Source organism: Malus sylvestris, chromosome 10, assembly GCF_916048215.2.
Source record: "Malus sylvestris chromosome 10, drMalSylv7.2, whole genome shotgun sequence".
NCBI classification, from domain to species: domain Eukaryota; kingdom Viridiplantae; phylum Streptophyta; class Magnoliopsida; order Rosales; family Rosaceae; genus Malus; species Malus sylvestris.
Genome location: NC_062269.1, coordinates 36428451 through 36492344, shown reverse-complemented (window position 1 = coordinate 36492344; position 63894 = coordinate 36428451). Strand labels below are relative to the sequence as shown.

General features: G+C 36.6%; 6 protein-coding genes, 1 long non-coding RNA gene and 1 pseudogene across 10 annotated transcripts in view; 5 read left to right on the top strand and 3 right to left on the bottom strand.

Moving 5' to 3' along the window:
• Nucleotides 1-3408: 3408 nt before the first annotated feature.
• Nucleotides 3409-5961, bottom strand: LOC126585624 (tyrosine decarboxylase-like; annotated as a pseudogene).
• A 2566-nt stretch (nucleotides 5962-8527) lies between these two features.
• Nucleotides 8528-11863, bottom strand: LOC126585620 (probable mediator of RNA polymerase II transcription subunit 19b). Of its 4 annotated transcripts, none has more exons than XM_050250088.1 (6): nucleotides 11736-11863; nucleotides 11235-11375; nucleotides 9442-9731; nucleotides 9116-9316; nucleotides 8815-8879; nucleotides 8528-8697 (listed from the first exon to the last, which is right to left on the bottom strand). In XM_050250088.1, the coding sequence occupies exons 2-6, from the start codon at nucleotides 11263-11265 to the stop codon at nucleotides 8685-8687; spliced, it is 600 nt and encodes a 199-aa protein (XP_050106045.1). In that variant the 5' UTR covers nucleotides 11266-11375; nucleotides 11736-11863; the 3' UTR covers nucleotides 8528-8684. The 4 variants fall into 4 exon arrangements, with proteins under 4 accessions (XP_050106045.1, XP_050106043.1, XP_050106046.1 ...); XM_050250086.1 differs by having other exon boundaries at nucleotides 11235-11443; nucleotides 11736-11857; XM_050250089.1 differs by having other exon boundaries at nucleotides 11235-11265; nucleotides 11736-11857.
• A 2402-nt stretch (nucleotides 11864-14265) lies between these two features.
• Nucleotides 14266-17134, top strand: LOC126585616 (BAG family molecular chaperone regulator 3-like). Its single transcript, XM_050250081.1, has 4 exons — nucleotides 14266-14620; nucleotides 15098-15354; nucleotides 16498-16644; nucleotides 16795-17134. The coding sequence occupies exons 1-4, from the start codon at nucleotides 14392-14394 to the stop codon at nucleotides 16933-16935; spliced, it is 774 nt and encodes a 257-aa protein (XP_050106038.1). The 5' UTR covers nucleotides 14266-14391; the 3' UTR covers nucleotides 16936-17134.
• A 2550-nt stretch (nucleotides 17135-19684) lies between these two features.
• LOC126584524 (pentatricopeptide repeat-containing protein At4g21065-like) lies at nucleotides 19685-20272 on the top strand. The gene has a single exon (XM_050248880.1). The coding sequence runs from the start codon at nucleotides 19685-19687 to the stop codon at nucleotides 20270-20272; it is 588 nt and encodes a 195-aa protein (XP_050104837.1).
• Nucleotides 20273-22729: 2457 nt separating this feature from the next.
• On the top strand, nucleotides 22730-28436 carry LOC126585601 (protein BREAST CANCER SUSCEPTIBILITY 1 homolog). The gene is given in 15 exon segments (XM_050250057.1): nucleotides 22730-23087; nucleotides 23398-23451; nucleotides 23562-23632; nucleotides 23730-23843; nucleotides 24347-24798; nucleotides 24937-25047; nucleotides 25152-25474; nucleotides 25476-26193; nucleotides 26320-26420; nucleotides 26585-26771; nucleotides 26856-26950; nucleotides 27078-27204; nucleotides 27320-27485; nucleotides 27627-27790; nucleotides 27925-28436. Coding segments are annotated over 15 exon segments (3099 nt in total). The 5' UTR covers nucleotides 22730-23028; the 3' UTR covers nucleotides 28282-28436.
• A 118-nt stretch (nucleotides 28437-28554) lies between these two features.
• On the bottom strand, nucleotides 28555-30452 carry LOC126585614 (uncharacterized). The gene is made up of 2 exons (XM_050250080.1): nucleotides 30014-30452; nucleotides 28555-29734 (listed from the first exon to the last, which is right to left on the bottom strand). The coding sequence occupies exons 1-2, from the start codon at nucleotides 30102-30104 to the stop codon at nucleotides 28896-28898; spliced, it is 930 nt and encodes a 309-aa protein (XP_050106037.1). The 5' UTR covers nucleotides 30105-30452; the 3' UTR covers nucleotides 28555-28895.
• Nucleotides 30453-41335: 10883 nt separating this feature from the next.
• On the top strand, nucleotides 41336-42267 carry LOC126585627 (uncharacterized). The gene is made up of 2 exons (XR_007610600.1): nucleotides 41336-42075; nucleotides 42119-42267. It is a non-coding gene; the product is annotated as an uncharacterized LOC126585627 (long non-coding RNA).
• Nucleotides 42268-62914: 20647 nt separating this feature from the next.
• Nucleotides 62915-63894, top strand: part of LOC126585015 (VAN3-binding protein-like) — a 2176-nt gene continuing 1196 nt past the window's right edge. Inside the window, exons 1-3 of the mRNA XM_050249404.1 lie at nucleotides 62915-63041; nucleotides 63150-63239; nucleotides 63410-63894. The exon at nucleotides 63410-63894 is cut by the window's right edge and continues 29 nt beyond it. Coding sequence (XP_050105361.1) covers nucleotides 62964-63041; nucleotides 63150-63239; nucleotides 63410-63894 — 653 coding nt within the window. The 5' untranslated portion in view covers nucleotides 62915-62963. The remainder of the gene's footprint in view (nucleotides 63042-63149; nucleotides 63240-63409) is intronic.

The following is a 63894-nucleotide window of genomic DNA, read 5'->3' as shown; positions in this document are numbered from 1 at the left end:
CGTGATTTAACCGTGACCGTTCAAATATGAAAAGAAATGAGAGAGACTAAAAATGAAGAAAATCCTACTCCCTAATGGAAAGGATAGATATATGATTTCCAAGATCTTCTTTTCCTAGAATATTTTGTCAATTTCTCCAGGATTTGCAAATATCGGAAGCTGCTGCGATTCAAAATTGGGTCCCCGAAAGGTTGAAGTTGCCATTTTACGAAAACTGCGGCTTTTATTAGGTAGTTGGAACCTTCTCACATGCAAGTCACTGTTATCAAATGAAAACGTCAATTTATTATAAATCGACCTAACAACGACATGTTGCCTCTATATACTCATTCAACGATGTCTGATCAAGAAAAGAAAATACTTTCATGAAACGAATTTATTGTTCTTGTTGGTTCTCACTTCACTAATTTGAAGTTATGCACAATACTATCTTTAAAATTGAATAGAAACACGATTGCCAACGAATACGTGTTAAACGATTGTTGTGCCTATAGACAGTGTGTGTGATTTTTAATAACCGTTGAGCATTTGTATTGCACAATATTTTATAATATTAACATAGAAATTTACATTGAAGGTGTGTTCATAGAAAGCTTCATTTTAAGAGAGTCTAATTACTATTTCTCAATTTGATTTATTGCTGTTCTTCTCTGATTTTGAAGGGCTTAGAGTTGTGATTGGATGCAACGCGGTGTACAGAGACTGATGGGGCCGTTACACGTGGGAACAGGCTGGAGGTTTGGAGGGCTGTTGCGTGAGGAGGACTGGACTGGAGGAGTTCCACCCACGGATCGATGTGGCCAGGTCTAAATATGAACAGGCTGGATATTTGTGCTTATAATATTGAGTTCCACCTACGGCACACACAAAAAACCCTTTCAGGCCGACTACGACCCAGCCTTTGGAGAAATTTTTTAATGTGATCGGAATATAGGGTGGTACACTACGTGTTACTATACAAATGATGAGATATGATTGTTTAAAAGTTAATAACTTAAAAAATAAAATTTGTCACCAATTATAATACGTGGTGTACCATCCGGGTTATGGTCATAATGAAAAAATTCTCTAGCCTTTGGTCCCACACTCCCTCACTTTCCTCCTATTATGGGTTCGAATCGAACTACAGAAGAATCTCTCCCGCAATTGATGAATGTAGCTGTATTGCTTTCATGTAGTTTGGAGTTGCATTATTGTACTTATTTCTTGGTAGTTATTTACTTAATTTAATGACCGGTTAATAACACAAATGCTTTTTAAGATTTTTTGTGTTTTTACAAAAACTTCTCAGATTTAAAACATTACACTCAGAGTTGGCCTTGGAAGAGTGAAAGTGGTGACACCCGATCGAACAACTCCCGCTTTTGTTTTTCTTCCTGCTCGTAAAAATAATACATAAATATTTGTTATATACAATTCATTATATTCCCTTTGCAGTTTGATGGCTTCCACGCTTTTTACAATGCATTTACAGTTTTGAGGCTTACGTTTAACTTTTGTATAGGCCTCCAAAATTTCAGAACCAACCTTACACTAACACTCCCTAGAGTTTTAATTCACTTCCACATATCCCTTCAAGAACAAATTAACCCTTTTAATTAATTATCTAAAAAAAATCTTTTATAATAGAAATTTTTTAATATTACATTAAACATTTAAAGAAACAAATAAACCCTAGTCATGCATCTTCTTCTTCCCCTCCTATATTTGTTTTCCAACAACCATATCTCTCTCAAGTTCTTTTTTGGTTTCGACCATTGCTCATGTACCATCTACTGTTGAGCCAAATGCATAAAAATAACTGAGAACACTGAAACTAAAATAATTTGGATCATCAGGGCTTGCATAGAAGAATTGTAGCCTCCTTTTTTTTGTTTGAATTAAAATACTAATTTGATTTTTTTCTGTTTATTTATAAAAGTTATTTTTTTATTTTTAAATAATTACCTACAAGGGTAAACTTGTCCTTGAAGTATTATGTGAAACTGAATTAAAACCTCAGGAGACGTTAGTATAATTTTTTAAATCTGAGGAATTTTCGTAAAAACACAAAAAAAACCTCAAAGGATGTTTATGTAATTAACCCATGACTCACTTTCGGTTTGTCTACTATCAGAGTTTTGATTCGTGTAACTTTTGGAGCTGGTTTTGAGTTTGAAATAGACTACATATATATACCTACTGTTGTGTCATGTCATGCATAATTTGTTGGAATGTTGAGTTGAATCGGCCAATAGCCAAATGTAGCAAAGATTTCTTCCTCCAAAAGCTTTGATTTCCTAATATTAACAAGTAGAGGAGCAATGGTTGAAATGGTCGCCCCAATTAACTAGTAGTGACAGCAGCTGGCCTTGCACATAATGTTTCTGCAGGGAAAGACATATTCTCTGTAGTTACAAGTCTCATATATTGGAGAATGAAATATAGACAAGTTCCAACCCATTCAACTGATCACAATTCTCGCATATTACACCTTCCAAGCCAAATGTATTAATATATATATATATATATATATATATATATATATATATATATATTATTGAATATAATATTTATACCAAATTGTTGTAACATTTTATGTGACAAATGATGAATACAACTATTATATACTGAATAAATTCATAAGGGGTTTTTGAACTTTAATCCTTCAAAAAGATTAAAATTTAATAAAAATCTGGTGTGAGATTGGATATTGATTTTAGTCCCTTAATGTGTACTTAATTCAAATTTATATTATATTTTTGTTTTAATATTTAAAAGATATCTTATTTAATGTCATTACATTAAATTTTAAATTTATTATTATACACATTTTAATTCATTAATTTTATGTAACTTCCTCTAATTAGTATACATAAACGTCCGTATCATAATATATTTTACTAATTTAGTGTACCGAAATATCCGTACCTAAATATATTGTAGTAAATTAGTGGCACATAAGAAAATATGCAAAAATATAAGTGTACCGAAAATTCCATACCTAATTATATGATACTAAACTAGTGTACTAAAATGTCGATACCAAAATATATTATACTAAACTGTTGTACCTAAATGTTTGTACCTAAACATATTATACTAACCCAGTGTACCGAAATGTTCGTACCTAAATATATTGTAATGAATTAGTGGCATATAAGAAAATATGTAAAAACATAAGTGTACCAAAAAATCTCTACGAAAATATTTTCTTATATAAGATACTCACAATAATGGGAATTGAAATTTATAATATCTTCATAAAATTTAATTTATAAACACCATAAAATTATAAATAAAAAAGAGAAACATTGAATACATATGTTGACATTTAATAGAGTCTAGGGACTAAAATCTAGTTTTCTAAATTCATTAATTGACGACATGATATTTTATACATCCCTTGTCACATGATATGGTAAAAATGTGGTCTCCCTTATTAGTTTTCATCAATGGACTCAATACATGATAAGGATTTGATCTGCATGCTCTTGCACCACCTTCCAAGCCAAGGCAATGTGGTGTTCCTCAGTCAAAGTTGCACCAACTGCAAAACGTAACATGTACAAACCTCCAACCACACCATGAGTCATGTACACATGACCTGACCCATTGATGGACTCCAGCAACTTGCGATTCACCTCGTTGATAATTACACTATATTCATCACCATTAGCATCACAGCAATAATCTCTCTTATCATTCTGATCACTTGAAGCCTTGTCGTTAATCGCAGCCGGCGAAACCCTAAAACAGACCAAGGAGAAATTCCTAGGAGCCACAATCTCAACCCTTTTATCCATCCCCACAAGCCCTTCAAAAATCTTGGCCATTTCTACGTGACTTCTAAGAAAGTTTCTAAGGTTAGCCACCCCATAGCTTCTAAGCACAAGCCACAGCTTCATGGACCGAAACCTTCGGCTCAAGGCTAGTTGCCAGTCTTTGTAGTCCACCACCTGCTTCGATTCCGTGGCCTTGTTCCTTAAAAACTCAGGATACGTTGAGAGTGAACTTACCAACGCGTTGGGATTCTTAACCCAAAGGCAGCAACAGTCGAGAGTGGTGAAGAACCATTTGTGCGCGTTCAGACTAAATGAATCTGCACCCTCGACGCCATCAAGGAAATGTCGAAACTCAGGACAAATGCAAGCACTCCCGGCATATGCCGCGTCCACATGAACCCATATGCCATAATCTCCTGCTACGCTGCAGAGTGGCCCCAATCAGGGCCGGCCCAGGCCCAGTGCAGGAGGGGCGACCGTCCAGGGCCCAAAAAAATTAGGGGCACCAAAATTATTAGGACGGTATATTTATATATGTTTTTATAAGAGTATAAATTTATAAAATTTGATTCAAAGACACAGAAATTTAACTAGAAGTGGTGGTTTGTCATTTGAAAGTAATAAGGAGGTCTTGGGTTCAAAACACCATGTGTGCTTATTTACTTTCCTTTTTTTTACAAATTTCTTTTTATAAGAGTATAAATTTAGAAAATTTGGTTAAAGGATCAAGAAGTTTAATTAGAAACAATGATTTTTGTTGTTTAAAATTAACAAGAGGTCCTAAGTTCGAAATGCTATGTGCATGTTTATTCTTTTCAATTTTTACAAATTTTTGTTTGGTTGGTAATTTATTTTTAGTTACTATCTAGTAGCTATGTGGGTTGTTATTTTTAAATATTCGTTTTAATTCAAGTCTAATCTTCAACAAAGAATAATACGTAGACCAAATTTGCAAATTATATGACGTGTCATCAAAATGTTTAATTTAGTGCCCATTCATTAATAATACATATCAATTAAAGACTCGAAAACATCATTATTTTTAAGTCCCATATTGACAAGGTTAGTAAATAAGAAAAAAACACCTCACGATTTATTCAAAAACACATTCAAAGTTCAAATGGAAAACAAAACTCATCATCTATCTACTTGTAAGCCCGAAGTTTTTTTGTTTCCCTCTCTCAATACAAAATAAATTAGTCTTTCTGTGTTTCTAAATTATTGAGTTTGAAGTGTTTTTCTAAGTATAATTTTTTCGATATCTTAAGTGTGAAAATAAATAATTTTTTTACATAAAGTTAGGGCACTTTTTTTTACGTCGCCCCGGGCCTCAAAAACCTTTAGACCGGCCCTAGCCCCAATGGATCAACAGTAGCAGTCGCGGTTGTTCCCATTGTGGCACATAGAAACAATGGGACAAGCCCAGCTTCTATGTCTGAATGCATGGTCACTTTTAGAGACTCGGGTGAGAGCGCAAATGATGTAGATCTCGTTGTCTCTATGGTACGAAAATTCGCAGGGTGAATTCCAACAATTTGGGAAGCTTTTTGAAGTGCGCTATGTGTTTGATCGGATCCATACACAACTAGCTTCCCAATGTTTTCTCTACCAAGTTTGCGTAGCTTTTGATCCCTGGCAGCTACCATTGCACAAACAAGGGCCTCACAAGTAGTCCCTTGTATCACACCACCACCATTGCCGGAAAAAAGGAAAGACTTGGGAAGTTCGAGCATATTTCCAAACCAATCCATGACTATGCTTTCAAGCTCAGTTGCAGCTGGCGACGACATCCAGTTGAATCCCACAATATTGAATCCGGAGCTAAGCATTTCTCCAAGGAACCCCGCGATGCTACCACTGGAAGGGAAGTAGGCAAAGTAGTTAGGGCTTTGCCAATGTGTTATGCCAGGGACAATATGGTCATGAACATCTTGGAGGATGGTTTCAAGGGGTTCAGGGTTGTATGGGGCGGAATCCGGCATGCGTTTTTTGAGGTAGCCTGGTTGGACTTGGCTTAGAACTGGGTATTTCTCTATGGATTTGTAATAATCTGCAATGAAGTCTATGACCAAGTGGCCTTCTCTCCTGAACTCCTCATGATCTAGAGGGTTTGTGGATACGTTGGGAGAATTGTTTTCTTGTGAATTGAGGATACCCATTTGGAAATTGGAAGAAGGGTTGGAGTGGATGTTGATGAGTTGAGTTGCACTTGAGAAGAGTGCGTAAGGCAAGCTTATATAGGAGTTTGGTGTGGAATTCCCATACGTGCTTGCGCTCAAATGCACACGTTTGGATCTCTCTCCACTATTCGAATAGAATCCAAGTAATGACATATCACCTCTTGCAAGGTTAGAGCTCAATATGTTGATTTACAATTGATTCATTTATTTAGTAGCGCTACATACATCAAATTTGAACAATAAATATTATTTGGTTACTTGTTTGTTTATAAAATTTAGGCCAAATAACACAAATAGTCCTTGTAGCGTACTAGCCATTGTAGTTTCATTCGGCTTTTTATGTCTAACCCCCTACTAATCCTCTTAAAATAATGAAGGCTTCTTCAATATTTTTCTTAATTATAAATCACCTAAGAACTTTATTTAATTAAAAAAAACTTGAATTTTAATTAAAACGACAAAAGTACACAAATAAACCTAAATCTTAAAACACGCGTCATTTCCTCTTCTCTCTTTCCTGCTTCCCCCCCCCCCCTTTTTTTTATATCTTTCCTCTTGCAAAAGGATCCTCTTTGTGAGGATATAAAGGATCAATCAATTGTGTCTATTTATTATACATCGTACGGTTAGAAATTATTTAAAATTTTTAATTTAAAATTGAATATAAATAATATCTAACGAAAACTAATTACACGATATACGATAAATGGACACGATAAATTGATCATCAGATCCCCACAAAGAAAATTGATTGATTGATTGATTCTCCTTTCCTCTCCTCACTCTCCCCTGTCCACAACGTCATTTCCACTTGACAAGTAATTTTGTTCCCAGGCACAAATTCTCATAGGGCCATAGTATAATTAAATAAGAAAAAAGCAAAAACTGAACCTTACCATTTTCGTTACTCAGTATTACAGTTAGGTAATATTCAACTTCATTTGAAAATGAGAGGTTTTAGGTTTGAATATCGTGGATGATGAATTCGATACCAAATTAAGTTGCCCATTGTATAACTTAGTCAAATTCCCCATTCTCTTAGTGTAAAAATATCAATGTATTAAAAAAAAAAAAACTGTACCATTTCCACTCACCTTTTTATTATCAGTTTTTTATTCTACGTAGTATTTAATTTGGTGTGTTATCACATTTTTGCCACGACATAATAACATGATTTATTAATCACATACTAAAAAATAACAAAATTGTTATCAACAGACATTTAAAAAATAATAATTAAATAATGCAATTATTCATCATTTAGAACAAACCTTAATTTGAAAACAGTAATTTTATAAACAGAGCTCACTTTAATTTGGAAACAACACTTTAGTTTGGGCAATTTTTTTTGTGTTTATGTCTGTCATCTGAGTTATAATACAACCTTGCATCATTTAGGACAAGCTAAGTAATAATATTACAATAAAAAAATGAAGATATACTATTTGAAAAAAGTTGAGACTCCACCATAATATCAATTGGCAATATGGAGAGTAACTTAACTACTTATAAGCACATGCACGGTCCCTCCTTTCGTCAATGCGTGATTCATTCTCAACACTCTTCTCACGTGTGGCGAATTTTCAAGCGTAACACGTAGACAACACAACTCGGGTGACGTGAAGCATATATGCCCGTTGGGCTTCACATGTGGGATGACAACATGCTCTAATACCATAAAGAAGTTGGGTTCCACCATAAAACCAAATTACAATATAAGGAGTAGTCCAATTATTTATAAGTACATGCAATGTCTCTCCTCTCATCAACGTGGAATTCATTCTCAAAATTACTTCTAGAAACGGTATCACTATTTCTAGAAAATAGTGGTTACTGTTACTGTTACAATTTCTAGACAATGACATTATTTCTAGCAACAATGGTCATCATTTTTAGACAGCGTCACTCAATGGTCTCTATTTCTAAAAACGGTGGTCAACATTTCTTGAAACCATATTACTATTTTATGAAAGTGTTCTCCATTTCTAAATAGTGCCAGTATTGTTTGAAACTTAAGTTTAATTAATTTGTTTACATTTTGAGAGGAAATGCACCACCCTTGACATATAACACGTGACGTGAACTGTGATGGCAACTATGTATATGAACAAAAAGTTGATATAGTTGACAGAAAGTACACCCAGAGATTGGGACCCGGGGTGGGGGAGGGAGAGAGTCACGGGTAATGGCAGGGGGGCAGAGTGAAGGGCGCGTGTTATTATTATTTTGTTTTTTTAACAAATGATATTATCTAAACTAAAAGGGAATTGGTGAACTTAGTCTTAATAACAATAATTTGATTCAAATTCGTCTTTGACAAGAATGAGTATTTAACCTCTCATTTACTAATAAACAAGAATATTACTAAACCGTAATCCTAAGTGACGGATTTACATGCTATTAGAGACTTTTGATTCAAATTGAACGTTTTGAGGTCTTTTTAATTAGTTTTCCTAACAAAAAACTATTCTCCTTGACCTTCAACATGCTTTGAATTTAGAGCGCTATTCATTCCAATCCAATCTTCTATACCGAACGAGGACTAACAAGATTGCTACCACAAGAAAAATTACGAACTTGAAATTAAACAAAGCAAGATAGGAAAAAATAAATTAAACAATAATGTTTTGGGTGTTGCATTTTCTGTCATTTTGTCAATTGACAATGTGAGTCTGTAACATGCGATTCATGATGAACACGGTCCAGAATACTTTTGCTAGTTTAAAATCCGCAACGTGTTTCAGCGTTTGATTCTGAGGATGACAAAGTTGAAAGAGAAGCCAGTCAGAATTAAGTAAATGGAAAGGGGAAAAAAAAAAGTATGCCGAAAACACGACTCGCGAAAGGAAGGGTACAGAAGCAACTGTTACCTGGCTTTTTTATGTCCGGAGACGGGAGGATCTTCAAAACCAGCAAGCCTCCTCTTCTGGATGGACTGTCCAGAGATAAAAAAAATAGGGATCAGAAATGTAGATCCAAAGGAGATGTGGAATTCAATAGACTTCCTTTTCTTTACTTTTCATGTTAAAAAATGAATCGGGTATATCCATCAAATTCGAAATGCCAAATTAACACAGCTCGTACAAGGTTAGATGACCAACTATCTCCGGTGCTGTCATATTAGCGAAGGGTAAAAAATCGGACCATGGAATCCGGCTGTCAAGTTCTTACCCTATCTTTTTGTTCCTTCAACTGCTCAGTTGTCAAGCCATGAGCGGTATTCTTGTTCAGACCAGCATCGCCATTGTTGTCCTTTTGACGGTTTCTGTGTTTCTTGTGATCTGTATCCTTGTCTCTGTGCTTTTTATGCTTCCTCTCCTTTTTATCAACCTCACTTTTTGACTTCCCCGAGGTACGGATCCCCTTCTCTGCCTGTTAAAACCATTCAAAAATGGCTTTATATATCAGAATTTACACGACCAAACAAACCCTCTACCCCCCTTGAAAAAGAAAATGACTGACCAACTAAGCAAACACGTATGTAGGAAATGACTTACAGAAGGCAATTTAACACGAGTTGTTTCCCTTAATGGAAAAGCTTCATGAAGTATACCCAAATCAAAAGGATGTATATGTCCACTTTTTTCTCTCGTACAAAGGTTGTTCTGAACAAGCTGATCTAATTCCATCCCTTCCCCCTTCCTGATTGATGTGTCTCCCACCACATTATGTAGATAATGAGTCTCTGATATTGACAAGGGCAGTGATCTCTTGCAAAAGAATTCATGATGACGACAAAGCTTATAATGATTTATGAGATCAGCAGCACCGCCAAGTTCCCGAGGCCCTGATAATCATTTAACATTTAAGAAAGCACCTAGATTGCTATGATAATTTACTTTGCAAATCGAAATCATATAATTCAGAGAACAAGAACACACTAAATACCATATCATTCAGAGAAAGCATATTATTTGCAGAACAAGAAAACACTAAAACCCAAAGGTTGCTAGATTTAAAAGTTGCCAAGAAGCACACCAATCAAACTCTAGAACTGCACAGAGCTTAAACTACTACATATCAAAACATAGATGAAGAAACTAATTGCGGATGAAGCATTTGCACTTCTTTACAAAGTACCCGAAAATCATTCATAATGGTAAGAAAGAGAAATTCTAATGCCAGCTATTTACCAGTGATATCTGTATAAACGAGAAGGGATTTGTTATTGGCACTCCAAAATTCTCATTTTGCACTACAAACTTTCTATATTTAGAAAGAAAAATACACTTGCGAGGAGTGCAAAATGAAATTTGTGGAGTGCAAATAACAATTCCCAAACGAGAATTCACAAATACAAAAAATTCCATCACAAAAAGATTAGTCTATGACACAGAGTCAAGTACCATGAATCTGCACAGAGATGGTTTCTCGCACAACAATTAGAAAAAAAAAAAATATCTAGAAAAAAAGAAAGAAAACAAGCGAAATCTTAGTGGGTATGTGTGTGCATGTTTTACACTGAAATATTAATTGTGCATGCGCGTGCGTGTGGGTGCGCGCGCGCGTGTGCAAAGGAACTAGGAAACACGAAAATTGTTCAATGCAAATGAACAGCATTCTAAATCTCGAATATCTTTTATAAGAGAATTATTTCTCAAATTGGGAGTCAAAATCAGAGAGACACCTATTTTATATTTGTGTCTACAAATGTATGAATCATTATATACAAATTATTGAACAGAAATTGCTGTAAGAGAATTAGCACGTAGTTTTTATATGTTTGAGTGGTGACCATCTCAGGACTCTCCCTAGTGACCATTTCAGGATCAAATGGGTTGAAGAAAGCTCTGATTGCTATATCACTGCGTTTAAACTTCACGTTCTACTCTTCAGACGTGAAGCTCTGAATAGTGAATACATATACACTAAGTGCAAACAAGTCCTCCACATGAATAACAAAAAAAATACATATAATAGACAGTCTAAAGACTCTAAACCCTTCAGCATGCAGAAAATGCACCGCATACGGAGACCAATACAGGCTCTACCACAATGTGAAGTGAGAAATTATTATCCAAGACATCATGTTGAGAAAACATGGTTTAAAATATATCTGCGCCAATGGGTATGCCAAAGATATAACGTTTGTGCATCCAAAAGACAACATAAACACCACACGAACACAAACATGGTTTAAAAGTTAAAACTTGGAACAAAACTTATCATCTCTGTGTGAAAAATCAGATATCATGCCTCAATAATATAACCTCTTCAAAGCAATCAAACACATAAGTAGCGGAAACAATCGATAAACTTAAAACCTCTCATTGTCTAAGCTTCTTCTTACCACTTCCAAACCTCTTGGCTTCAAGATCCATCTGTTTAGTGACACAGACACATCAAAGTTCCAGTCAACTTCCTCTACCAAGTCCCAAAATTTAACCAAAAAGAAGGTGAATTCAGCAGCTATCAAGCTTTTATCCGAGGCCTGTCGATCGAATACACCGAACGAAACACGAAACCAATGCGTAAAACGCAAAACCCAAAAATCAAATTCTTCAAAAATCAAGCAAAACAAGGTCAATGTTTCATCCTGAAGCTAATGAATTATATCTGAAGAAATCGAGCAAAACCCAATACATACGTTACCAAGAAAAAAATAAATTAAAAAAAAAAACTAATAAATCTAAAGGAACCAAAACTTCAAAACAAAAAAAACCACGTCGCATGCTTCTTGTGAAACAAAAAATAAATTAACAAACACAAATTACTGCTGGATTGGAGTTCAATATGTTCTTGTGCAACATTATGGCAGTCGTAAATCGAAGTTTCCAGCAGAGAGAGAGACCTGAAAACGACGTGTCGTGGAGAAACAGCAAACGGTGGAGAAATGACCGTTGGAGATCGGCGGTGCGGGGGCGCTGATCGCCGGCAATCGTTGATTAGGGACAGAGAGGGAAAGTTATATTAGGTTTGATGTTTTGACCTACGAAAACCTGTTGAGATATTGGGCCGCTGCTGTACATGGGCTTATTATTTACTTCTTGGGCTAAAAGCCCATAAGATTATATTCTTTTTGGACACAAACTTCAAATCCGATAAATTTCAATATCCAAAAGGATTAGTTTTTGCATACAAACTAAGGGATGTATTCAATTGATAATTTGAGAGACTTTAATGAATTTATAAATTCATGGATTTTTATAGAGTTTAATTGATTTATAGAGATTCTATATAAAATAACAGTCATGACTTAAATAAGTCATTTACATCAGCTTGGTACAACTCAAAAGCTTTGGTAATTAAAACGACTTTAATCGGAATAAAATTTAAAGGTTTATTTCAGAAATTAAAACTGCATTTTTGAAGGCTAAACTATCTTTTTCGTCCTTGAACACGAAGGGCTTATGGTACCATTAGCCTTGCGATTCTCTTTAAAATTGACATATTATACGCTCAATTGTAACACCAGAATATTTTTTGTTGGCTTTTCTATTGTCATATCAATTGAATCTGATATTTTCCAACTTTAATTTTTCTTTGTAAGAATTTGAAACGTTTTATTTTATTTTTCTTTATTTGTCGAAATTGACCCATATCTTGTCTTACATCACTTACTCATTCTCCAAAACAAAAATTAGATCAAATATTACAAATAATAAGTTACTCCACATAATCTACCACCATTTAATTTAAAGGAAAACTAATGAAAATGACTTGAAAACTTTGAGTTTTAACGATAAGAACAAAATAAAGGGTAAAGTGAATAGTACCATAATTGACTTTTTAGTGTAAAAATATGATTTTTCGTTAAAGTGAACAGTGAAAAGCTCCCTTAATTTAATGGTTTTCAGCTACACGATCAACGGACCACCCTCCCAAGAGTCACGAAGAAAGATGAGGGTTGGTCAAAGGCCTACTCATTTTTGTATTTATCTCACTAATATGTTTTTTTTTTTTAGTATATCCATATTTTTACGTTAGGGGAAATGAGAAGTTAGGTTAAACTACACAATGGACAGCCTAATTTGGTATCGAATTCACCATTCACGGGATTCGAACCTAAGACCTCTCACTTCTAAACGAAGAGAAATATCACTAGACTGTAGTACTGAATAGCCACTAATGTTGCTAACCCTTAATTATCCCTTCATAATACAAATCTCTAAGCAACAATCTGTGGCATATTTGAAACTAAACACTCATTCGCTACTCTTTGATCAAACGACTTAAACTCCATCCTACAGCTCTAATCTTCCCTCATACACAAGTTTTTTTTTTAAGAAACAATATTATATACGCTAAAGAGAGGTGGAACTAGCTGAACATCACAATGGGCTACTAGCAATAATGTGGTTCTTTAACGAAAATCAAATTTAAAAAATCTCACTTATAAACAAAAATAAAGGGAATTGTTATTGGCACTCCAAAAATCTCATTCTACACTCCAAACTTTCTATATTTGAAAAGAAAAATACACTTGTGAGGAATGTAGAATAAGATTTTTGGAGTGCCAACAACACTTCCCAAAATAAATACTACTAAACCATAGTACTAAGTGGCAACCCTCTTACACAATTTCTTCTCGGATGAGGATTCTCTCCCTTTCTAATCTCTCTCCCCTTCCCTCCCCTCCTATTTGAACAGTTACGGTTTAGCCATGTTAACATCTTATATTGATTTTTTTTTATAAAGACAATAAGATAAAAAATAATATGTGAGAGGAGAGTAGGGAAAGAGATGAGAATAGAAGGGGAGATAATCCTACTCTTTTCTTCTCCATCCTTAAGCTACCGTTTGGTACGTGGGACGAGACGGAACAGAGTGAGACAAGTCGTTCCGTCCCATGTTTGGTGCCCCTAAAACGGGTGGAACGCGATGTTCCATGGGACAAATTTTGGATGAATTTTCGTTCTACCTCACCCACTGGAATGACTCGTTCCATATCTGTGAAACACAAAATTATAACCTCTTCATCTCCTTCTTCTTCCTCCTTGTTTCCATCCGATGGCATCTTTACTCCCTCTCCATTTCGTCTCATCATATCATGTCCCGTCTGCATACCAAATGATACCTAAAATCACATGCATCAATTTGTTGGTCCGACTTAACTTCACGTGTAAACCTTTCCCTCCAATGAAAAACGAAACCGTAGGCCCCACATATTAAGAAAACCAATTACCATTGCCCACGTGTCAACGGTAAACGAGAAAAGTGGACCTTGTTTTCGCTTCTCTTCCTTCGACTGTCGGCAAGTTCTCTCTCTGCTCAGCGATATCAAGACACGTGTCACGTTCCCATTCGTAAAAAATCTCCCATGTATTTTCCCCGCATGGGTTCGAACGAAAAACCACACTAATATAAAACCCCACACGACACCCTCTAAGTGTCGGCAGAAAACAGCGCATATTATTCATGCCTTCGAAAGATATTTTCCAGAGAAAATCCCGCGCCGGCTGAGACATTTTCCCCGAAAATTTCAGCCGAATTTCCCAAACGGAAAAATGATGAAGCGGAGGTCCAATGCGAAAGGCAGAGCGGGGGATAGCAGTGATAATATGGCGCAGTCCTCGACGTCGAGGGACGAGGAAGTTGCGTGGGAAATGAGGCCCGGAGGAATGCTGGTCCAGAAAAGAGGAGAGAAATCCGACGCTCCGGCTCCGAATTTGTGTCTCCGGATTTCATTCGGCGCTCTCCGTTACGAGATGTCGGCCAGCGCTCAGTCCACATTCGGTAAAAATGACCTTGATCTAACGTTTCGTATTCTGTGTTTTGTTTTTTGCTTTCTGTCTGCCTCCCAAGAAAATGGAGGAAAATTATGAATTATTGTCTCATTCTCTCGCAACAAAACACATTACATAACGTTATTGTCGTCGAATTCCAAGTCAATCACTCAGTGTTATGCTTTGAATTTGTCAACATAGTTGTGAGTGATTGACATGTAATAACGACACCATGACACCACATTACGTATAATATGGAAGGAAAGTTGATTAGATGCAATGTCCGTGGTGGAGCATTACTGTGATGGTACTTTGACCTAATTGTTATGCTTAATTGACTTTAGAATACCGGCACAATAGCATCCCGCTTCATAGATTATTATGATTAGAATACTCTACTTGCAATGTTGGTGGTGGAGGGTAGTGGCGAACCGTGAGGGTATAATGGTAAATTGACGAGGGAGTTGACTGAAACCAAACTCTACAGGGGAGTTGAAGAAGGCTCTTACGGCGAAGGCAGGGCTACAGCATGGCGAGCAGAGGCTGCTGTTCAGAGGAAAAGAGCGAGAAAACGGCGAGTACTTGGACATGTGCGGAGTCAAAGACCGTTCAAAAGTCGTACTGATGGAGGACCCAACGAGCATCGAGAGGAGGGCCGTTGAGATGCGTAGGAATGCCAAGATCCAGACTGCACATCGCGCCATACTGGACGTGTCCATGGAGGTTGACAAGCTCGCGGAGCAGGTGAGCAAAACGCAAACTTCCACTTTGTCACTTGATCCCTGTTCACTTTTGTTGTTTTTGTAATGCGTGTGTTTTATGTTGGATTGTTTTTTGTTGGGACAAAAATCGTATGGAGTAAGGTCAGCCGTTGGAGTGGAGTGTGATGATTCGGTCAAAAGTGGGTGAGACAGCTGGGTTTGGAGTGTAGAATCTTGACCATCAAGTTTGGGTTTAATGGGGTCCTTAGGCTTGATGACTCACCGACTTGTGTTTTGGGCTAATTGAAAAATATCTTCATCTAAACATAATTGCTTTGTAAGGGTCTCAGAGTAGAAAACTTACATGCAACTAATGCGTTAATGTAGTAGTAGTTTAACCTATTGACAGAATGACATGAGAAAATTAAAGCCTAGAAATATTCACGATAAACTTGAAATACCATCTTATTAGCGTGTTGGTCTCACAATTTCATATAAGTTTCTCTCCGTTAAGTGGTGATTTGAAAACACGATAGTCATTAAGTGGTGATTTGGTGAATGCCCAGTTGAAACTGTGAGTGAACCCCTGGTTGGTGCGGTTGTTGAATCATGTAATTGATTTGGTAAATATGGTTTGGAAGTTTGGATCACATTACAAGCTTTAGATCATAATTAGGGATTGTAAGCCAATTGTTTTGGTGTTTAAGCTTCTTACAAGTATAAGGTTTTGATTTTGATGTGCATTTCCTAGTGATATATAATTATAAATCAGTTGAACTACTGTCCATTGTATTGGGGTATGTTTGCTTGAACCTTATAAGTTACTCATTTACCAGAAATACCAAGGTTTACATTCATTAGATTCCGTTCGTGGGATGTGAGAAAACTAATCGATTGGTTTCTTACGTCCCTTAACTTGGAATCTAGAAGTTTTTCTTATATTGCATATCTCTAAGGATTCATATATTGGATTGTCTATAGTGTTCTGGAGTATTGGATACTCTGAACTTTTTAACAGTTAGATCTTTGATGAAACCATAAAAATTAAGATCTAACGACTGAAAATTTCAAATATATTCTAGAGCACCATAGATGTTTTTTTCCCATGCATGCATACGTTTAACCATGAAAAATTGTTAGATAATCAACCATATGAATATTAATTAATTAATTATCGCTTTCACAGGTCTCGGCAATTGAAAATTCCATATCAAATGGTGTCAAAGTACCAGAACTTCAGATAACCACACCAATTGAGATGCTAATGAGACAAGCAATCAAGCTGGACAAAATTTCTGCAGAAGGAGATGCTTCTGCTCAAAAGAATTTGCAGGTAATAATATATCTTCAGCGATCATATATTCAAGGTTTTAACTGCAGACGTTGGTTAGGTCAGTTGGTCAGTCAGTGTGTCGACTCATTGTAGTAGTTTATAAAGGCTTTAATCCAAAACGGAACTCTAATTCGAAGTTGCTTTTTCCAGGGCAAGAGGGTGCAGAAATGTGTTGAAAGTCTGGATGTGCTGAAGATATCAAATGCAAAGGTAAAGCCTGTTGTTGTGACAACCAAGTGGGAGACTTTCGACACTCCTCCAACCACAGCTAAATGGGAGTTTTTCGATTAAACTTTCACGATCACCGTCACTCTTTTCTTCATCTTCTTCGCTCATTCGTTTTATGTAATTAGCTCGGGATCGGAGCGCAGTCACGAGTGAGCTGTCTGTACTTATAGCTTCTTCTTCCATATGAACATCGCCAATAAGCGTTGGTAATGATCAGTCACATATATATATGGTTTAGATAAATGCAGTTTTGTTGCAGCTAGAGGCGGGTTCAGTTCAGTTTTTTGTCAAAACCGAAACCGAACTAAAACTTCTGTTCAATTAGGTTCGGTTCAATTTTTTTTTCGTTTTTTCGGTTTGATTTTGTTCGGTTCAGTTTCGGTACGGTTTCAGTTTTTATTTTATTTTATTTTATAAAACTTGATCTATTTTAATATGGAATTTAGAAAATAGGCTTTGCATTAGTAGACTAATATTAAGAAAATGGGGAAAGTGGAAAGCTCTTCCAAAAAGTAAACAAATAAAGAAGCTCTTCCAATGAAATATCCTCCATAATTGAATCAAGTATGCTTCTTGAAAAAGCCCTAGGTTTAGTTCAAACTTGGCAACAAAGTTTCACAAAAGAAACATTATGGGCATACATTCATAAAGTGTAAAATAATTTGGGTTGATTTGGTTTCCGAACCTCCAAAATCGAAACGAACCAATAAGGTTCGGTTTGATTTTTCTTTTTCGGTTCAAATTTTTTTTTAGTTTTTTATTTTCGGTTTTGGTTCAGTGTTAGATCTGATTTTTTTTTTTCGATTTTTTGAACACACCCCTAGTCGCAGCACTTTGATATTCTACTTTGCCTCAGTATTGTGGACATGCAGTTATATCTCCATGAAGCCATGGTTTTAACCCAAAGCAATTTTTTTATGAGTGTGACCGAGAGAATATAATGTTTCACTTATATGACTTGTGATTACAAGTATAGTAATGATCCCTTTGGACGTGAGGTTTATTTCAAGTGACATAAATAATGCATCGGGTGAGGGTACCTATTGTGAGAATGTGAAGAAACGTCTTACATAAATTTTTCTGAAAATATGATTTTAGCCCATGAAACTCAAGTTTATTTACATAAAACTCGACATAGTCTTTTTATCTGAATAAAACCCAATGACTAGGTTCCACATAAGCAAATTCATTAATTTTGTTTGCCTTTACACATTTTACATTTTACAGATGCCTAAAATACCCCTAAAAACAGTTTTAATGTAAACATTTAATTCTATGCAGATTTGAAAGGAGAGATTAATGGAAAAAATGCATTAATATTTAAAATAATAATATGTCATAACAAATTGTATGTTAAAGCAAAAAAGAACTAATAATGTTATACTTTCCTTAAGATTTCGTAATTGTTTTTCAAATTTGCATAAAATTAGACAATTTTAATTTAATCTTGTCATTTTCTTACCAAATGAAAATATGAAGGAGCACTATAAAATAATTTAGCTATATTTAAAAAATATACGTAAATTATTTGGACATGTGTATTAGTAATAAATTTGCCCTATATATGTAATGATACATGCAAAATAATTTACTTATAAAACAAAAAATGTTATTTGATTTCAAAATAAATTTATCTATATTTTGTATAATAATATAGGTAAATTATTGCACACATATATATTAGTAGTAAAATGTACCCAATATATATAATAATGCATGAAAATAATTCACCTACAAATAAAGGAAATTTGATTAAAAAATAATATATATACTACTTTTTGTTTATAAATTTCAATTTCTTTTTTTTTATATTACAAACATAATGTACCTACAATATAATTTACCTATTGTTTAATCTTATAAGAAAATAATGTAGCTACTGTTTTATTTTTATTTTTTTTATTCGAATATCTACTGTTTTATTTTAATAGAGATAATTTGTCTTGGTTTAATTTTTACGAAATAATTTAGGTACTGTTTAACTTTACCAAAATAATGGAACTACTATTTTAATTTACCTACAAAATAAATGCTATTTGATTCAAAATTAATTTACTTATATTTTACATATAAATATAGATAAATTATTTTTAACAAGCATACATGATAACAAAAAAAAAAATGCCTAATGTATGTAATAATCTAGGTAAAATAATTTACCTACAACATAAAAGAATATTAATTGGTTCTTTGTTGTTTTTATCAAACAATATTATTATTTGATGCAAAATAACTGATTGTAGAAAGGATTTTTTTTTTCCATATGAAAAATGTGCCCATAATTGTTTATGAACATGGCTAAAGTAAAATATATATATATATATATATATATATATATATATATATTCCTAATATTTACCATACAAGAAAGGTGAAATTTTCCATATGGGTTAATTACTAATCATAATTAGGGTGAGTAATAATATTTATTGACATAATTAGGTTTTTGTGGCATAAGTTGTAAATATGTGATAATAATTGGTTACATATTTGTCTACATGGTACTCTATTTGAAATTTGGGTTTTATTTAGATATTTAATATTAGGTGGGTTTTTGTTTGGAAAATAAGAGTTTTAAGGATCTTTTTCTAAAAAACCCTAAATTTTTTTTAGTGAAGTATATAAGTATGGTACTTCCTGTATTTTAGTACCAAACTACTCTCATCCAGTACGAGAACTGTCATAATCAGGCATTTCACCGAAAGCTCTCCCACAAATCTCTCCACATACTAAATAGAATTATTAGGAGTTGGGTTCTACTTATTATTTGAAGCCATAGGAATCCCTTTTTTTCTCACACAAACATGATCCGATGCTCCCAAAAGAAGCAGGCTCAGTAAAAGAAGCATACGAATACATTATGAATATGCCTGTGCAGCCAAATGCTGTTATTTGGAGGACCTTATTAGGAGCGTGCACGATACACGGGCAGCTCGCCCTTGGAGAGACTGCAAGAGCGCACATTCGAGAGTTAGAGCCCGGACATAGTGGGGATTATGTGCTCCTATCCAATCTCTACGCATCTGAACGCCGTTGGTTAGATGTTCAAAAGGTGAGGAGGACAATGTTTAGTGAAGGGGTGAGGAAAACTCCCGGATACAGTATTGTTGAGCTGAGGAATTGTTTTTGTGAGTTCACTATGGGTGACAGATCTCATCCACAAAGTGAAGAGATATACGCACTGCTAGCAGATATCACACGATTGTTGAAACTGGAAGGGTATGTGCCTAATACAACAAATGTTCTTGCAGACATAGAGGAGGAGGAAAAGGAAAATGCTTTGTCCTATCATAGTGAAAAGATCGCAATTGCATTTATGCTCCTTAATACTGCACCAGGGATGCCGATTAGGATTTGGAAGAATTTGAGAGTTTTGCGCAGATTGTCATCTTGCAATTAAACTCGTATCGAAGGTTTATGACCGGGAGATTGTTGTGAGGGATCGTAGTCGGTTTCACCATTTTAGAGATGGTTCTAGTTCTTGTAGAGATTACTGGTAACATCTGCAGCAAGTTGTTTCATATTTGTCAACCTCGAACGATAAAGAGGTGTGGCACGAGCCGCACGGCAAGGGATGAAGCTGCCATTGAAGATTTGCATTTGACATGCAAAGTTTGGCCGCTTTTTGCCCGGACTTTGTCAGACATTTGCTGCCAATCTGTGGTGCATAGGAAAACGATCAGTCCTGGAAAACAATGGATGCTTTCTAGTGACATTATTTTTGCACGTGGTCTAATATCTTAGTAGATAGGGTATTATGTTTTTGTTCTACATCGCGAGTTCGAAACTCCCCCTCTTTTTGATTAATAATAATAATAATCTTTTTTGAAAGAAAAATTGTCATAAACATATTTCATTTATCAAAAGCTCTGAAGTGTATGAAATGGCCTTTGGTGATGAAGTTTATGCTAAATTGTTAATATTCTTCCTATATGGTTTTTCTTTTGCATATATAGCCTATTTATATCTGATGAAATTTGTTTTGGCAATGCCTATAAAAAGAAAAGTTTATGCAAGTGGTGCTTGGAGTCTTCATCTTCAACACACTACGTTTTAAGTTTAAACTCTACCCTCTCTTTTTAGTTTAGATCAGTGTAAATTTCGTTTGTAATAAAAAAAAATATATTAAATAATGATACAACAATTTGTATAAGAAAATGGTATAGGCTTTATGAGTAGTGCTTTTCGCACACATTTCCCATCTCAAACACACGTTTCTAGTTTCATGACCATTAGATTGAACAATAAAAGTAAAATTGACAGTCAAGAATAACGGGGAGTCCACATGATAAAAAAGGTGCGTTGAAATCATTACTTTATTTTTTCTCCTTATTTTTTTTTTCTAGCAACGGAAATAGAAAAATAAAGTCCAATTTATGAGAGGGTCTTGAGTAGGGGTGGGTTCGGTACGGTTACCGTACCAAAACCCTTGTACCAATTACCGTACCAAACTTTCGGTTTGGTAAAATCTATTACCATTACCGTACCAAACTTTCGGTATACCGAAGTTCGGTATTGCCAAAAGTTTGGTTGGCATGGTATGGCAATGGTAATTGCCATTTTGTTTTGGGACAAAATATGTTTTTGTTTTTTTAACCCAATTCAAGGGCAAAACTTTTTTTTTTGTACCATTATCTCATACATTATAGATTAAATTCATCTATTATTCATCATTCACAATTCACACACATAATAATTCAAATGAAGCATCAAGATTCATCATGAAAATTAAGCTTACAATCCAAGTAGAAGTTACGAAACAAAACAAATAGAAGTTAACAATCCAAATAGAAATTAAAGTTTCAAACCAAATGAAAATTGGAAGTAAACTTCAAAAAGGAGAATTCATTGATCAGTTATTCAAGCTTGAGATGTCGAAGCTTTTGGAGGAGGCATTGAACTTGTAGAAGATTGAGTTTGTGTCAAGCCTACATTACAAACAAATAAAACATATTAATTAGTAGCAAGAAGAATTAAAGTTGAAAACCATTTAATAACAAATTTACTAAAAAAATTAAAGCATATCTTTCTTGTTTTCTCTTCTTCTATTTCCTTGTAAAATTGAAGCATATCTTCCGTTGGTCCTTGTAGAAGTTTACTTCAGCTGCCCTAAGCCAACCACTAGTACACACTAGTGCCTCCATTATTTTAGGAGTCAAGGATACCCTAAAAGGGTTCACAACCCTCCTCCCTAAACTAAATGCATTTTCACTAGCAACAGTAGAAGTGGGGGTTACAAAGATATTTTGGCTATTTGTGAAAGAATTAGGAACTCTTTTGTGTTTGATTCCACAATTTTAAGAGATCAAAGTCACAAACAACAATGCTAATATAAGTAGGGTTTTATTTTCAAATTATTGGAATATTATAAATATGTGTTATATAATTATGTATTATAGAAATTATAAATTATATTGTATTTTCGGTATGGTACGGTAATACCGTGGTAATGGTATCCATTACCAATACCGTACCATGAAATTTCGGTACGGTACAATACCGTACCATTACCGATTGGTACAAAAAATTTGGCACAAAATCGGTATGGCACGGTTGGCAATTCGGTTGGCATGGCAATTTGGTAAAAAAATCCACCCCTAGTCTTGAGTGCGGTGTACGGTATGAGGGTGATGTGAGAGAGAGGGTGGGTTTGGGCATATGATTTTTTTTTAGAAAAACTAATGAAAAAAGTGAGAAAATTTTAAGTTTTAACGATAATGACAAAATAAAAGGTAAAATAAATAATACTAGATTTGACTTTTTAGTGTGAAAATGTGATTTTTCATTAAAGTGAACAGTACCGCGAACTTTTCATTAAAACTACATTTTTTTTCTTGTTCAGCTTTAGGATGGAAGGTGGTCCGGATGCCGGATCTAACAATTTCTCCCAGTTTAGCCCTGGTGTACAATTTAATGGATATTCGAAAAATACGAAAATGGAAAGACAAAAGAAGAAGGGAGGAAATAGTGCATTCGAATCCGTTAATCCAAACAAGCCCTTAAGTCGAAAATTTTGAAAAACCCGCCATAAGTGCGAAGACGAGCGCGTAAGCTCGGGAGATTTTGGCGGCTTAATTTCAAACGCCGAAGCTTCGTCTTCTAGATCTGCCGCTGCGTTCAACCAATCTCTCTGATCAAAGCAAACAGCAAAGGAAAATGGAGACTCCTCCGCCCCACCTCGAGAAGATCGGCAGAGAACTCAAGTGCCCCATTTGGTATCTCTCTCGCTCTATACCCATATACTCCGATCATATGTGTTAAGATTTGTTTGTTTGATGGGAAAATTATGGAAAATAACCTAGATAAAGAAAACCAATTTTGTGCCCTTCGCTTTCTTTTTGTTCTTGTTATACGTGAAATGCAAAGGACCCATCTGAATAATCCCATGCGGTAATTTCTAAACTATGGTAATTTTCTCGGCAGCCAAACTGACCCTTTACATGATTTTGTCTAGAATCTGTATAAAGATTTGATATTTCTCTTCACTCCGCTAATGGGTTCGATTTTTCCCCATCTGTTTTGCAGTTTGAGTCTGCTGAGTTCTGCGGTTTCACTCAATTGCAATCATCTCTTCTGCAAGTAACCTCCTCCTTCATTGCTACCTGAATGTAAATATTAGGTTTTATTTGGCTGTATTAATACTTGCAATGTGCTTGAACGTATTGCCAGTGTTTGCTTATTGTTTACAGTTGTTGCATTGTGAAGTCGATGAAATCGGGTTCCAATTGTCCTGTTTGTAAAATCCCATATCGGCGTAGAGGTATGAATCATGATGCTTTTATTTTTGTGCCAAAAAGTTTGAAGGTACTATTGTTTGATGTGAAACCCATTATTCTTACCTTTAATTTTTGTTTTAGAGGTTCGCCCGGCTCCTCACATGGATAATTTGGTTAGTATTTACAAGAGCATGGAAGATGATTTGGGAATTAATATATTTGTCACTCAGAATGCACCCCCAACTAAATCATCAGGTATTATTTATGTACATGCATTTGAGAATGTTACGTTGCAGTATAAAATCTATGAGTACTATTTAAAACAACAGTTATGCAATAATTTTATTTGCAATTTGCATACAGGTTTAGTGTAATCAAAGTATCAATACCAGCATTTTATTTACTGGGATTTCAGTTTTGTTCCCGCTGTTCATAGTGCAATTGTTAATTCTTAAAATGTGTTCAAACGTTCTAACTTTTATTTTCTGACAACATTACTGTTGAGTTGAATCGATACATTGTGGATGCATCTGTCTGGAATTATTTTACTTTTGTCAGTAGAGTACAAGATATTGACATCATTTGCACAATTTGATTATATCCTATCATACCTGAAGTTTCTCAATCTTCAGTATATAGCACATCAATCATGTTAAGATACACTTCTAGGTGGTTTTTAGCTTTTTGGTTTTACATATACTATAGTTTGACTTGTGCACTTTTTTTGTTTCCATTTGATTTGCTTTTATTTATTACAGACGGAAAACATCATGCTGAAGATGATTTTAGCCACGGCTTTCAGGATAGAGCGCAGAAACAGAAAACCTTAAGAGGAAAAAGATCCAGGAAAACTAAGGCCAACCTGGAAAGTTCTGGTTCTATTTCAATTAAACCTTCATTTCCAAACAAGAAAAGGGTCCAGGTTCCACAGTCTCCTCTTTCAGAAACCCCAACCCGCCATGAAAAGTTAGAAGGTGATTTAATGGCTGATCGAGCGAAGCAGAGTTCAAAAACACTAAAGGAGAAGCCTGTTCTAAATGAGAAGGGAGAACTGGTTCTGTCACCTTTCTTTTGGTTGAATGACAAAGATGTAGAAAATTTGAGTCAGCATTCTTCCGGTGATCAACTTAGCGATCTTCCATCTCCAAATGTTCCCACATTCAGTGATATCAAAGACTCTGATGATGAAAATTCTGTTAGGTCCCTACCGGTAAGTGTATAACCTGTTTCATACCTTTGAAATGAATGCAAGTTTATATCATTTCACTCATCAGGCAATTAAAAAAATGTATATAATTTATTTAGATGATGCCATAAAGTTATCTTAATTGTTGATAATCTCATGTAGGGAGAAGTGCACGGCACATCTTCTAATGCTGCAGATCTATTTGATAGTGAGATGTTTGAATGGACACAAAGAGCTTGCTCTCCTGAACTCTTCCCAAGTCCTGAGATGCAGGTATCAGCTCGTTTTTACCTCATATGTAATTCTCCCTTCTACAAATTCTATTATTGTCTAGTCCTCCAAATTTGCACAAAAAATCTAAAGAAATTGAAATGCAGGTTGCAGATGATGAACACGATAGAGTTCAAGAGAAGGAATCAAAAGAAGTCTCACAAAACAAGAAATCAGATGAACTTTCTGTTAAAAGTGCAAGGTCTAAAAGAAACAAAAAAAGTAATGGAAATATGGATTTTCTGCGAGATCTTCCCACTGCTGGAACTAAAGATGTTAGTCATGAAGTTGTTAGTAATGAATCTGACAAGCGAGTTAGGAAGACAAGGAATCTCATGAAAAGAAAATGTGCTACAAGCCATACAGATCCAGGAACAAATATTAGTGTCACTTCAAAGGGATCTGAGGTATTTTATGAAGAACAAGCATGTGAATAACGGTGGTTCTTTAGCTAAGACTTGCAAAAGGAGTAAGAAGGGACATTCATCTGTTGTAACCAAGCCCACATCTGAAAATGTTCATGTCCTCTCTACCAGAGCTGATAGTCAAATTAATGGTGATGAAAATAGGGTAACTGAATCACCTACTTCAATAGGAAAAAATGCTGGCAGTGATGAACTGTCCAGTAAGAAGGCTGGAAATATCTATAAGGAGGTCAATGACAAGAACAAGATTGACCGCCCAGTAAGGTCAAAAAAACAAAAGATGGTCTCCATGAAAAAGACAATGCTTGAGGATGTATCAGAAATACAGAAGCAAGCAAATAAGGATACTCCTACTGAGTTGTCTCCTACAAATCTTCCCACAGATGATAACCAGAAAGCCTCTGAATCCAGGAATAAATCCAGAAAACTTGCTAGAAAAGCCAAGTCAGGTGATCGAGAACTGAAAAGTAAGAAAAAGCTGAAAGCTTCTTCTGATGGCAACTCAAAGGATGATACTTCTGTTGAGATTGGAGAAGGTCATGGGAATGTTAACGAAAATGGAAATGAAACCGCTGAGAAGAGCAAGGACAATCATAATGTTATAACTGATCAATCACCAGTGCAGAAGCTTCTTTCATTTACAAACAATGTGGTTTTGAAGAGATGTGAAGCTGTTCCTAGTAATATCCAGTGTGCTTTCTGTCTTTCATCAGAAGAATCAGAGGTCTTCCTCACTCCCTTCCCTTTATATCCTTTTAGATGACTCATAATTTAGAAACCCTATCTGCACATAAAATTTACCTTTACAATTCAAAGCTGACATTTGTTACCATTGAAATTCTAATTACAGGCTTCTGGAGAGATAGTCCACTATTGTAATGGCAAGCCTGTTGCTGTGGATCACGATGGAAGACTCAAGGTTATACATGTACACAGGACCTGCGCTGAATGGTACAAAGGAAAAAACGATATTCTACAAAATTAGCCAAAAACATGATTATGTTTATAATTAATCTTGTGTTTAACCGAATAAATTTTAGGACTGAAACAATTTTTTTTTACACAAACTTTTCTGTAGATACTCACATCTTATAAATGCTCAAAAATATGTGCAGGGCTCCTAATGTCTATTTTGAAGATGATATTGCTATTAATCTTGAAGCTGAATTAACTAGGAGTCGTAAAATTAAATGTTCTTGCTGCGCAATCAAAGGAGCTGCTCTTGGGTGCTGTGAGAAGAGTTGTCGTAGGAGCTTTCATGTTACCTGTGCAAAGCTGATGCCTCAATGTCGCTGGGATACTGTATGTATAACAAAAAGAAGTGCTATTTCCATTTAATGTTTTCATTATCCATGCTGTATTCTAATTCCCATTGTGTTGAATCAGGATAACTTTGTTATGTTATGCCCCATTCATGCCTCCTCCAATTTGCCAAATGAAAGCCCTGGATCTCAAGCAAGGAGGAAGAAGAATCCTAGAAAGTATGTACAACTTTTCCTCGAATATCTGAAGTTTACCTCATGCAAACTCAGATTTTCTAAGATTCTCATTTGTGCCTCTTTCTTTCTCTATTATAGACAACCTAATATTTTCTTTTTGTCAATATAGACAACCTAATATTGAACGTCCTAAAGTTGCTGCTAAACAAGACAGCAATATCCCCCCAGATCAGAAGTTTTGTGGATCGTCCAAGAAATTGATTCTTTGTTGTTCATCTCTCACAAATGCAGAGAGGGTAAAAGAGCTGCTTAGAGCGCTTTCTTTGTTCCTTTTTTTTTAACTTTTTTTTCCCTTTTGAAAATCAAAATGTTCTAAATTATTTCACTAATCCTTGCTGGTTTGTACTGCAGGAATCTGTCTCTGGATTTGAAAGATTATCTGGACTTACGGTTTTGAAGAATTGGGATTCTAGTGTTACACATATTATTGCATCGACAGATGAAAATGGAGCATGCAGAAGAACCCTCAAAGTTTTGATGGGTATCTTGGAGGGGAAGTGGATTCTGAGTGTGGAGTGTGAGTATTACTGTTTCTGTTTTAAATGTTCTCCTTCAAGTACTTGGACTTTACAATTGTAATGGAGTACAGAAGCCGAAATGAGATATTGATTTACATGTTCACATTACTGATAATTGTTTTGCAAGATCTCGCTTTCAGTTCGTAGAGTGGATCAAAGATGTGTTTGTCCGTCTGTTTGTGCAGGGATTAATGCTTGCACAGAAGCAATGAAACTAGTTGATGAAGAGCCTTATGAAATCAACGTTGACATTTATGGAATCAGGGATGGTCCTCGACTTGGTAGACTAAGGCTGCAGAACAAGGTTAGCTTTTCCTCGAGTTTAACTATCATCACGAAAACTTAAGATTTTCATGGCTTCACCATATGCATTGTTAATCTTGTTCAGTACATAAATAGGTTACACACTTAATTTTAACAAACTGTTTTTGGATGCAGCAACCAAAACTTTTTGAGGGGTTCAAGTTTTACTTCATGGGGGACTTCATACCTTCATACAAGGGGTATTTACAAGACCTTGTAATAGCTGCTGGAGGAACGATTTTGCAAAGAAAACCTGTTCCAGAGGGCCCGAAAGCCTTGTCAGCTGGTTCCCCCAAATGTCAAACCTTCATAATTTATAGCCTTGAGCTACCTGACCAATGTCATTGCAGCAAGAAGAGTACAATTTTCAACACTAGGCGGGCTGATGCGAAGGCTTTGGCCACCTCCGCTGGAGCCAAGGTAGCAAGCAACTCGTGGGTATTGAACTCCATTGCTGCCTGCAAGTTACAAAATCTCTCTGATTCCAAATAGTATACATACTGCAGAAGTCGTGTACATGTTTAGAACTTCTCCAGATCCAGTTTCTTATTTCAAAACCGTAAACATAAATGATTATGTAATTCTTCGTTGCTTCCAATCAATTGTGGTTTTTAATCCTTTCAATGTACAACTCCAAGTTTTGGGAATTTCTTGAATCAAATCTGTGCTGAGCAGTTAAATTGTGTGATGCAGCTGCTGACTAGTTACCGAAACTCTTCTTCACAAAAGAATGCGAGAATTAAAATTAATAAGCGATTCCACACAGATTCAAATATACATCTCTTCATTATCAACTATTGTTATCCAGGATGAACAACGAAACGAGAAGAAAACTCAGAATTATACAACTCTTTCGGGCCATGGTAGATGCAACCTAGAAACCTGAACTAGTCAAATGCACATGAACAACAAATATGCAACATCACTAAATCACTTCTACTTCTGACACATTAGAACTGCTTCCTCGTTTATTATATAAACTCGAAGAATTTTAGTTGTTTTCGTGTCTTGGCAACAGAAAGACAGACTGACAAAACTGCAAAAGTAGAGAGACCAGGCATTTCTGGTTTATAGTCACCCTTTGTTCTCATGCAACAGGAGGCGAATTAAGTAGTGTCGATCTCAGTGTTGTGTTTTGCACTTTCACCTTTTTTCGACCCATGCTTCGAAATCTTCATACTGAAGCTCTCAAACAGATGCTCCAATGCTGAGATCTCCTCTTCGATATCTGCTGCTTGCTCATTGCTTGTGGCAATCTTTTGCTTGAGTGCGCGTATTTGTTCTAGGCCTTCTTGAACTTCCACCCCCATCTCCTCCATGGTCGAGTGCATCCCATTGTTTTCCTTTTGTGCGTCCTTGATCTTTCTCTTTAAGGATCTACACCCATCAAGGGACTTAAGAAGTTGCTCCGAAAGTGCCTTGTTTCGCTCCTGGAGTGCTGCATTCCCATGAATCTCTACCCCACCACCGGCACACCTCTTCTCCTTGTGCTCTGCTGCAAAAGCTTGTACTTTTGCCAACAACATCTCGTTTTGCACTCGAAGATCATTGATATGTTCCTCCATCCCAGTCAATTCATGAACCTTTCTCGCAAGCTCCGATGCAATAATCTCGTTCTCCTTTCCCAAGCCTGAACACATTATTTCTAGGCTTTTTCGCGCTGCCAAGCTTGCGCTAAGCTGTCTTCTCAACCTTTCTTTCTCATCAATTACTGGCTCCGGAGGCCTTTTGTCCCTTGGAACATTTGGCCTAAGATCTGTATTGCATCGCCGGAGCTCTGCTCTCCTCTTAACGGTTTGAGATTTCTGAATCCGGGTTTTAACATCATCAATTATCGTCATCATTCCCGCCACCCTTTGCATCTTCCTGTCATCATTGTCTTTTGTGCAGGCCTCGTTTTGCTCTTGGATTAGCTTTAATAATAACTTCACATTGGTGGCAATGCCTAACCAAAGAACAAAAAGATTACACAGAAATCAGTTCATATTGCATCCTTTTTGCAAAAGTTTTATTGTGATTTTTTCACAAAAGAATGAGATAGGAAAAATTGTTGTCTTAATTCAGAAATTAGAAAAACACACAATACATGTCATTTTGCAGTGATTTAGTTTTCATGATTAGAAAATACAAGCATTGAAAATTTAAGATTTCTTCAGCAACAATCTTCTGCATATACATACATACATATAATTATATATATAATGTGTATGTATGTATAGATTACCATCAAAACTATGATCTTCTGGGCGTTCTTTAGAAGCTGTGGAAGAAGCTGGCAACTCTGTAGGAGATGAAAATGCTCGAATCGGGTTCATAATCAACCAGATAAACACGATAAAAACCGATCCTTCGATCCTCAGGGGGAACGGAATGAAGCTACAGACTATACAAGATGTAAGTATGAATCTATATGATACAGTGGAGGATAATTCAAAGATCAAACAGAACAAGTAATTAATTAATTAATTAATCAAAAGGTTGTTTAGTGTTTGTTTTGATTAAAATTATGCCCTAATAATTTACTAACAACATAAAATATTTCGAGAGATCCAAAAAGAGAGACTGCTTGTGCACTCTCTCTCTCCTCTCTAGCTGTTGGAAAGCAAAACCTTCCTTCTTCTGTTTGTTTGACGTTCCTCAAAAGCTGTCTGTAATATTATTATTCGATACGATTCGTTGGTTTTGGCGTTGGGAGAATTGTTGGTTCTTGGTTGTAAATCATGCGGAATTATCGGTGACGGTTTGACATTTTCTTTGGCCATTGGATGCTTTGACTTCTTATCACACAAAAAATGGGTGGAGTAGTTCCCACTTCCCATGCAGTCAAGTTAATTAGTTTTCCTTTTGTTATTGTTTGCACCTGCATAAACGAGAATCAGCTCCCTTCCTCTCTCTAGCTAATTTCCATGCAGAAAAACTAAAAACTAGAAAAATAAACAGAACCCAAACAGATTGTACAAAAGAAAAGCAGATCTTGGACTCGAGAATAATTAAATGTAATTAACATTACAGTCTTAGTGGTACTTTTTTCTACTTGTATGTAATATGGGTTAGTTTTAAATCGCATGAATAATGAATTTGATACCTAATTATAACTGACGTATTTTGTGGTTTAGCGAGAGAGGGGGAGAATATGAATAATAATAATAATAATAATAAAAAGAGTCCACCCAAAAAGCATGTTACCATATCTGTACCCTAGTCGTGCCTTCTTGACCAATAATGGAATCATATCTCCCAATCACATCCCATACATGTGAAGTTGAGCACCATTAACGCCGCAATTTGTATTCTACCTCTTCTTTTGGCATAAACAGATCCACATAACAGATGTACCTAATCACAAATACAAAAAAGTATACTTACAAGATATCTATTCGTTTATATAAAGTCAGGGTTCGGCGCAAATACAAGTTGGAGCCTCAGATTGCTTAACCCTAACCCTAACCCTAACTTTGAGTTTGACCAACACTAGGGAAATTTCTTCAGTACCACGTAGTATTGAATGATAAGGAAATGAATGATTTAAATTGAAAATAAAAGATCTAAACAGTTGTATAAATCAAATCTAATGGCTAAAATACTCGTAACACTTTCTGAAACTTTCTACGAAAAAATAAATGTTAAAGTTCAGATTTTTTAGACAGAAGCTGTGATGCAAGACAAAAACAAAACAAGGGAATTTTGGCTAGAATTTCAGTGAGCAAAACATTGCTGCTGCATTGTTATTTCATTCATAGAAACATAATCGTCGGACAAACATTCTTATCTGCAAGAATTGCAGAGGTACACTACCTCGGAGGCAACAGCTGAACTTGTTAACCTCAGCCCTTCACTTGTTCTTATCCTAGCCTTACATTTGTTCTAAGTGACTAGAATTCTACATACTACACATGTCCAAAAACTAGCCGTTAGAACTCAAACAAAACTAGCCGTTGTAAAACTTAAACCCTTTTCTGGTCTTGTGTTTGAAACCTCAAGGCTGCAAAACAGCTTACATTCAACAATAAAACAGTATGTAAAAACTTGTTTTCACATACTACGCAAATCTTGAAAATTTTTCCCTAGAATTCCCCTATTTTGAAACTTTCTAGGCTAATATAAAAGTTTAGATACCAAAATTAAACTCGGGATAAAGTTAAAGGTTCATTGCACATTTAATCCAAAAATAAAGATCCTGATTAATTTACAAAAGTTTTGAATATTAGTCTTTCTGAATATAAGACCATTGGTGACATTTTGTCGTTTACCTTTTGGAACTGCTTTTCGACACTATCTGCTATGAATATATGAAATTATGAGAGAAAACTTCAGCAGCTTTACTTTACCATTCCAAACTTTACTAGCAACCAAAACAGCAGAAAAACCTGATGGGCAAGTGATAAGATCCAAATCTCTAGGCCCTTAATCAACCTGCAAGTAACATAGAAGATAGAGATGGGGAGGGAAGGAAGAGAGAGAGAGCAGAGCTCTTGAATTGTTTTTGTTTATATTTCTTTTGTGTGAATTCTCATCTAACTTTTACATCCAAAGCATGAGCTTATATATAAGTTTCCACTAAAACAAATTGCCAGCTGACAATAACTAATCACTCCCTAATACTCATATTTAGTCTGCTATTACAACACTAATTGTGATCGAAATATAGGATCATAACAGCAAGAGACAAGAAAATCCTCCGCCTTAATTTTAAATCCAAATCCAGAACCGCCGGAGGCAAAAGGCGGAACTGGTTGGAACTTCCAAAGGACGTCACCGTTTTGATACTGTCTCCACTGGGAGCTATCGAGATTTTGGAGAGCGTTCAGAGGGTGTGTATGGCTTGGCGCAACATCTGCAAGAACCAGCCTCTCATGTGTGTTGGAAGCTAACCAGCTCCTGGAGTCGGGGAGTCGAAGGCAGCAAGATACTCCCGAGCAAAAAGGATGTCATCTGCATCGAAGAAGAAGAAAGAAAATGAAGGGTTCTAGTCTCCAACGGCTAGTTTTGTTTTTAAATGTTTGTGTAAGTGTGTGAGTGACAAGTGTACACTCCAGATTAAATCATTTAACCCCAAAATGAAGGGTTAGGATGTAATCTGGAGTAGTAAGGCTTAATGGTTGTTAAAGCCTCTTGTCAATCACCTTTTGTAGAAGTATGGGTGATGGAAATGCACCATACTCTTGTGTAAAAATCACTCTACTTATTCAATTAAGTCTGCTGCATTATTTGCATAGCAGAAACCAATCTCCAAGTTCCTTTCTTTTTCAATTTCTCTACTATCCTACCCAAGAAACCGATTCAAACACTCAATCAAAAACAGAAACACAAACAAACTTTATCAATGTGTCGCACCATCGACATGCACAATGACGGTGATCTCGATGAGATGCCGTACAACTTGGAGAAGATGTGCCGCCTTGCCGTTGATCGCAGCTGCGGTACTCTGGTCTATATCAATGTCGAACACTTCGGCACCGATGATCTCCTTAAGGATATCACTGATAAGTATTTTATTAATTTTCGTTGCTTGTTAAATGTTTGGTTGGTGAGATATATGTTTTGCTATGGTAATTTCCCAAGTTTTTGAAAGGCTTTCAATTTCTCTAACTTAATAAGTTGGGTTTGTGATAATTTGTAAAATACATATGCTTGTGTATTTACTGAGTTGTTCAACCTGGATCCATAATTTACTCGCATTAATCCAAATATAAATAAATAAAAAAGACTTTTACTGGTGGACTGGAATTGCTTTTGGAAAAAGCACTTTATATTTTGTTTGGCAGAAAATCATAAAACTGCTTTTGAGTTTTGATTAGTAGAAGAGAGAAATACCTTTTTGAGCTTATTCAGGAAGTACAAACTTTGTACTTCTTTTTAATAAAAGAACTATTAGTAGAAGTGTTATGAGCAGATAAGCAGTCCCAAACGCGCCCCTAAAGATCACATGAATACAGTGATAAGCCCACTTCAGATATTCCTCAGTCAGCACACATTCAAACGGACTCTCCCTTCTGGAGTTTGAGTTCATCTCCAACATTGAAGCGCCACTAAGGGTGGGCACGGTTTGGTTCGGTGTGGTTTTGAGTGAAACCAAAACTGAAATCAAAATTTTTTGCGGTTTGGTTTGGTGCGGTTTTGAAGCCAAAACCGAAATGAAATCAAACCGTTTGGTTCGGTTCGGTGCGGTTTCAAACGGTTTCGGTTTGGTTTTTAAGAATAAATGTACAATTTGCAATTTAACATATTAATAAGCATTTCCTAGTAGCAATAGAAAAAAACTTTGTTATATAAACAATTAGCATGTTGCATGCAGTTGTGATGTTAAAATATGTTTGTGCAACAAAAGGGTGTCCCGTACAAGGTATAACATAAAACAAGTTGAATAACTTTGAATTCATTAAACATGAGCGAAACTTTCATACTAGAATATGTGATATCATGCTTCAAATGAGTGGACTTCATTAGATCATTGTTCGACTCTTGATAACAAGATTATTCCACCCTTGTACATATATGTGTGTGTGTGTGATGGTATAAAATAACAAAGGTCCTTCAAGTTAATGAACGAAAGAAAGTGATGAATGATGATATTTTAGTGTGGTTGTGTCCATACTAAGTGCATGGATTCTAATAAACAACCAATTAAAACATGAAATTTAATATGGACATTTAATTAAATGTTTATTAATATTTGAGGTGCGGTTCGGTTTTCAAAAGCCAAAACCGAAACCAAACCGTTTTCTATGTTGCGGTTCGGTTTCAAAACTGAAACTGTTCCAAAACCGCAAAACCAAACTGTTCGGTGCGGTTCAATTTGGTTCGTGTTTCAGTTTCGGTTCTAAGTGCCCACCCCTAAGCGCCACAGTCCATCATCCACACAACTCTCTCCTATCTGATATACTTTCAAATATTTGTATTTATCTCTTCAATGTAACAAACTGATCCATTGTAATCCTATATATATGAATGAATGAACGAACACTCACTCGGTATCAAGTTGAGCTTATACAATTCGAGTCCTATATTTTCAGTTTCAAATCTCTTTTATGGTATCTCAGAGTTGAAAGTCTAACGACCAAAAGCTTTAATTTTTTTTCAATGGTGTCGAGTTCTAGTCCCTCCAACCCCACTGTTCTCTCCTCTCTTCCTAATGCTTCCAACTTTCTCACTATAAAGTTAGACCGTACCAACTATCCCTTATGGCATGCTCAGATGTTGCCCTTGCTTCGAAGCCGGAATCTGGTGTCTTTTGTCGATGGAACCAACAAATGTCCTCCTGCCTTCTTGCAGGATAATAAAGGCACACTCACTGATGACGTTAATTCTGCATTGGATGCATGGATTCAGCAAGATGCCATGGTGCTTTCGTGGATCAACAGTTCCGTTCATCCTACTGTTCTTGCTTCTCTCATTGGTAAGACAAATTCATATTCTGCATTGACTTGCTTACGTGAACGGTATGCTTCTCAATCTACTAGTCGTCTACTACAACTACGTAGTGAGCTTATGAATACCCATCGTGGTGATTCACCTATTGCTGATTTTCTTGACCGTATCAATTGTCTTGCTGATACTCTCTCTCTCTGGTTCTCTAGTCTCTGATTCTGATCTTGTTGCTATAATTTTAAATAATGTTGGCCCTGCGTTTGAAAGCACCGTTACTTCTGCACAAGCACGGGATGAGGTTATTTCTTACAGTGCTCTGGAAGCTCTTCTTTTAGGTGCTGAGAGACGTCAAAAGCTCCATACTGTGTTCGAAAATGGACCCACTGCTCTTGCTGTTCGATGGGGCCGCTCCGGTCCTCATCGTGGTGGTGGCGCTACTCATGGTGGTTGTGGTCCCTTCCATAGTGGTCGTGGTGGTTAGTTTGCTCCCCGGCCCCCCGGCCAAGGCCAACATGCTCCTCACCCTCGCCCTACTCATGATGGTGTTCTCGGGGCCCAGTAGCCCCTTTAGATTGTCAATTGTTTCATGATCATGTGTTCTTTTCTGGTACAAAAATGTTGAAATTTCCTTTCGACTAAATATGTCGATGTAGAAATTGTTTTTGGGTGTACTGTTTTTGTGCGTCTAAGTAACTAACTAATCTAAAAAATTTCAATAGTTGTCGTGGCATCAGATGCTTGCGACTCATGTGTTGCTAGGACTTATCAGATGAAGGATTGAGTAAAGTGGCTCCAAATCTTCCTCTGTTAGAGGAGCTTGAGGTTTCATTAAGCAGACTCTCAAAGGATTCAATGGAAGTGGTCGGGGGCTTTCCCGCTTTTGAAGTCATTAAAATGAATGCCCAGTGGTCAGGGCCGGCCTTAAGAATTTGGGAGCCCTAGGCGAGTCTTCAAATTGGGGCCCTAAAGTTCTCGGACCTCCGACTCTTTGTATATTGGTATGTAGTAAAAAGAATTCGCTAATTACATAAAAAGTCTATTTCTTCATCGAATATCATTAAAAATTAATATCAAAAGAAAAAAAGATATACTAACATTACTTAATATATATGTCACATGTCTTTAGACGCAAATGCATTAAGTGTTTGCAGTCAAGATTGAGAGTGAAGAGCAATAAAACTTTATGATCAAGAGAGTAAAAAATAATAAAACTTGATTGACGAATATAATAATTTAACAACGCCAAGTAGTTCTCTTGTGTTCTTTCTAGAATCAACACACATTAGCGAATCAAATTTTAGAATAACCTAGTTTAAAAATAAATTATTGAAAATAAAATTTAAATTCAAAGTTATGGTTACCTCAAATTACAATCTTCAAGACCAAGTTATAGTTGCTTAAACATTCAATAGAAATAGAAAGACTGGGAAGTTGAAAGAAAAATGATTACAAAGTTATGATTATTTTGGTTTTTGTTATTTTTTTAGGTTATTTTCAAAAGCAAAAGAAAAAAAAATGCATTTGGACAGATTGAGGCCATTAATTTCACTAGCTTCTTGTCACACGTGTAGGCCTTTGTATGTTTTTTATTTAAGAAACTCAAGTTTTTTCTATTTATACAATTTTTATTTAAATGAGGATATCCGAGGTAAAGTAGGAGTAGCCAAAATTGAAGGAAATATGAGAGAAAATCGGTTCCGGTGGTTTGGACATGTGCAAAGAAGACCTACTGACGCTCCGGTTCGAAAATGTGACTACGGGACAGAGGTTCAGGGCCGAAGGGGTAGAGGAAGACCTAGGAAAACTTTGGAAGAGACCCTAAGAAAAGACTTGAGTACTTGGATCTAACGAAGGACATGACACAAAACCGAGCGCAATGGCGTTCTAGGATTCATATAGCCGACCCCACTTAGTGGGAAAAGGCTTTGTTGTTGTTGTTGTTGTATACAATTTTTATTTAAAATATTTTTGAAAATAAATAAGAATTTAAACATAAACCGCCCACTAACATGAGGTTTTGTTATTTTTTTTTCTAAAGTTGAAAATTTTAAATTCATTCAAAATTAATATTTGTTGAATTATTTTAACTCCTTTTGATTCTTGTAATTTTAAAAATTTTAAAGAGCAATTTATCTTTAATTTCATAGATTTAAAAAAAGCAAAAACTAATGCCTACAAGGTGTTTCAAACTACCCACCCCATTACAAATGGAGTGAAACCATTTCCACTGCACCAACAAGCTAATTGTGATGTTTCTTATGTTTTCTTTATTTATATTTTATATACAGGATGTATAAAAAAAATTGGCCCCCCCCCACCCCGAACTTGGGGGGCGCTTTGGGCTTACCAAGCCCTAACGATTTAGTTTTTAGAAACTCACGAGCAACTTCCTAGTGGGTCACCCATCCTAAGAGTGCTCTGACCTCCTTCTCACTTAATTTTGGAGTTCCTACAGAATCCGAAGCCAGTGAGTTCCCAAAAGACCTCGTGCTAGGTAGGGATGAGAATATACATTTAAGGATCACTCCCCTGGACGATGTGGGATGTTACAGAGACGATGAGTTGAATAAGTTTAACAATGTTCCTTGTCACATAACAGATTGCGATTCGGTTGCTAGCGCTGGAGAGATGCATGATTTGCACCACCTCCAACTTTTCGGGAATCAACTGACTAATGAGGGATTGAAAGAAATTGTTGATTGTTGTCCACATCTTGAGTCGCTGGATTTGCGCCATTGTTTGAATCTTGATCTGAGCGGAGATTTGGGAAAAAGATGTGTTGAACGCATTCAAAATTTGCTGCTCCCAAATGATTCCATTGACGACTATGAATTTCTTGCTACATCATATTCTTATGGACCACATGGTTATGATATGGGAGCATATGGGTTTTCTGGTGATTACTGGTATGATGACTATGATTGCTATGATGGGCATTGATGCTTCGCAGATGAGAATGGTGTCTATGATGATTTTACTAAAATTCGATTGACTGACTGCGAGTTTGATTAGGAGACCGTCCATCTGCTGAACTTTTTGTAGTGAATGCTTTACAGATCATACGACTGTGAAGTGTTCTACTTCAATCGTGGAAAGGTGACTACATAGATTATGTTTTCGATCGAGTGGTTGGCTATTTTTCAATCTGTTTACTTTTCAGGATACTAAGAACTAGCTTGTTTGGTTACAATACAGATGGAGAATGATATGTTTCTGAATGATTCCGTTAAAGACTATGAATTTGCTGCTGCTGCAGCTGAAGATATTGCTTTTATAATTACGACTTCTCGTATTGTCACCCTAAATTATTACTGTGACTATGATGCTTACGAATTCCCAGTTGAAATCTACGACTACTTTTATTTGAGTTGGACATCTTTTACGTTCAAAACAGAAATTGAAGTGCTTTCCAGAAAATGCACATGTTGACGTGAGTCAAACGGTTTACATTTGTGAGATTAGGATCTCCTAGATTTATTTTTTCCTTGTATATTAAGTAAATGTATCTTTTGTATATGTATTAGAGTCTGAATATATTTGAAACCCTAAATACACTTTTATTTGTGGGGACTCTTGGACTTTTGGGGGCTTTTCAGGATGGTGATCCAAAGAATAATGATGCCGGAGTCCCTTCTAACTATAATGCCATTAAAAATTGGTTAAATGCAGTGCACATAATGCAAATTGAAAGAAAAAAAAAAGAAAAAAAAAACAACGGATTGAATGACAACGTGATGTAGGACTAGAAGAGCAGCTCGTAACAGCGAGTTTCTACACGAATAGTGTTTTTTGTGGTGAATTGTGTTTTAGAGTTCGTTTTCCATCCAATATACTTTTACGGATAGGAAACGATGAGATGAATCAAACTTGTTGTTTTGCCACGATATATGATGAATTTCGGTCGTATAATGACATTAGTGGGTCAAGGCATATTTTAATTTTTATTTCCTTTTGTTAGGGTTTCATGAAACTATTTAAACAACTTTTAATATTGTATTTCGGTTATATTTTCATTCTATTATCAATCAAAACGATAGTTTTCCTTACACTTGTTTGTGGAGCATTTTCAACGAATTATGGGTAAATAAAACAAATTTTTTTATTCATTCTAAAGATAGTTTATTAACCAAGCCAGAGCAGAAATGCAATTGTAAGTCCAAGAAAAAACCCACATGATAAGAAAAGCCGAAGCTAAGCCCGCCAATACAGACGTGGAAATTAAAGCAAGGAAACTAATAGAGTTATAAGCCCTTTAACTGGAGAAATTTTTAATCTGTCGGAAACACGATCCGATATACCAAATGTAATAATAGAATTGGTTTGAAAAATTGCTCATTCCATTGCCCATCAATAGTGTTAGGACAACAAGCACCAGAAAGAGGGGTGGGGGTTCACACTTCACACCCTGAACACTTTATTTAAACCAAGCTACAATATGACATTACATATAGATACGTACTATTTCTTCTTCTTCTTCTTCATTCCGAACTTTTAATCATCCATTTACCATTTTTAATAGATGTATGATAAAACTTGTGATGAACATATTTTGGATATAACGTAATTGCTTCATCTTCATCATTGATAAGTGTAATACCATCATCTGCTATAACCAATCTAATAACACCACGTAAACGACTTATCTTGAATTTATAATTGGCACCTGAATGATCATCATGGAACAATAAATTCCAATCGTCATCACAAATATCAACACATCTGGCAGTACCCTGAAACTTACAAGTCAGAAAAACACGCATCTTTCAGTCTCCTGAATCATCAATATCTTTGTTGATATAAAGACCTTCATTATTGAAAGCTGATCCCATATCTTTATCATACATCTTGACTGAAACCGTATCACTTGAACGGTTGAACAAGGAAAGCAAGCGAACCATCTTGATGATGAACTTGCAGAGGGTGCGAACGAACGAGCCCTAGCTAGCTTCTTCCTCTCTTTCTTTGAAGAATAGAAAAGATGGATCCATGAATGAAATGAAAGTGCTTGCAGCCCTTTTATAGCCTTTTTCTCCCTTGTTGAGGAGGCTTAGTAAAGTATGGAATCTGAAGTGGTAGTATGAGGTGTATCCCAACTACTTTATAAGCACATGCAAGGTCCTTAGTTCGCTCGTACTGTTATAATTATCAGAGCTTGAAATACTTGCCTTCACTCAAATTTCAGATTTTCCTTACCCCTGTCTATGTATGAATATGCAACTATTTTATATATTATTTGCATGATTTATTTCATGAATTTCCGATATGATTTTTATAGCAATTTACACCTAATTTTTAACAAACTTTCCCTTCACCCTCTCTCTCTCGACAATAAAAACGAACCTTGTGTGTGCAACGAAAACGAAATCGATTTGAACCGAATGGAAGTCTATCTCATATCTTGATAGCGAACCTAGCTCAATGTCCATTATACTTCCCCGGCCTTCCAGTAAAATATTCCAAGTTCGACCACAATCAAAATTATTAAAACATGAAAACGAAACCGTACCGTATAAAATTGCGCAGATAAGGTTCCTTTTTATCAAAAACGTACAAATTCCAAACAAATTATGCAGATAAGGTTCCTCTTTATCAGAAATTGTCTGATTCTGTTGAAAATGAATCTTACATTGATGAGAAGATAGACCATGCATTTGCTTATAAAGTAGTTGGTCATTCTCCATATTTCCAATTAGTTTTATGGTGGAAGTGGAATCCCAACTTTCTTCATGATATCATAGTAGGTTGTCTCACGAATGAAGCCTTATGGCCATACGTGCTCCATGTCACTCGAGTTGTGTTATCCACGTGCTAGGTTTGAAAATTCGTGTTATCCACGTGTTAAGTTTGAAAATTTGCCACACATGAGAGGACGTGTGAGAATGTGAGGACAAAGTCCCACCTCGGTGAGGTACCAAACCATGTAAGGACAAAGTCCCACCTCAACTTTCTTCATGGTATCAAAGCAGTTTGTCCCATGTGTGAATCTTAACGGTCACACGTGCTCCACGTCACTCGATTTGTGTTGTCCACGTGTTTGACTTAAAATCTAACCTATGTGAGGGGGTTGTTGAGAATGAATCCCACATTGATGGGAGGAAGGACCTTACATGTGCTTATAAAGTAGTTGGGATACTCCTACTACCACTTCAGATTCCATACTTTACTAAGCCTCCTCAACAAGGGAGAAAAATGCTATAAAAGGGCTGCAAGCACTTTCATTTCATTCATCGATCTATCTTTTCTATTCTTCAAAGAAAGTGAGGAAGAAGCTATAGCTAGGGCTCGTTCGTTCGCACCCTCTGCAAGTTCATCATCAAGAGGGTTCGCTTGCTTTCCTTGTTCAACTATTCAAGTGATACGGTTTCAGTCGAGATGTGTGGTAATGATATGGGATCAGCTTTCACTAATGAAGGTCTTTATATCGACGAAGATATTGATGATTCAGGAGACTGGAAGATGCGTGTTTTTCTGACTTGTAAGTTTCAGGGTACTGCCAGATGTGTTGATATTTGTGATGACGATTGGAATTTATGGTTCCATGATGATCATTCAGGTGCCAAGTATAAATTCAAGATAAGTCATTTGCGTGGTGTTATTAGATTGATTATAGCAGATGATGGTATTACACTTATCAATGATGAAGATGAAGCAATTACGTTATATCCAAATTATTTTCATCACAAGTTTTATCATACATATATTAAGGATGGTAGATGGATGATTAAAAAGTCGGAATGAAGAAGAAGAAGAAGAAATAGTACGTATCTATATGTAATGTAATATTGTAGCTTGGTTTAAATAAAGTGTCCAGGGTGTGAAGTGTGAACCCCCTCCTCCCTTTTTGGTGCTTGTTGTCCTAACACTACCGATGGGCAATGGAATGAGCAATTTTTCTAACCAATTGTATTATTACATTTGGTATATCGGAATGAGCAATTTTTCTAACCAATTGTAGTATTAGTTTCCTTGCTTTAATTTCCTTGTCTGTATTAGCTTCGGCTTTTCTTATCATGTGGGTCTTTCCTTGGACTTACAATTGTATTTCTGCTATGGCTTGGTTAATATACTATCTTTAGAATAAATAAATAAATGTGTTTTATTTACCCATAATTCGTTGAAAACGCTCCACAAACAAATGTAAGGAAAACTATCGTTTTGATTGATAATAGAATGAAAATATAACCGAAAGACAATATTAAAAGTTGTTTAAATAGTTTCATGAAACCCTAACAACTAAAGGAAATAAAAATAAAAAATTATTTTGACCCACTAATGTCATTAAATGCCTGAAATTCATCATATATTGTGGCAAAACAACAAGTTTGATTTGTCTCGTTGTTCCCTGTCTGTAAAAGTATCTTGACTAGAAAATGAACTCTGAAAACTCTAAAACTCTATTCACCACAGAAAATACTATTCATGTAGAAACTCGCCGTTATGAGCTGCTCTTTTGGTCCTACGTCACGTTGTCATTCAATCTGTTGCTTTTTTTTTTTTTCTTTTCAATTTGCTTCCTTTTTTTTTTTAAATTTGCATTATGTGCACTGCATTTAAGTAATTTTTAATGGCATTATAGTTAAAAGGGACTCCAGCATCATTATTCTTTGGATGACCATCCTAAAAAGCCCCCAAAAGTCCAAGAGTCCCCACAAATAAAAATGTATTTAGGGTTTCAGACATATTCAGACTCTAATACATATACAAAAGATACATTTGCTTAATGTACAAGGAAAGAATAAATCTAGGAGATCCTAATCTCACAAATGTAAACCATTTGACTCATGTCAACAAGTGCGTTTTTCGGAAAGCACTTTAATTTCTATTTTGAACGTAAAAGATGTCTAACTCAAATAAAAGTAGTCGTAGATTTCAACTGGGAATTCGTAAGCATCATAGTCACAGTAATAATTTAGGCTGACAATACGAGTACTCGTAATTATAAAAGCAATATCTTCAGCTGCAGCAGCAGCAAATTCATAGTCTTTAACGGAATCATTCAGAAGCATATCATTCTCCATCTGTATTGTAACCAAATAAGCTAGTTCTTTGTATCCTGAAAAGTAAACAGATTGAAAAATTAGGAAAACTAATGAAAAATGTTTGAAAACTTTGAGTTTTAACAATAAGGATAAAATAATGGGTAAAGTGAATAGTACCATAATTGACTTTTTAGTGTAAAAATATGGTTTTTCGTTAAAGTGAACAGTACAAAAGCTTTTCGTTAAAGTTTCCTTGAAAAATAGCCAACCACTCGATTGAAAACACAATCTATGTGGTCACCTTTCCATGATTGAAGTAGAACACTTCACAGTCGTATGATCTGTAACGCATTGACTACAAAAAGTTTCAGCTCTCTGAAGTTTTCTTGTTTTCGTTTCCCTTGCAACTTATAATTTTATAAATAGACCTTCGATTTCAGCAGATTTGGAGCCACTTTACTCAATCCCTCATCTGATAAGTCCCAGCAACACACGAGTCGCAAGCGTCTGATGCCACGGCAACTATTGAAATATTTTAGATTAGTTAGTTATTTAGACGCACATAAACAGAATACCCAAAAACAAATTCTACATCGACATATTTAGTCGAAAGGAAATTTCAACATTTTTGTACCAGAAAAGAACACATGATCATGAAACAATTGACAATCTAAAGGGGCTACTGCGTTCATGTGCTCTTTAAGGACGCGTTTGGGACTGCTTATCTGCTCAGAACACTTCTAAAGGGGCTACTGTATTCATGTGCAAGTGTAATTTAAAAAAAAAAAAATTTAAAAATAGTAAATAGAATTTAATTAAAAAATATATTTAATACAATTGAAAAAAAAAATTAATGAAAAGAAAAATATTTTTTTTTATAATATAAATAAAACTGTACATACAACTACAAAGTTTAAAAATAAAGTGGGAAAAAAAACTAGGAAAAAAATGCGGCGTAATCTATGGGCAAGTTGTTCGAAAGTGCTTGGTAATCTTGTTGCGGGAAGGGGTTGGGGTTGGGGACGGGGTCGGAGGTCGACGGGTCTGATTGCTGGGTATACCTAGGGTGGAAGGGCTCTAACGTCAGTGGTGTAGAAAAATAAGGGAGACGGATCCCAGAGGAACTGAGAGTATGTACGATCAATGACGTCTAAGTCTTGTACAATGCAAGCTCGCTCCTTAGGCCAGTGACTTCCTATATCAAAGTCGTAACCTCACCCTTCGACTCGGAGGATGAAGAGGCTTCACTCTACCGCCGCTTGGCATTCCCTATCCCCCGGCAATATGTCCTTGACCTCCAACTGAAAGTCTGGTCCAAGGTCTCTGTAAGGATGTGAAACCCTGCATCATCAGGGGGATCCACAAACTCGATCAACGTATCCCGGGAAAGTGGGGAAGCGGACTCTTGTAGGATTGACTGGCCCTTCTCCACCATAGTCGCATGTGAAATAAAACACGGAATATTAATAGCAAACAATTTGAATTAATTAGTACAAATTTTAATGCATAATAAATTAATTACATGAAGGGACTCAATCAACTCATCCCCAGGCCAAACATAAAAGTCAAAAAAAGACGTCGATCTCTCGGAATTTTGAACCCCTTTGAATAGCAAAAGATAAGGAAACAAAATAAAATAAAAATTATTAGCGACATTTTAAAATTGGAAGTGAAAGCTTTAAAATATCCATCCTATATGAGGAAGGCCTCGAACCCGAATACTGGAGAAAAGTCTTCTTCTCCCGATTGATCTTGTTCGCCTTCACCTTCTTCTGTTATATATAAAATAAACGTATTAGTTGTAATATTTAAAGAAAATTAAAAAAAAAGTAAAACATTTGTAAAAATTAAAAAAAGTAAAATGAAAGAAGTCCTATTTAAAAACGGACCACATAAGCCGTCTCCTGAAAATGACCGCAAAGCCAAACCTAACTATGTTCTCGGTCCTTGAACTCCTTTGGGCAACCCTCCTTGAGAGTGACTTGCGGATCACTAAACATCTCGAAATACTGGTGCAGGTCACTCTTTCACTTCTTGTACCGTTCTGAGAAGAACAGATTAAGGTATGCCAACATGTTCTTTTTTTATGTTATCGAAATTGTAGTTTGTCTGCAATGTAACAAATATTATGAAAGTATTAGTAATTAAATACATTAATAAATGTTTATATGAAAACCATTAAAAGTGCGAGGATATTTACTGACAAATGATTGGGCATCGTGTTCTTCACCTCGTCCTGCATCTCCTTCCAAGACTTCCACCACGTAGGACAAAAGGTCTGAACGACGTGCCCAGTGTTATAGGCTAATGTGCTATGCTGCTATGCCGTTGGTGCAACCCGATGTCGCTCATCGTATCTAATTGTGATACGATCGTTGGTCACCTGAGTGACCTTGGTCGTCTTCAATTGCGACAAGGTCCTCAGGTGTTTATCTTAGCTGCAAACAAATGAAAAATTAACGTTAAACCAAAACTAATAACAAATGCTACCAAAATTTCGGCAAAACCTCCCTTTAATTAAAACATTTCCCAAACCTTGAAACTAACATAAACAATATATGTATCCAACATAATAATCACAACAGTTTAATAATGAGTTGGGAACGATGACAACAATAAACAATATATTTATATATATTGTTTGTACCATACTTGACCAATTCCGAAACTACCGAGCATCGATCAACGTTATACCGTCAAGGACCCAGAAGAGTTTCCCTCCAACCAGGAGGCCAATCACAGAGCAACACATGTCGACATCAAAAGCCAATCATAGCACGACACGTGTAAACATCGAAAGCCAATCACAACACGACACGTGTCAATGTCAGAACAAGGCTTGAAACTCTCTTCTATAAAAGGAGATCATTCTCCCATAATATTTCCTAATGTCATTTGTACTAAATCATTCACTTGTACTCACTAAAGGAGAGCTTGAACCTATGTACTTGTGTAAACCCTTCACAATTAATGAGAACTCCTATACTCCGTGGACGTAGCCAATTTGGGTGAACCAAGTACATCTTGTGTTTACTTCCCTGTCTCTATCCATTTACATACTTATACACACTAATGACCGGAGCAATCTAGCGAAGGTCCCAAACTTAACAATTTCTGTTGTACCAAAGTCCTCACTGATTTTGTGCATCAACATTTGGCGCCGTCTGTGGGAACGACACTTATTCCCACTCTCTTCAGCTTTGCCAAGCTGGTTTCCACCATTCATACACTCTTTTTTGACAATGCATCCTTCTCCAACATGGGGAGTGAAGGAAGCCACAACACACAGAATGACACCCATTTTGCACCTAGTGCGAAGCAACGAAAGAATGAAGGAAAAATGGTTGCTCTTCAAGCTAAAGTCGATGAGCTAGAAGCTCATAACAACAAGATAGCAATGAAAAATGAGGTCCTCCAAGAGCAATATGAGAAGCTTTTTGAGACGCTCCACAAAACTAGGCGTACTCAAACATGCGAGCTCGTTGCCCTTGTGGACATTAACCATCATCTGGGTACCCCCAAACACGGAGGGTCACCTCCCTTTAACATAGGTATCCCTGATGAGGAGCGAGTTAATCATCAAAACATTGATCAATATGAGACTTCTCTCAACCCAGATTCTTTGACCCGAAACAGGAGAAGTGGAGGAAGACACCTTCTTGCAGAAGGGTTGGAAGGATCGAAAGCCGTTTATCGTGACTGCCGAGACTTTCTAAAGCAATGTCGAGAGAATCTCTTCCACATATGCTCGAAGATCAATGACTCAAGGGTTTCTAAAAGACCCGGTCCCCTCTCACGACCCAGGCCCACTGCCAATCTAGGGAAGGAACAACAGGTCCTAGAGGAACATGAAGGTACAGGGGACTCTGAGGTATTCTAATAGACTCGCCCTAGAAGTTAGTACGACGAGTCCAAGAAAAAACCACACGCCCTTGCTCAAACTTTCTTACTTCCAAGAGGCGATGGAGACTTACGAAAGAAAATTCCAGTGGTACATGGCTCCATTCAGGACCCCCTTGTCCTACAGCTCCTTGAAGAAGTAAACAAGTTGAAGGCCAAACGTCAGGCTGAGATACCTGACTGGAACCAACCCAGGCCTGGCCCTCTCATAAGAAGGATCTTCGACACCCTTCTTCAAGCGAAGACAAAACAAAAGCTTGGTTTACAACTGGAATGGAGGACCCAATTGAACACCTTAACCTCTTTTAGTCTACCATGGCATATCGGATGCACACCGACGAAGAGCGATGTCTTCTCTTCCCCTCCACCCTCTCTGGCAGAGCTCTAAACTAATATTGCCGTCTTCCACCTGAGACAGTAGTCTCATTTGAGGAACTAAGGAAACTGTTTGTTTCTCAACACATCTTCCAGACCGATCGCTTGCATTCTACATATGACTTGTACACTATTCGCCAGAAGCCGGACAAGTCACTACGAGAGTATGCCGGTCGCTTCAGCCATGAGTATTCTCGCTACGTTGAGGCAGATGACAATACCGCTCTCAAGGCTTTCACGGCAGGCCTACGTGATTGTTTCTTCAAGTACATGATCAATGCTAACACTTGGAAGACTTACTCTGAGGTGATGGCATAGGCTTACAACCACGCCTCTACCGAAAATTCATAAGCATCACTCATATCAATCAATATAAACATCATACATTCCAACACATTCATATATAAACATTATACATTCCAACACATTCATACATAAACATCATACATTCGAACACGTCCATACATAAGCCAACTGTGCTTCGAAATGGTTCAACATACTTTGTGTCTTCGACACTTACTACAATGTGCCTCGACACCTTGCCCTTATTCTCACCAACCAGGTGATGAAATATGAAGAATGAACTCATCTTCATGCCACCAACCAGGTGATGAAATGTATAACTCGTACTCTCTTTCATGCCACCAACCAGGTGATGAAATGTACAACCCGTACTCTAATATCATTTGACAACTTGCCACTCATGCCACCAACCAGGTGAAGAAGAAACTCATATTCGTGCCACCAACCAGGTGATAAAATGTACAACCCATACTTTCCTTCATGCCACTAACCAGGTGATGAAATGTACAAACCGTACTCTAATATCATTTGACAACTTGCCACTCATGCCACCAACTAGGTGAAGAAAGAACTCATCTTCGTACCACTAACCAAGTGATGAAAGCAACTCACCATTCATATCACCTACCAGAAGACGAGTGGTACAACTTGTACATGTGAACTCTTAGCATTCACAAATAATCAAAAACCCTCAAGCTTGACAACTCAACTAGGGGAGCACTTATGCCCAACAAGAGTTATAGTCACTAACAAAGTCTTATTGCAAGCCAACAACAACTTCAGTGCATGGTATATGAAGATCAAGCTATTTAGCCATCTTGCATCTGCTTCAGACATTTCCCCTTTGTAACAATGCAAACACTACAACTCGTAGAAAGCTTCACACACTCTTGATCAAGACAGTGCGAAGCAAAACCAATTTATGGTGCCAACAAGAGCTTCATCAATGAAGGGCAACCACAATTCTCAAAAGCTTCACACACTCTTGATCAAGACAGTGTGAAGCAAAACCAATTTATGGTGCCAACAAAAGCTTCATCAAAGGAGTTCAACCACAATTCTCAAAAGCTTCACACACTCTTGATCAAGACAGTGTGAAGCAAAACCAATTTATGATGCCAACAAAAGCTTTATCAATGGAGGGCAACTACAATTCTCAAACCTTTGAAGCAAATTCAAGACTGTTCGAAGCAAATTCAATTTATATGGTTCATCCAAACCTTTGACTACTACAAGGTGTGACTTGCATCACAATCTCTTGCTCAACAATGTGGAAGCAAAATTTGTATATGTTGTCAGTCCCACATTTTCAAATTTCTAGTTTCAAAAAAAAAAGAAAAAAAAAAGGGAAATTCAACAAAGCTTCATCAATGGAGGACAACTACAAATTCTCAAAAGCTTCACACTATCTTGATCAAGATAGTGTGAAGTAAAATCAATTCGTGGTACACAACAAAGCTTCACCACAAAAGCTTCACTAACAAAAGCTTCATCAATGGAGGACAACTACAAATTCTCAAAAGCTTCACACTATCTTGATCAAGATAGTGTGAAGCAAAATCAATTCATGGTACCCAACAAAATCTTCAACTCCAAAGCTTCACCAACAAAAGCTTCATCAATGGAGGACATCTACAAATTCTCAAAATTTTCATACTATCTTGTACCTAACAAAAGCTTCAACTCCAAAGCTTCACCTACAAAGCTTCAACTCCAAAACTTCACCTACAAAAGCTTCACCCACAATAGCTTCACCCACAATAGCTTCACCAACAAAAGTTTCATCCATAAAAGCTTCACCCACCACAAAAACTTCACCTACAAAAACTTCACCCACAAAAGCTTCACCCATAAAAGCTTCACCCACAAAAGCAAAAGCTTCACCCACAAAAGCTTCACACTATCTTGATCAAGATAGTGTGAAGAAAAATCAATTCATGGTATCCAACAAAACTTCAACCTCAAAGCTTCACCTACAAAGATTCAACACCAAAGCTTCACCTACAAATCTTTAATATATATATATATATATATTTTTTCTTCAGAAATTCGAAAAAAAAAAATTCGAAAAAAAAAAATTGCCTAGGCTTCCTCTTCTTTGGGCCGAACAACTTTCATAACAAATATATGTGAAGAAGGAGTTTTTGGCTACCACTTAGAAAGGAAATACCTCATTCGTCAACTCCCTCGACCGGAGACTTAGGGACTCTTACCATATGCTACTACACCTTGATACTCGGAAGTCTCACGATCACTCAGTGACTTGGATTTTTCAAGTCTCCGAACGAGAAGTTTTCCTCACTCGGGAAATTAAGGGAGCACTACCTCAACCTATATGCTTCACTCACAAAGCTTCAACATACAAGCTTCAACAAAAGGAAAAATTCAAAGAACTTAGTGAAAAAGGCCTTGGTGTATTTAACACAATATGTTGAAATGAAGCAAATCTTGTTTATTGATATCTTTGATAAGTTACAAATATGTACATATACATGAATCAAAATAAATAAACAAGAGGCCCAGAAAGAGGAGAAGTCTCAGGAGAAGTCTCAGCAGTCGGCAGAGCCCCAGAAAGAGGAGGCACCAGAGGGTGATTATTCGGAACCTCAGTACTCGATAGAACCCCAGAAGGAGGAGGCACTGAAGGTTGATCATTTGGAGCTTCATTATGTGATACAGCCCGAGAAGACGAATGCAATAAATGCCTTTGGAATAAACCCACAAACCTTTAATGATCAAGTAAAATTTGACCATCAGATTCCTGCAGCTGGTCGAGCTTCCTCTTCATGTTTGTAGCATAGTCATGTGCGAGCCTGTGCAACTGTTTATATTCATGCTTGAGCCCTCTGATCTCCTATTTGAGACTTATCACTTCAGCCACCAATGATTCAACTTGGCAGGTTCGAGCAAATAGGCGTTGGGCCATATTAGACACAAAACCTGCACACTGAACACTAAGAGCCAGAGAATCCTTAACAGCCAACTTATCAGACCGTTTGGAAAGTAGTCTGTTATATTTGGGAGTGAGAAGGTTCATGGCCATCACCGCAGCGGTCATATCATTCTTCATCACAGAGTCCCCAACGGTAAGATGACCAGTAAGGGATAAGAAGGATGGGCGCCATATGTTGTCTTGAGAAGGCATGGCTGCCTCTTCACCAAAATGCAAGTCAAAACGACAGTCGGATGGGCCAGACATTCTCAGAAATGATGAAGGAGAAATGAGGTGCAATAAATCTCTGAAGTAAGGGAAAAGTTCCTACAAGCAATAACTCTCTGAATGTACTTCTTACACACAATTGGTGCCCTTATAAAAGAAAGGGCAAAAAGGCCGTTGGTTCAAAAATCGAAGAGGCACCATTCTCCGGATTTCAAAGAGGCACCACTTTCCACACGCAACATCAGCTCCTCGGGTACCACAGATAACTTTGCCAAAGATCTATGACAAAGGTTAGACACATAAATTTTGAAGGTCCAGCTACCCTACTATTACCCACAAGGGTAAAGGAACATCACCATTGCTTGATAACTAGAAAGTCTAAATGTGTGTCAACCTCCGTGCTCCGTGGCAAGGCAGACTGGCAAAAATGCCCAACCTTTACTCACATTCGAGAAAACACTCCCAACAAGATTGCTTGCTCAAAAATTGAAGAGGCACCGCTCTTCGAATCTCGAGAGCCAGACTCCCAACAGGATTACGTGCTCAAAAATCGAAGAGGCACTGCCCTCCGAATCTCGAGAGCCAGACTCCCAACAAGATTACGTGCTCAAAAATCAAAGAGGCACTGCCCTCCAAATCTCAAGAGCCAGACTCCCAACAGGATTACGTGCTCAAAAAATCGAATAGGCACTGCCCTCCGAATTTCGAGAGCCAGACTTCCAACAGGATTACTTTCTCAAAAATCGAAGAGACACTGCTCTCCGAATCTCAAGAGTTAGACTCCCAACAGGATTGTTTTCTCAAAAATCGAAGAGGCACCGTTCTCTGAATCTCGAGAGCCAGATCCCCAACAAGATTGCTTGTTCGAAAACCGAAGAGGTATCGCTCTCCGAACTTCGAGAGCCAGATTTCCTTGGATAAAGCTTGTCTGTAATCTTCACATGCAACATCAGCTTTCCAGATATCACAGACCACTTTTTCAAAGTGCTCTGACAAAGTTAAAACGCGTGAAGCTTGCAGTTCCCACTACATTGCTATTACCAAGAAGGGTAAAATAATAACACTACTATTTGTTGTTAGGGAGACTCCTATATATGTCGACCTCTATCCTCCACAGCCAAGCAGACCTACAAATAAAAAAAATGCTCAACTTTTCTTCACATCCAAGAGGGCACTCTCAGCAGAGTCTCTCGAAATACTTAGATTCTTTTCCTCCCGATAATACCTCTGCAAACAAGCCACACCAGAGCAAGAGTATCTCATATCATTAGGGTTAAAAGCAAGAGTATCCCATATCATGCTTTTTCCCTGTCTTTTCCTTTGGCCTTATTCTTATTTGCAAGACAAGGAGAAAGAGAGTAATCAGCCAGCACTTGGAATCAAGCTTTCAATCAAGAAGTGACTGCTTGGAACCCCTTGCCTAATTACTTACCTGACATTGCTCTCGAATACTCATCTTCAACATCTTATGCTTCTAGAGAAGATACCACATCTGCCTGAGGAACAGATAGGGCAAGTGAGAAGGATACAAGGAAGCATGTGGAGACAAGCGTAACAGAACACGTGCCGATACATCCACTACTTGTCAACAACAAAAGTATCCCATATCATCAGGGTCGAACGTACTCTAGATTTGATGGACTTGTTTTGACCTTCAAATTTTTGAGTCGGCCTTATACTCTTGAGGAAACCAGAAAACCCTCAAGCCCAGTTCAAGAATAAGTTTGTGGAAAGTTACTTCTTCAAAAGCAAAAGTATCTCATATCATCTATTTTCCAGTTGCTTCTCTTTATCCTTGTTGCTGTTTACGACACAAGGAGAATGAGAACAATCAACCGGAAGCCGAAGTCGAACCTCCGATCCAGGTTGCTTGCTTAGAAGTCTGATTACTTACCTTGTCTGTTACCTCCTTCGGCATCCTAGATCGGCGACTTGGGGGACTTCTACTATAGGGTTTGTATCGCACTTGACCAAGCCCGAAACTACAAGTAAGCTTTAAGTGAAATTGATACATTACCTTGTGCCTCTTCATCGGTTAAAGATACCACCCCTGGATGGAGGAAAAGTACTTCCAGAGAAGATGCCACATCTACATATAAGACAGATAAGGCAAGTGAAGACGATACCACACTTTGGTACTTAGAAGTTTCGTGATTACTCAACGGTTTGGATCTTGCAAGTCCCCAATCGAGGAGCTTCCCTCACTCGGGAACTTAGGGGAGCACTATTTGTACCATACTTGACCAATCCCGAAACTACCGAGCACCGATCAACGTTATACCGTCAAGGACCCAGAAGAGTTTCCCTTCAACCAGAAGGCCAATCACAGAGCAACACATGTCGACATCAGAAGCCAATCATAGCACGACATGTGTCAACATCGAAAGCCAATCACAACACGACACGTGTCAATGTCAGAACAAGGCTTGAAACTTTCTTCTATAAAAGGAGATCATTCTCCCACAATATTTCCTAATGTCATTTGTACTAAATCATTCACTTGTACTCATTAAAGGAGAGCTTGAACCTATGTACTTGTGTAAACCCTTCACAATTAATGAAAACTCCTATACTCTGTGGACGTAGCCAATCTGGCTTGGCGAAGGTCCACACTAATGACCGGAGCAATGTAGCGAAGGTCCCAAACTTAACACTTTTTATTGTACCAAAGTTCTCACTGATTTTTTGCATCAACATATATAATAACCTTTTAATCCTTAAATGACATAACTTAACAAAATTAACCTAAAATGACAAACCTAAGTTAACATGGGAATAAGGGAGTTAATTAGGACATTATACTTGGCTGTGAACCTGAGGCATTGGTTGTGGATCCCGATGGTGACATCTGCTCTGGAGTGTGGGGGCACCGTTGAGCATGTCGGGCGTTAACAGGTAGTGCCACTGAAAAAGTCGATGAAGCCGGCACCTGTGGGACTCAAGGACCAACTAGGTCAACCGGATTCACTGGCCTATGGTCCATCTCTGCCAAAGCAGTGGCAACAATAGTAGGAGGTGTAGTCGTCGGACGAGGTGTAGTCGTCATCGCCTTCTGGCTTCTAATGAGCTATGACATCTACAAAATTAGAAATAAATTTGTTAGATTACAAAGATAAAAATTATTGTACGCATGCATAATAATTTCTACTTAAATTTAAAATGAATAAACCATTACAATCCTAAATCTAACTCACTATCCTAATTCTAAACCCAAATTTAAGAACCCTAATTGTAACCCCTAATTCAAAATCAACTAACTCCTAACTTAAGAACCGTAAATCTAACCCCATAAATTAAGCACCCTAAATCTAACCCTTTACTTAAAATTTAAAAAAAAAAAAAAACCCTAAATTTAAGAACCCTTATTCTAACTCCTAATTGAAGAATCCTAATTCTAACCCCAAATTTAAGAACCCTAATTATAAACCCCTAATTCAAAATCAACTAACCCCTAACTTATAGAACCCTAAATCTAACCCCGTAAATTAAACACCCTAAACCTAACCCCACTGCCCTAATTCTAACCCCTAATTTAAGGACCCTAATCCAATCAGACATTTTTTTAGTGTTAAGAAAGAAAAGTCGACCATATGTTGAACATGACTACATAGCATTATAACAACAATTAAACATGCACAAACACTGACCCACGCTTTCTAATTTGCCACCATGAATGAAAAAACCTCCATTCCTTGTTACGGACAACTTAGGGTTTAAGTATAAGCTCATAAGGAAAATAAAATAAAATAGGTCCAATTCAGATACCAGTTTTTCAATTCAGATACCAGTAATTTAAGATCCCTAATTCTAACCCACTACCCTAATTCTAACCCCAAATTTAAGAACCCTAATTGTAACCCCTAATTTAAGGACTCCACTGCTCTAATTCTTCAACTAACCCCACTGCTCTAATTCTAACCCCTAACTTAAAATTAAAAAACCCCCAAATTTAAGAACCTTAATTCTAACCCCTAATTTAAGGACTCTAATTGCAACCCACTGCCCTAATTCTAACCCCTAATTTAAAATCAATAACCCTAATTTAAGAACCCTAATCTAATCCCTAGTGAAGCACCCTAAATTTAACCCCCAATTTAAGAAAACCCTAATCTAAGCTCACTGCCCAAAATCAGTCCCCTAATTTAAGGCCTAAATCTAACCCCAATTAAGAACCCTAAAAACTCTAATTTAAGAACCTAAATGTAACCCCCAATTTAGAAACCCTAAATCTAACCCCACTGCCCTAATTCTAACCCCCAATTTAAAATTAAAATTATTAAAATTTAAAAAATTTAAAAAAAAAACTTAATCTATAAACCCTAATTACCATGGTAAAAAAAGAAAATTGAAAAAAAAAGTAAGAGGAAATTACCTCTTGGAGATGAAGACACGACGACAGGAGAAAGAAACGGAAAGATGAGATGAGCGACTAAGAGAGGGGCGGAGAGACGAGGTGAGTGACGGAGAGTGGTAGTGAGAGGGTCTAAGGGTGAGAGAGGGTGTCGGGGATGAAGAACTAAGGGTGAGAGGGGCTGCAATGGCGTCGAGAGAGAAAGAGGAAGGCAAGAGAGGGTATCAGGAAAAAAAAGGAAGAAGAGAGAAGTGAGGAGAGGAAGACGATACACGGGAATAAATACATAGAAGCTTGCACAATTGAGGCTTTGTCGCTCAAGGTTAAAAACTTTGGCGCGACGTTTTTTTTAATTTTCGCGCAAAAAAAAAACACATTAAAATCTAGGTATTCGTTGCACAAGTGTCTGAAAATTAAATTTACCCGAGTAAAATTAAAACACTTGCGCAACGAAAACGTGTTGTGTGTCACGCAATTATGTTTAAAAATGGGTTTTGTTTTGTACAATTTTGATTAAAATTTATTATAAAATACTAATAAAACAAATTTATTACAAAGTAATTCACATATAAAATGCATTAACCATTTAATGTATTTTACAACAAAAATTACAGATAAATTGCATTAATCTTCATCCAAACTATAATAACTTTCACTTTCGTCGCTATCATCATTTTCAGTGTCTCATTCCTCATCATCAATAGGTACATCATCATCGTTGTTTGTGTGCACTAGACCATCGTATCACGGAAGATTACCGAGGTCAATTGTGATTGATTGAATCGGTATTTCGATTGAAGATACTCCTTCTATCTGAAATGGTTCTTGGATAAGATTAGTATCTTAAAGTGTTTTCGCACCAATTTCCATCGAAGATTCTAGACGTTGGTCAGCGACATTGTCGATGTCATAGTCAGTATGGTCTTGTTCTTGTATATTATACATGTTCCTATGATCCATATTCTGAACAACTTTCCAACCCCTCCCAGTTTTAGGTCATCTAGATACAAAATTTGTTTTGCCATGTTTGCTAAGATGTAAGAGTCGTCATCGTACCAAGTTTTGGTAGTGTTCACTGATAGTAATCCATGATTTCTTTTAACACTTCCCTGCCTATTTGGATATGTTCCAAACCATCGACACCTAAATAGGATCACTTGGCATCGGTCTTTGTAAAGCAATTGCACGTCACTTGTTAGTTTGCCATAGAATTCAATGTCTGTACTTTCGCATCCACCTAGGACATGAACACCGCTATTTTGCGTATACAACTTGTCATCTCGTGCAACTCCTAAGAACTTGACACCGTTAACATTGCAACCCAAGAACAATTCAAAGCAAATAGGTCTGAATGCCAAGTTATATAACTTTTCACTATATGCTGGGGAATTCGAATCTTTCAATTGATTCACCTAATATTACACAAACACTTAAATTTTTTAGTTCAAGCAAAATAATTGGTACAATATATATGTCCACTACAAAACATTCCAAACTTACATATTCAAGAAACCACTACGTAAACAATTCACGGTGTTTCTTGGCATAAAAATGTGAAGGATGTGTCCGCTTCATTATATCTTCATGCTCATCTAGGTATGACATTGCCTCGTCATAATTGTTGAGAACCAATATGCTACCTCCATGTCCTTTTTGGAAAACGACTTGCCTCGTATCGGATTTCCGAAGGATCGAGTGATTTGGGCAAAAACTGAAAGTTTCTCCTTTGTCACACCTCCGTCATTATTGAGAGGAGGATGATTGAAAGTTGTCTCCACATCTTTTTAATACATTCCACAAAATATAAGCGCCTCATATGCCACCCTAGCCTATATAATTGATCATTTGGGGTTCACTTTGTTTCATACACTTTTCTTCAATTATCCGAGAAGCCTGCCAAAATAAAACGATACGATACAAATTTTACTAGATATTGATTAATAAAAATGATGAGGATTATATACCTTTCTACTGGATACATCCATCGAAAGTTGACTGGTCTAGCAAGTAATGCCTCATTCGGTAAGTGAACCATCACTAGATCATACTTGTGAAGAAAGCTGGAGGAAATATCATCTCAAACTTGCTTAAAACTTGGACAATGTCATGGCGCAATTGATTAACGTCCGTCTTTTGTAACGATCTTGACATTAATTACGAAAAAAATCTAGAAAACAACATGATTGGTTTCACTACATCGTCTAGCAAGAGATGTCGAATGCCAACAGGAAGTAGGCATTGCAGAACCACATGACAGTCATGACTCTTTACTCCAGCTAATTTACCCCAGTCAACGTTCACGCAACGCGCGATATTAGAAGCATACCCATCGGGAAACTTTACAGACGATAAAAACTTTAAAAACTCTTTTTTGTCATTTGGTTTCATGGAAAAAAAATGCAAGATCCCTTTTGGCTTTATCACTGTCCCTATTCATCCATAAACTGTGTCATATTCTCATTCGTTCCAAATTAAGACGAGCTTTGATCGTGTCCTTTGTCTTGCCCTCGATATCTAGAATTGTGCCGACCAATGTGTCAAATACATTTTTCTCAACATGCATAACATCGAGGTTGTGTCTCAATTTTAGTTTCGATTAATATTTGAGCTTAAAAAACATAAACTTGTGCGTCCAGGTCATATGTGTAGACAATCTGGTTTACAGTTTTTCCAAACAGAGCAAAATCCAAACGGTTAAGCTATTCCAAATCTAATCATTTGACCGTTCTCTAGGTATGAGGCGAGGCTCTATTTTCCAGTCAAATTCTTTATCATTCTCTCGCCACTCGTGATCCCATGGCAACCATCTCCAATGACCAAGGTGACAAACTTTTTCGATGTACCAACTAGATGTTACGCCGTCCTTGCATACAGGGCATTGCCAACCCTTAGTGTTCCACCCAAAAACCATTGTATATGCGGGGAAATCGTTCACAATCCATATCACTACTGCCTACAAAGTGAACATCTTGCCAATACACTTATCGTATGCGCGCACACCGTGTGTCTATAAATCATTTAGCTCATCCATCAACGGCATTAAGTATACATCGATTGACCTACCAGGATCCTCTGTTATCAATAGAGTCATTATCATGTATTCTTTTTTCATCCATGGTGATAAATTATACGAAAATCATCCAAGTGATGTGGTGTTGGTTTAGAACCCCGAATGGATTGAATTTGTCAGTGGCAAGTTTCAATCTAACGTTCCGAGGATCAGCAGCAAAATCAGGGAACATTTGATCGAACTCTTTCCATACCTCCCCATCTCCAGGATGCCTCATCACATCGTCATCTACCCACTTTTTCTTATGCCATCTCATGTTGGTGGCAGTATACGTTGACATATACAACCTAGGATTCAAAGACAAATAACGCATGACTTTTTATGGGATCTTCGTCGATCTATTCTGAGATGTCATTTTGAACCTCGACTCATAGCATATAGGGTATTTATCCAACACTTTATTATTCTTATAGAACAATATATAATTGTTTTGCCAAGCGTGAATTTTTTCATAACCCAATTTGAGACCATTCACCTTTTGAACATTTCCATGGTCTTTCGGCAAACAATTGTCCTTTGGTAGCATTCTCTTGAAAACCCAAAAAAGTAATCAAAACACTGGTTCGACATACGATACTTTATTTTGTCGTGCATTAGTTCCACAATAGCTGTGAGAACCGAAAAGCCCTCACACCCCAGGTATAACTCTTGGTTGGCATTTTTTTAATAGTTTTCATATTGTTCGAATTCTGCATTGTCCATTGGTGTAAACACGTCATATTCCCCTTCCAGATTGGTATTTGTCAACTCAAATGGAAAAACATCATTTAAGATTTCCATGACTTGTTCATTAGGATCCATATTAGGTTCAACATTGCCCACTCTTGTCACATTTGACGACAAAGCATTGTCTAATTGTTCCCCGTGATAGTTCCAAATATTATAAGTCTCTACCATTCCATTCCTTACTAAATGAAATCGAACATTTTCAATAGTGTCCCTTAACGTATTGTTACACCTCCTACAAGGACACTGGATTCTAGTTGCACCCAGGTTGTGTGTACATGCAAAGTCAATAAAATCATCGATTCCGTCCAAGTATTCGTTGGCGCATCTGTTTGGGTTCTGCATCCACGTTATGTCCATCATTCCTGCAACCATAATAACAGTACAACAATCACAATAACTTCATCATGATCTTGTCACCTTATGCATGCGGTAAGGGCCCTATCCCATTCGGGAATACAAAGTTATGTCACGAAATTTACGGCTACTTTAGATTAGATTTCGACGTGGAGAAATTTCGGCAACATCTCTGTACAGTTCTTCAAGTGCACAAAATAGGTATGAAATACCTATGTGCCACCTGAAGAACGTACAGAGATGACATCGAAATCCCCACACTGAAACCTAATCCTTTAACCATAAACTACACGTCATAACTTTGCATTCCCAAACTGTCTAAATAATGGGACAATTCAAGATTCAATTAACTCTGTACATCACAACACATATTTGTACGTCATGTACAAATTTGTACATATACAATTCAACATTATACATAATTATAACATAAAAAATTTAACAACATAATATAAATATAATTTAACACTTAATATAAACATAACAACATAATTTAAATAATTTATATTTTTTTAAATAACACGAAGAAAATACCTTCCAAATCGTTATCCACCGAGCGTTTGTCACACATAATATCCCTATACACAATGAACTTTACGGTGTTAGTATGAATTGACATTGATACTTTGAGAGAAAATAGGAATGACGGATGCCGGATTGAAGAAAACGAAGGGAAAGGACGTGCAGAGGTGGATTCTGCAGTTTTTCTTCAGTTTTTGCCTCTGCAGCTAAAGTCAATTTGTAAGGATTACTTTTGGAAAAATTACTTTGCGTGACAAATATAGTATTCATTGCGCAAGTTGTAATTTTAAATAATTTGCATGATAAACACTATATTTGTCACACAAGTTTCAATTTTTTTTCTCAAATTTTCTTTTTCATTTTCTTTGTAATTGAATAATGTGAACGACGAACACTATATTCGTCGCGCAAGTGGCATTATTTTTTTCTTAATTTCTTTTTGTTTTTTCCAACTAATGTAATTTTTTTATCCAATTAAAAATATCAAACCAAAATAATTATTAAAACTAATTTATTAACAAAAATATATATTATAACTAATGTAATTAAGCCATCCATGTAACATAAAATTTTAAAATAAAGTCCAACATAACGTTCAAATAAATCTTATTTCATAAACAAAAACAAAAAACAAATAAAGTTCACTCTTCCTCTGGGTCATCAGCAGGGGTATCGTCAACTCGTGCACGCTTTGCAGCCCGATGTACATCGAACTTCCACTGCCGGAACTGCATCTAGAAAAGGTTGTCCAGATACTTCCGCTGCTTCTTATTGGTTTCATCAACATCCCAAACAACCATTAATGGCAAGAAAAATAAATTAGTAATCACAAAAATATCATTTTTTAACAAAAACAATTACACATTCTTTAATACAAACTTACCAATAACTCCTGCACCATGGAGTTCTTCAACTCCACAAGCACCATTTTCCAAGACTTAAACTCAATAGAACATTGGTTCTGCACCAATCCCCCAATATCAAATCTAAGTTCAGGTACGCATCAGCCCTACTTTTGTCATCAAAGAAGGGCAATCATTTACGACGGTACCTCTCTATTCTCAACACAGCTTTCCTCATTTTTTTTTTCTACCACAAAATTTTATAAGTAATAGACTATTAAAAAATAATTTCAACCATATCAAATGTAAAACAACTAATTCAACAATATTTTTTTTTTTTTTTTACCTTTCCCTTCATGAGACCTTTCTCCCTCGCAACTTTTCGTTGAATCAAAAACCGAATCTGCCATTGTTTGAAACAAAACCTTTGAAAACTAGGGTTCTAAAACTGTGTTTATATAAAAGCCGTAACACTTTGCGCGACGAACCATTGGTCACACGAAGTGTGTTATAAATGCGTACTAAATAGAAGCGGTTAATGGGTAACTAACCGTTTTTAGCGAAACTTTGCACAACGAATAGGTTCGTCACACAAAGTTTTTATTTTTATTTTTTTGAATTCCTTCGATATTTGCGCGACCAAAATGTGTTTCCATCGCGCAAGTGACACTTATGCAACGAAATATTGTTTGTCGCACAAGTTGTTTTTTCTACTAGTGCTAGGAAGAACTTTAAATACTTTTCTAGAATTTATTTACATTTTTATCAAGGATTGGTTTCAAAAATATTTTCATCAAAAGAGTTTTCAACCATTTTAAAAGCACTTCTAAACGAGTAACTTTAAGTCAAAGCAAGATGCCATCAAACAAGAAGTAAACTACAACGAAGAGAGAAACTCATATTTAACAAGGGTATCGAAAGCAAAATATTTATAACTTTAGTGATTTGCTCTTGCATTTGAGGTCTCATATTTAATTCTATGAAAGTAATTCAAGTTCTCTCCCATATCATTTGAACCATAAACAATACCCTAAGTCAACATTTTATTGCACCAAATGACCAAAATAAAAGAGAAAAACTCATCATGAATACTTTGTTGGAGTCCACAAACTGGTTTTCCATGGCTTGGGTGTTGGAGAATACAAAAAATCTTACATCAAAAAATAGACAAAACTTTTAACAACGTGGAACTCTTTTGTGATAAAACTCTCGTTATTGCACTATGCAGATAATAAGACTCCAGTTGAACGAAAACGTCTTTGAAATTAGTACTAAATTGTGGCCTATTTCTTTAAAATCATTGATATTAGATAATCACTCATTGTTACCTAACATCCTACCTAACGTCCTGAAGGACCACAAGTGCATCAAAATTGTAATATATCTCCCCCCAGATATGTGCATGTGCAGCCATTACAACGATTGGGCAAAATGAAAATGGAACGTGACAGAGTCCCGTTTTATTATGAACAAGATGAAACAATTGGTCAACTTTCTTGCTTCCCACGTGATCCTCAACCCTATATAGAACTACTTGTATATACTAGGGGAGTAAACTATGGTCTATTTGTGGAAACTGTCACAGTTTTCATCCTCCCTAGTTCCCAACCTTCCACGAAAACAATTAAAAATGTACACAACTAGCATTCCACGAGATGATGAGGTTTCCTATTTAAGCAACTCTCCTGTTACTTAGATTAATACTTTTGGTACGCCAGGTAATCTTTATAGTAAGATTTGGGAGAGATGACCAACGACATGCTACTAATCAACACCAATTGTTCTTAACTTAAGGTATGGAGTTTTACATGAAATGATACAAGGCTATTAGTAGTGGAGTGACTCATTATGTATTGTATTTTATTTTAGGCTTTTAGCCAAAATGGTCTCTGAGATGACTCTTCATTTGGTCCCTGAGATTAAAAATTGATAAAAGTAATCCCTGAGATTGTCCACCGACAATCGTTTTAGTCATTTTGTCAAATCAACCCTCCATTTAAACTCATAGTTTCTCAATTTAACGGAGATTTTTTCACATAATGACCAAAGTGATTGACGATGGACAATTTAAGGGACCAATTCTATTAATTTTAAATCTCAGAACCCAAAGTGAGGAGTTATAATAATTTCAGAGCCATCTTTGCTAAAAAAAATCTTTATTTTGTTAGGTTTTCGACGTGATACGGTCTTTTATTGCACAGTCACAGCACAGGTAGCATTCATGGAGGAATTACATAGGACAGTTGGACCAGGCAGATCAGTCTCCTTCAAAACCCAGCAATATCAATCAACTAACACAGTGAGTTTATTAGCTAGAATAAATAATTAATCAAGTAAACAATGACTTTATTTAAACTTAATTAACCTTTTTTTGTTGCTAATTATATGGTATGCAATGTACGTGAAGATTCCACACAGCGCAATTCATGCCATGAAGTTTCTCTGTCGGTCGTGGAGTCCATCTGCCTCTAACTTTCAGCAGATGTTTACATCAACTGTGAGAAGCTATGCCGATTTAATAAATTTATAGTATCAACAGAAAATCCTTCGCTAATATGATTTTCACATTTTTCGTTTTCTCCTTGCTAATATGATACATCACTTCTAGGCATAACGTGAAATTTGCTACTTTATTCTACCTTACCAAGATGATTGCTTAATTTTCAGGGCGTGTCTCCGTCACATGACAACTGGAGTTCAGACGAAAAGCTGGACGATGAGTTTAGCTCAGGGGAACTCGAAGATCCAAAACTGGAGATACAAGAAGTTATAAATGAGTTTCCACTTCAGAGTAGAAGCAGTACGTCCAGCAGGGGATCTTGGTGGGGAAGCAAATCCTTAACTAGCTTACTCAGACAGCACAGAATGAAGAAGAAAGAAGATATCCGGATTCACACAGCTAGCGTTCACGCGGCGCTCTCTGTCACACGCTTGGCTGCTGCGATTGCCAGCGTTGCAGCTGCCAAGAGCGGCATAGAATCGGTAGAAGTCGGTGAAGATGGCAACCCCATCATCATAAGCGACATTGTTGCTTCTGCGGCATATCTGGTTGCTTCAGTATGTGCCGAAGCTGCAGAGTCGTTGGGTGCGCACACCACTCATGTTTCTTCTGCCATCAACTCAGGCTTGGCTATCCAAACAACCGGCGACAT

What these genes read in the sequence shown, in the direction of transcription:
- LOC126585614 (XM_050250080.1), bottom strand. Translation starts at nt 30,104, where the DNA reads ATGAACCCGATTCGAGCATTTTCATCTCCTACAGAGTTGCCAGCTTCT. An exon ending in AGAAGATCATAGTTTTGATG is followed by an intron (nt 29,735 to 30,013) that starts GTAATCTATACA and finishes TTCTTTGGTTAG; the next exon opens with GCATTGCCACCAATGTGAAG.
- LOC126585620 (XM_050250088.1), bottom strand. Translation starts at nt 11,265, where the DNA reads ATGGATCTTGAAGCCAAGAGGTTTGGAAGTG. An exon ending in CTCGTGTTAAATTGCCTTCT is followed by an intron (nt 9,317 to 9,441) that starts GTAAGTCATTTC and finishes TGGTTTTAACAG; the next exon opens with GCAGAGAAGGGGATCCGTAC. An exon ending in TGAAGGAACAAAAAGATAGG is followed by an intron (nt 8,880 to 9,115) that starts GTAAGAACTTGA and finishes ATCTCTGGACAG; the next exon opens with TCCATCCAGAAGAGGAGGCT.
- LOC126584524 (XM_050248880.1), top strand. Translation starts at nt 19,685, where the DNA reads ATGCTCCCAAAAGAAGCAGGCTCAGTAAAAGAAGCATACGAATACATT.
- LOC126585616 (XM_050250081.1), top strand. Translation starts at nt 14,392, where the DNA reads ATGATGAAGCGGAGGTCCAATGCGAAAGGCAGAGCGGGGGATAGCAGT. An exon ending in CAGCGCTCAGTCCACATTCG is followed by an intron (nt 14,621 to 15,097) that starts GTAAAAATGACC and finishes CAAACTCTACAG; the next exon opens with GGGAGTTGAAGAAGGCTCTT. An exon ending in TTGACAAGCTCGCGGAGCAG is followed by an intron (nt 15,355 to 16,497) that starts GTGAGCAAAACG and finishes TCGCTTTCACAG; the next exon opens with GTCTCGGCAATTGAAAATTC.